Raw genomic sequence first — 58,561 nt, forward strand, 5'->3', positions numbered from 1 at the left:
GCTTTTGTCTGTGTTCTTTGTTGTTTAGCGAGGACTGTGGGCTTTTTTTTCATAGCCTACCCTTGTGTGGAGCGTTTTACGCACAGGTGGGAGATACCCGCTCAGCATAGGACAGCCCCCCTTTCTGCTCCTCAGCGGATGATGTGAGGAAGTGACATTTTTCACCGCTGCGGTTCGGGACAGCACTGCTCCTCTGCAAACAGGTGTGCTGCTGTCCGGGTCAGTTTGACTGAGAAGCCACAGAGAGGTAGCGTCCCCAAACCTGAACCGAGCCTCCTGGACGCGGGACAGCGGGGACCAGAGGAGAAAGACATCCACCCGTTCAAGTCTGTTCTTTATTAGCCTGGGCTGTTTGAACGGTTTCAGACAGAGAGAGAGAGGGAGAGGGGGAGCAATGGCAACGAAAAAGGCGTGCGTGGAGGCACCCAAAAGGAGCCGGAGTCCGGTCGTTTTAGAGGCGGAGATGTTCAGTGAATTTCAGGACTGGTGTCTCCGGACTTATGGAGACTCCGGTAAAACAAAGACCGTCACCCGGCGAAAATACAACAAAATCATGCAGACACTGTTGCAGAACGACGAGTCGGATGGCGTTTATGTCGACAACAGCCACATCAACGCCAAATTCAAATTCTGGGTGAAGTCTAAAGGATTTCAGGTCGGGACCAACGTTTTGGGAGAGCACAACAAGAAAGGAGCTCCAGGGAAGCCCGTTTTATACGTCCCGGTCAAGTCAACGGTAAAGTGTGTGTGTGTGTGTGTGTGTGTGTGTGTGTGTGTGTGTGTGTGTGTGTGTGCGTGCGTGTGCATGCTTGTGCATATGTGTGTGTGGCACAGAGAGGGAACGTGCGTGTACATGAGCATGAGGTGTCCCGTCGCCGCCTATAAGTTATCATTATATCAGGGTGCACACATGCACCTGTCACACGGATAAAACGCCAACTTGAAATGTTTTGTCGTCCCGTCTCGCCCTCATCCCTGCCGATGAAGCTTCACTTTGTCCACATCCCAACCAGAACAGCCCTACTGTCATCCCTTGCTGCCATAGCAACGCCGGTGCCTCCTGGCAATCGCATTTGAAAAAAAAAAAAAAAAAAAAAAAAAACAGGGAGTCGAGGCTATCAAGCAAAAGCATCTCACCAGCGAGGTTTAAGTCCTGTCAGCGCTGCCGGGTGCAAAGCACGAGATAATTTACTTACTGACAGCATTTTGCGTGAACCTTGCAGTTCGGGTCTCGTGTAGCCCGGTATGGTGATGCTGTGCGCGCGCACGTGGATGCAGCGGCATGTTGGTGGGTCTGTGTCAGGTTGCTCTGGTGTTACCAGCTGAGAAGCTGCAGAAGCTTCTTCTTCTTTCTTTTTTTTAAATCCAAACTTAAGATGATCACGTTCAGCGTTTTTCATGCCGAGAAGCTCAGCAGGTTTCATTGTCAGCGATTCATCAAAGGACACACGCACTCACTGTCCCATCTAAACCAAGAAGCACGCGCTGTGTCCGTGCGTCGACCTGGCTGATTTTTCTTTCTTCGGGAGGGCAAAGATAGGCTTCTAAAGTACTGAAAGAGGGGGCATTGTAACGAAATGGCACGGCGTGGCAAACAGCCCGAGTGTTTAGTCCCCACTTTTCATTGTCCTGGGCAGGATGCGGATCGGCTAACAGGCATTCGTTGCTCTGGCAACACCTGTGCAGCCCAGGACAGCCCGCCTCTGCCGCATTTTATTCTGTAGTCTACGATCCGACGTTAAGCTCTGTAAGCTCGTCTAAGATTATCTTCAAGAGAAACTCACTGCAGGTAATTTCCACATTTTAGCGGAGAGTATAAGCGGTGCGTAATTGGTGACCACGTGAGGGGCTGTGGCGGAAACAAAAGCGTCTGCTCTGGGCTGATAGCGACATACGCCCACAGTTAGTACTCAGACTTCACTTCTCCGTTCTCCTGGATGATGTGTGGCGATGTTTCGCTTGTAAAATGGAAGTCAGGTCAGTGAAGCTGCAGGTGCTTCAAGGGTTAAGTTTTATTAGGCCTATTTGTCGGACTGGCCAGATAAACATGTGCATGATGAACTGTCAGCCAGTGCCCCAGCAGCTTTTCCTGCACGCGGAAAACAAACACGCTGGCTGTGCTCACGCGCGCGCGCCCATGTCTATGTATGGTGTTTGGGCCTGCTGTGCCAGCACGGAGACAACCACCATTTTAAATAAGCGCCTTCAGGAATAATCTCCCCCACCCGGCCTGCTGGGACAGAGTCTCTCCGGACCTCAAAGAGCAGAAACACATTTCCTGCGAACAAACCGGAGAAGATTCTGGCTCCAGTCAGAGACAGAGTCCTTTGACTTTTAGCTGAATAGCACTGATCCCTCTACAGGTGTTTTACCTGTGTGAATGGACGATTTAGACTACAAAACTCCTCTAATCTCGGCTCAATATTGTGTTTCCCCCCTGAGCAGGAGGGCAGGTGTGATCTGACTCCGCAGGTGCAGATGGTGCCTGAAATGTGATGTTGATGAGCTTTTGTCTGTTTTTTTTTTTTGGCCATTTCTAGTTGATACCAGTTTAATATATTGATCAATATAACCTGATCAGCTTTAAAAAAAAAATCCATGTGAAAAGCAGATGAGCTGAAATAAAATCTGAACAAGGCCTTAAAAGTGTGGTTCTTTTTAAAAACAGGGTACCTTAATGTTTACTGGAGAGGAGTGTGCACACTTTTGTAGCTAATATCAGAAGGCAGGGGGAAACCTCCCCCTGACTCAGCTGCACTTGGGAAATTTAAACAACAAACAAAACATCAGCCAACAAAAGCTGCTTCTGATGATGAGTCAGAAGCCACAAATCAACCAATTCATGTGCATGTGACTGCTATAGAAAGCCCGATTTTTGATTCAGCTTGTCTTCGTGGGCTTTATAAATAGGCTGTCCGGTGCCACTGGAAAAGGAACACGCATACACATGTACAAACACGCACACACAATGGTCAGTGCCTGCTCGCAGGGCTGCAGGGCCGGGGACGTATCTCTGGAGCGCGAGCACTGGAAGCCCCTCTGCAGCTGCTCCCAGGGTGTGCCAAGTTTCTGTGTGGGAGCAGGCATGGGGCTAAATGACGGGAGGCTGGGTGGGGGTAGGGATGGTTGGTGGCTGATGTGCAGACAGAGAAGGTCTCTTCTGTGTGTCAGCAAAGCATACAAGGCGGCTTCAGTGTGTGGCAGGACAGAAAGACAGGGCACAGTAGCACAGACTCAGCGCTGATGCCTCTTTTCAAGCCGGGACACAGAATTATTTTCTGTCCTCCTGCTCCTGTTGTCTCGCCCTCTTTCTGCACATCTCAGAGCCCTGCAACTGCTCGGAGAATCCAGCAGCCCTCAGTGTGGAGATGCAACCTCGTTTAGCTCTCATTATGTCCTGATTAGAGGACGCTACAGAGGAGGAGGGGGATAGGACCAGAAACAGACACAGAGATGCACCACAGAATTTTACACAAAATGAGCATAAGCCTCTTCCTGAGTGAAGAAACGGGGCTTAATCGCCCTGTGCATTTCCTTTCAGCTGACATGAGCATTGTACTGAAGAAAATTTTTGAAAAACTGCGAGCTGTTGCTTTTTGTTGCCATGCCTACTGAAAGCTGTAAATATCTCTGTTCATGTCTCACGGCTTTGGTGGACATGCTCTAACACAGAGACACACAGAAGTACTTCACATGAAAGGGGCTCGAACTGTGCGCACAGGACATGCTGGCACAGACTGTGAACCAGACAAAATAAGTGTTCATTTAAGCCCATTTAACCGTTTAATAGACAAAAGAGAAACAAACGATGTAAAAACTAAGAGCCTATCAGCAGAAATCAGCATCTAAACAAGCAGAAAACAGTGAAACGTCATCATAGTCAGGATTGTTCTTTCTTTCTTTTTTTTTGTCCAAAGCAGTTGACTTCTGATCAATAAAGCTACAGATTATTGTCTGTCAATCAGCCTTTTCACCTTTTCTTTTAAAGAATTGAATACTTGTCTTTGTCTTTCTGCTTTGGGCTTCTTAAATGTGAGAATTTCCTGCTTTTGTTCTTATTCCACTCATGTCGAGCTTTGCGCTGATAAAAGAAAGAATTTAAAAGGACACAACCTCGAGCCCCTTTCAAGATCTTCTGACATTTTATTGACAAAATCCCACATCAATCAATAGCTGACAATGACAATAAACATTAGTTACAGCCACAAAGTGACAGCACATGATCAAAGGAAGACATGATTACCACAGAAAGAGGTTTTCAGACTGAAGAACTGAATGAAGCTTTATTTCCTAAAATAAGGGTTTGTCTCGGGACGTCCCCACATTGTTAGTCCTTATCCATGTCTCGGAAAATGGGCACTAAATGTTTGCTCCTCGCCCACGTCAGATGGGATGAGGAACATCATCATTATTATCTGATTAATTAGTCCGCGTTTCCCCTGAGAGCCCGTCTTTTGTGGATGGGCCACAGAGTCAAAAGAATACTGGCCCTATTATTCAGCAGCATTTGCATTAATGCTATTTTTTGCATAGAGAGTCTCCAGCGCTTTTGTCCAGCCTTTTTTGTTTCATCCTTCTCTGGCAGCGCCTATTAGGAGCAACACATGGGCTCACGCTCGTGGGTTCAAATAGCAAAAGGCTCAGCAGCCCAAACAAGAATCAACGCAGTTGTTCACATCTTGTTCTTCATCAGAGCTGCAGAGAAATTACCCGAGCACCTCTAATAGTAATTTCCCTGTTCCTTTTATTTATTTATTTGTTTTAAAGGTTTTAAAGTGGCTGTTTACCCCCAAATCAAATATCATTATTTTTCCTCTGGCCTGTTTTGTTATTTATCCATCTAGAATGTTTTAGAGTCATCTACCCAGTATTGGAGATATCGAACAGTATAGATGTCTGCCTTGTCTTGAATATAATGAAAGGAAATGGCTCTGTGGTGTTCAAACAGTTTGAATATATATATATAAAACCAACAGCAATGTCTCTTTTCAGAAATCACAACCTGGTGACTAAGAAAAATCAAAAAAACAATAAAAAAAAATCAACAAACTTTTGTGAGGTGGGCAGTTTCACTTTGGGACTACTTTCTTTGTACTAAACTATCCCCACCAATCGTATCACTGCGCACTGATAACAGGCTCCTGCTTGTGACAGGAAGTGCAACATGTTCTTATCCCTGGGTGTAATATAACGCATTTTTGTCACATGTCACCCTGGGTCTTATTATTAAAAACAAGGTGTCCACGGAAATATTGGCAGAAGAGACACACAAAGTCTGCAATAGGAGGGTGGGAGCAGTCTCATAAGTCATTAGGAGACTGGGCTTCTTGTCTTATCGGGTCCTTTCTGTTTTGCACTTCTTCCTTTTTTTACTTGGTGATTGTTGTTCTGTTTTTCACAGCCTTTAACTTTCACTTTGACTCACAGGTTATGTTTAGAGACTGGAAACTGCTTGGTTACATTGAGTAAAAGATCCAAGTTTGGGGTAAAATGCATCTCTGCATGTTGAAAAATGACTAAATCGGAACACAAACGTCCAAGGACACCCTGTGTATTGAATGCCCATTAGCTGGCTGCAAACATCCTATTGTTTGTGGGTGCAGTTCGAAAGAAAATAGTTCCTATATGAAACTGTTGGCTCAAACTAAGAGACAGGGAAGAAGTCCGAACAGGAGATTTTTGTAAATAAAAAATGATTTATTGCGAATAAACTAACAAAACACAAAGACCAAAGATGGTTGGTAGAAGGTGGAAGCAGGAGAGAGATCCTGGGACAGATTTTATCACTCCAGGAAGGCCTAGGCATTAGCTGCAATAGCTGACGACCCTCCGAGCATTTCATGTCACTGTTCTTTCCTGTTGGAGCGCCAAACAAGACGTCACAACTGCTGGCATGGTGCACTTTAGTGACATTTTGATTGTTGTGCACCAGGCTGGAGGCATTTCTATGATATATCAATCAGATGACGGAGAGGGAAATTGCTTGAACGTTTAGAAAAGATAACAAGGAAAAAAAGGAAGATTATAGTTATGGTGTCATAATGTGAACCAGAAATGACGAATGCATCAGCTGTAAACCCGCTTAAGTCAACTGTTGTACAAGATAGTCAAAGGGCTTTCACACTGGGTCATAATTTCTGGGAAGAGACGCTGCTGCTGAGTGTTTCGATTCCCATTTAGTACCGTTATAGCCAAGGAAACGCAGATCGTCTGCATGTATAAAATAACACAACAGGAGCTGAGGTGATTCTTCTTTTAGCAGCTGAGCATTTGAACTTCCGAGCCCATGCTTTGCTCCTAAGAGGGGCTGAACAAAAAAAACTGCCCTCAAAGCTGGAGATGTGTCTCATTGGGGTCTTCTTTGTTAAACAGGAGTCAATTAAAGATCCATAAAGAGTATATTTATGGCAGCATTTGTTCATGTGGTTATCTCAGACTTTGCTGCGTTACTGTGACTTACTGTAAACGGGTGACAAAATCCATACTGTGCGCGAGCGTGTGTGCTCGTACAAAGAGGGGGTCGCTGATCGCATGCTCTGTGTTTCCTCCCTTCAGCACCCTCTCTGTTGCCATGGAGAGACCGTTCTTTGCTTTCCCATAGGAGGAGAAATTAACACCATTTTTAACTGGCCCAGGGGCCTCCCCCCTGTGTGGGAGATAGTCTGAGTTGTGCTCCGCGCACACACACAGCCTTAAAGACAGCAATAATCTCCCTACCACACCGTTGCTGTCATTTTTAATACCTTTGCAAGGCCAACGTTTAACGAACTGGGACAGCATGATAATAGCCTGAAAACGGTTAAATGGACTCTGGGATGTGATGATGTATGTGCGAGTCATTTACATACCATTTTAAGTCAGTGACTGAAACGTCAACAGTGCCAGTCTGCTGGGGGCCAGAGGGACCGTCTGTGTCTCCGGCTCGGTGGGATATTGGGGATGTCACACACTCTATCAAATAATGTTCATCATGGGAGCAGCCGAGAGGGACGAGCACACACCGAGACACACACACACCCACACACACGGAGACGTCGGACAGAGGGGTTGAGCTCGGTGCACCTAATGTGGATTTAATGACGGGCCTTTATGAAATGAAGCAGACAGGAGAGGATGATAGTGAAAAGAAAAGAAATAGAAGGGGAGGGGGGCGTTTTATATTATAAAAATGGGGACAGTGTTGAGGTAAGAGTTTCTTTTATCCCAGTTTTTTTCCATGACAAACCTTTGTCTTGCGGTGTCCCCATGACACACATACAGGCGCAGGAGGAACAAGGATTGGCCCATTTATGTACCCATTAGCCAGCTGATAGATTTACAGAGGGGAGATGGGACTTTAAAAGATGACCTGTTGTCACATCTGCCTTGAGATCATCTGAGTCATGAGTACTGTTGACACAGCCATCTCCCTGTGTTCTGGGTACACACACATGTAAACAGACACACACATAAAAGCACCTGAGCACATATCCCTGCACCATCAATTTACGCTACTAATTGTGCAACAATCCTGCAAAATAGAAGTTGCATTTCACTTTAAATGGGACCTATTATGCAGTTCCCTTTTTTGCCTGTCGCTAAAGTGGATTTCTTTTTTAAATAATGAGTTTTAAATAAGGAGGTCAGTGTATGTGCAACCATCCCATGAGCCTAAAAGCTTATAACACTCGGGTTTAACACACCTGCTGTTTACACTGTAATATTCTGCTTGAGAGGGGCAGCCAATTAGAAGAAAGATGACTTAAAAGGAGTGGAGAGGCAAAAGCTGCAATTCTTCTGGTGGCCACTTGAGGCTTAATTCCAACAGTGAGTCAATATGCATAGACTTCAATGTTAAAACCATGTTTACAGCCTGGTGAAAAATATTTTGGACTTTGTGGATAGTTATCCCTATTTTTAAGAAAAGAGTCAGGCAGCTGGAGAGTCGTAAGCCTTAAAAATAGGGGCTGTTTGGCTGTTTTAACAGGTTTTAGCTAAGTTTACTCTCCAAATAGGACCTCTGAACCTCTTTTTTGTGCCTTTGGCGCCTTTTGAAGCATTTTAATCAAATTATAAATCAAATAGTATGACTTAGTGTGCAGTGTATACAATCCTCAAAGTCTCTTTTTGTATTTTATTAGTCTGTTGAATTAGCACCCCACCATTTTATCCAAGCAAGGTCACTTTTCGCTCAGAAAAACAACATGGTGGTTGCCAAAGTGATAACATGAGAGAAGAGAAAACAGTGGAGATCATCACAGCAGCTACATCTGTCTTTTATCTACAGTCTATTGTCTCAGGCAGTGGTTAAACCCAGCGACACCAGGACCCGGACTGAGAATAAGGCTTATTTTAAACTGTGAATCATGCAAAGCTGCACAGAGCTGGAAACCTGCAGGTTCACTTTAATTAGATTTCTGATTTTCAGATTTCGGCCTGTCCCACTCGTGTTTATCTGGTCGGCCATGGAGCTAATTTCTTGTGTGATACATCTCTTCTATCTTTGGCGGCCTGTCTTTGTGACCCAGCTGCTTCCCCTGAACCTCCCCCCACCTCCTCCTCTCTTCCTCCTCCTCCTGACCTGCCTGTGTGCAGGACTGCTCCTCTCTCCCCTCGGCGACTCTCGGCTACAGTTGGTGTGTGCGTGTGTGTGTGCGCGTGTGTATGTGTGCGCGCGACTGCCAGCGGGGGTGGGGGCAGTCGACTCAACCCCTCCAGTCTCCTAGCAACAGAGCGGTTTGGTGCGGGACAGGGGGAGGCGCAGGGGATGGGGGCTGGTTGTACAGTGACTGGGGAGAGCAAAGTCCTATGGGATTACAAAGATGGAGGGAAGGAGGAAAGGCGAAGAAGGAGGGTGAGAGTTTTGCTGTGTTGTTGCCGATTAGGGATGCTGACATGTCTCCTTTGCGCTTTAGAGCGGCATGTTGCTGAAGAGACCAAATATCTACAGCTCTGCTCAACAGCTGTTCTCCTCAGAGATGCTTCAGCTCTGCCCGGTAGACATATATACTGCGCTTAAACACACACTGAGAGCAGGCTGTGGTTAGAGGTGAATGTTTAACTCTCTGTTGACTAAGAAAAACCCAACTCATTGACGCAGGGAAGCCCCGAGAAGGGGCCTTCATGAAGCAGGAAATGCACTTTTAGCTCAGTGCTCTCACCAAAAACTGTATATAAAAGAGAGCTACAGCCACTGTGGGATCCTTTGGTTTCTGAAGCCCAGCTTTGAAGCCTCAGTTTTAGTACTTCGGCCAACGTTATGTTGTTTTTTTAAAACTCGAATGAGACACATTTGGGGAAGAAGGTGGAGTGCGCCGTTATCAGCTTGGTTAGTAATTAAACAGCTATAAACTGTAGGGATGCAAAACAGAGACGCAGATGCCTGCTAATAAACACTAAACAGCATAAAAAAAGAAAAAAAAATCCAGCTTAACTCACCAAACTGGAGCACAGACTTCTTGGAATGGCTTTGGGGAAAATAAATCATAGAGGAGGCCAGATTATTTGACATATAAAGGCATCAACACCACAAAGATGGTAAACAAGTCCAGTTCAGGGATTTAGGTTAGTAGAAGTGACGCTGAGCAGGCTGATAAAACTGTCCGCAGCACTCACTAAGCAAACTTTACGTTTAAGGCAAGTCAAATGCAGGAGATATAAAAACAGTTACCTTACTTTATTTGTTATAAACTCAGTAATAGAACTGTGTAGACGCTTTGATACCAGGCTGTAAACTGGTTTATTTCGTTTTACCATGGGTCTGTTTGAAGGTTGAAACCAGCCTCAAGTGGCCACTACAGGAACTGCAGTTTTTTATGTTGATTTCATTTATTCATTAATCTATTTTTTACCTTTTAACATTTAGTAGTTAAAGTTACTTTCAGCAGCTCTATTATTCGCAACAGCTCATCAAAGTGGATATCCCTGCAGGTCTCAGCCAGCAGATTTTTTTTTTTTATCAAGTAATCTCTTTTTCCTCCTTCTGCCTAAATTTTGGCGTTTTGGCTGTCACCGTTTTGGTTCTTTGAAATCAGAGGTGATGACGAGGGCTGACGTAGTCCTGCCATCTAGCACAGCCGCTTTATTTCCCATTTGGACTCTAATGGACACCACTTTTTACAAGATGAACATTCACAGAACCTTAAACACGGGAAAGAATTAATAAACTCAAACTAAGCAACAGCCGAGATCATAGATCAAGTGAGGAGTCATTTATTTATTTTTTAATACATGAGTCGCCCCCTGGTGGCCATTAGAAAGAATGTGTTTCACTTTGCAGACGATGTATTTTTGACATACAGTCGCCTAGTTTTTCATGATGAGGCTGACAGCACAGGCCCCCAGGTACAGTTTCTTACTTATCTATTTTTATATATAGACAGATAGACTTAATGTATGGGAATATTAAGTAAATTGCGACATTACAGCCGCTTTAAAATAGACACACTTTCAATAACAACAACAAAAGCTTGGAAAGTAAAAAGTAGAATATTTCAATAAAAGTGAAGAAACAAATAAAACTAGCCCAACATATAATTTAAAATAAACACAACAAAATAATAATGTCTCCATATTTATTTAACAAGTTTAACAAACAGATCAGAAAGAGAGAAAATAATAGATGCAAAAAAACAAACAAACAAACAAACAAACAAATGTTGGTTATGGTTCAGGCTCATGCAGCAGGTCTGACTGTGATGATCAGCAATATTTTCTGCGTGTGATTCTTTCAGGTCAGAGAAAACGCTCCCAGCAGAATATCCGGTGAGTGCTGTGGATATTTTGCAGTAGCAGAATTCAGTGCAGGATGCAGCAGTGGTGTGGGTGCACTGCACACCCCACAGTTGTGTGAGATTATCCAAATCCAGCGTGAATGGGCCGACACCATTGTCCCAAACAGCAGCAGCAGCAGCAGCAGCTTCAGTGGTGGCGGTGGCGGTGGTGGTGGTGATGTCACCAGGGGAAAGATGATGATACCTCCAAGTGCGATAGATTACAGCTGTGATGATGAGGCGGAGGATCGCTATTATTTCATTTATTATCATTACATTTAGCCCATGCTGACAGGGGAGAGTGGAGGGAGAGAGAAAGAGAGGGAGAGGAGGGCCGGATTAAAACAAACCCGCTCTGTGAGCTGGTTTTAGTTGCCATGGCAACGATCATTACCTCGCACTTGGGAGAGCAGGAGCAAGGAGAGAGAGGATGAGGAGGAGGGGAGACGGGACGGAGGTATGGGATGAAGAGATGCAAGCAGGAGAGAGGACGCAGTTGGGGGAAAACAAAAAAAAAAAGAAGAAAAAAAAGGAAATGTCAGATCCCAGGAAGTGTGCAAAAATGTCACAGGAGAGAGAGAGGAGGAGGAGGAGGTGGGGTGTGCGGGGGAGTGTGATTCCTCGATGCCAGGGGGACAACTTTTTGAACTCGGGACCCTCCTCTCACTCAAACACGAAAAGATCACTCCCCAGCTAGAACCCAATCTCCAGGAAATGTCAGAGAGCCCGTCTCGTATTTGCCTGGAAGAGGTGGAGAAAAAAAAAAACTAATTAAACGTTCAGATCCATTTGTTCCATTTTACGCTCGCTGGAGGACTTTGCGTTCAAAAATATCAGCAGGTGCTCGGCTGTAACGACAAAATCTGGTGAAAATGCAAAGTGTTGAGTGTTCTGTATGAAGGTGTTGTTTAGAGGGGAAGATAAGGAGGAAGGGGTGGGGGTGTAGGTGGGGGGTGGGGGGGGGGGGGGGGGGGGGAAGGAGAGGAAAGCCCCATGTGGTGCTGCGGATGGAGGCCGTTGTCCTGGCGATCCTACTTCTATGGTGTGTCACATGACCCTTTGCCCAGCACACCTGCCCGAGAGAAATCAGTGGCAGTTTCTATGGCGACAGGGTCAGCAGTACGGGAGGCAGGATGGCTGCCAGAGGTGGTGGTAGGAGGGACTGTTGGTCTTGTACAGTGTTATTTTTAAACATAGCAGAGATGAGGTGATGGTTGCAGACCCAGCCGGGGCCCAAACTTCTCCACCTAACGGAGACATTTAAAGACTGCAGGAGGTGAGCTGGACAGGGTTTTTTTTTTTTTAAATTTTAAACTGGGGACAGAAAGCAAGTCAGAGTGGGCCCATCAGAAATCTGAAATAAATAGCAAACCAACGTGCTTTACAAAATGGAATATTTGTAGGTTTGAATGATTTTTTCTTTACTTACAGTTATGTGGGAAAATAAGTAAAATCTGAAATGAAAATCCGTTAAGTGCTATTGCACATATTTCATAAGCCCATCTTTTTACAAACAGCCTATGTATCGCATTAAAACATAAAAACCCATGTATGCACACAATTTTATAGCCAACTTACCTAATTTATTATTTATTCAAACTATGACAAGAAGGAAAAATCCTTTTAATCCCAGTTTTCACCTTTGCTCAAAGCTTCCCACCCATGCTCATTAAATTAAATTCCTATGAATATTCTTTTCCAAAGCCCGACGACACTTCAAAAACATTTTAATTGTTCTGATGGTTTTAATTGTGGGCAGACCTCCTGCCTCCATAACCGTTTATTAGGAGACGTGGCTGCCTCGTTAACGATATCTTGGCTAAATTAAAGCACAGGATTTAACCCCGTAGCGATGGAGATGGCAGTGACTTAAAATCAGTGTCTCACACCTCCTTTGTTCTAAGTTCAGCTTTGCGAGGACTTAGAAAGTAGAGAATGTACTGAACTTTAAACTTTATGGATCTACTGTATTGGCGTCAGACCCGCCTTTTCTCCAACAATATCCATAATTGGTTGCTTTCATGCAAGAACACAAATTTATGGTGGGCCCTAGGTCGGCCTATCAAATTTCAGGCGGTGTAGAGCCAACCAAGTATCCCTGTTCATAGCCACACCTCTGCACACTTCCAGCTTTGTAGAAGACTCTCCAGAAGGAATGGGGCTGTATGGTGCTGCAGTTCATAAATGTAAATTTCTTGGGGTAAACATGGTTTGGCCAGCAATTCTCATCATGTGCTGTGTTTTCAACAGTGTGGATGGTTCATCTGAGGATGTAGATGGGCCATACTCACAGACTTTCAGCATCCTTCCTAAATCCACGAGGGCTTAGGCATGTCCTGCTATTAAACTGTCAAGTGGATTTTGAAGACTTGAAACACCTTTTTCTGTGACGTTAAACACAAGGGTGCAGTGCAGCTCTAGTTGTCCCTTGGACGATGCTCAAATCATTGTCGTTCATTTAAGTTCCTTGTGTGCCGTGAAGACAGTAAAATGTAAAATAAGAAGTCCTGAAGCTTGACTACATAATAAACTCCTGTCTCTCTGTGTTTTAGTGTTCTGATGGAAATTCAACCCAGGAGAACTCCTCCCTGAAGCGCGTAGCCGTGGTTGAAGACTTCTTTGACATAATCTACGCCATGCATGTGGAGATGGGCGCCGATCCCGGCAGAGCACCCAAACATGCAGGCCAAAAGAAGACCTACAAAGCGGTGAGTAAACACAACCAGGTGCCTGCAAGGTGCAAGTAATCATGCTGCTCCTTGCTGATAGTGTGTGGGCTGACAGTAACAGCAGCCAAATATTATATGAAGTCAATATAAACTCGGCAGTATTAACATCATATTTTATTTCCTCTTGTCTCCTCTGTTTCCTTACGACGAGCAGTAGTGCTGCTGCCTGTGGTGGGAAACAGGAGAGTGAGCATATTCAGCTCAGAAAAATGAGAGGTTGTTCACATGTTGAAGTTTGCAAGCTCCCAAAAATTTTATTAACAGAAATATGTTTATAAGATTCACCGTGCTTATCTTTAGAAGTATTTTAAAAGCTATAAAGACAAAGTGCAGCTGAGACCAATGTGTTTAGTTTTTATTTTAAATATTTGGTCAGTGAGTTTTGGATTATTCAAATTTTGACCACCAACATCAACAAAATTCGTCCTCTGGGGAAAAATTATGCTGAGACATGCAACATTCCTTTCACTAGCTGTAACAGGAGTAATAGATTACATCTTCCAACATGTCCTGGAGCTGAAAGATCCCACGTCAACGAGCCTTACACCAAATACACAAACAGCAGAGTCTCATTGCAGCTGGTTCTTGTGCAAATTCATGAAGTGAGGAATTTGCCAGTTTTCAGAGCCAAAAAATCCCATTTTTAATGCTGAGGCTGGTGGAGGTGCATTCATTTAGACACTTTAACATGTAACTGATACACTGCTTTGTCTCTAATATACTTCAGTTTTTATTTATTGTTCGATCAGGATTAGGGTTTAAAAGGAATCTGTTCACTTAAAAAAAGAGTTCTTCTGCAGAATTAAACACACATTGAACAGCTCAATTTTCTGAGGGTTTCGACCCATCGCGAGATGACGACACTGCACATTTTACATGAATTTATTCACAACGCTGTCAGAGATAATTACCTTAACAAATTGTCTGTGTTTCCGTGGGTGGACATGTTAAAACGACCCTTTCATGTTGTTGTTTATGAACATATAAAACATAAAGAAGCTTATATGATATATACCTGAACATCTTCCCATCCAACGTCACTTTAATTCATGAAATTTTGTACAAGCATTTGTAGTTTCAGATACTCCTGTTTCTGCATCATTGTGCAGCACACTTGTTTGATGATTGACACATTCACTGGGACTGATGTACTACTTTGCCTTTTACATTCAAGATGAGTTATTTAACAGTAAAAAGATACTAAAAAAAAACCCAAATGTAGCATCAGTGCCTTCTAAAAACCTGCAGCTAGCAGGCATTGGCATAGCGATTGATATACTCTCTAAACTGTAGCCGAGTAGGCGTCCGTAAAGCGTTACAAACGTGTTTTTTCTCTTATAGCATCGACGTACTCGTAATCCACTACACAGCCATGATTTCTGAATGGAAACGCACAAATTTTCACTCAAGCCTGCCTGCATTTAGTTTGCAATATCTGACTGTGATTGGTGTGCTTTTTAACATTTGAAACTCGTTGTGATTCTGAGAAAACAATACAAATAAAGATCTAAAATCTAGATATAATCTCCCTCCACTGGTGAAAAACTGTGAGGCCTGCAAGTGTAACTTTTCTACCACTGTGATTAAACTACTTGGGAAGATGTAGAGCACTTCATGTAGCTGTACTGGGTAATGTGAACTCATTTGTGCGTGAAAAGTATGAAAATGCACAATTCATAATAAAGTTTCTTCAAAGGAAAAAATAAATCCGTGCCTAATGCAGAAGTATTGTGCATTAGGCTAGCTCTAGCAGCTGTAATTTTTATCCAAAGTTAATAATCATCTGTCTGTTTCTCACCTGAATATTTGCCTGTGGAAGCTCTTGGAAATATTGCGTAACTAAAAACAGATTTTTTTGGGAGACTATAAAAAGCGTGTTGACAACCTCTCTTTTCCTTTGTGTGAAATGTGGCCCACAGTTGCAGAGAGCTTAAAATAATCCCAATGTGATTAGTGGATTTGAAAAGAAGAGGCAACAAGTGAGGTCTTTGTAGGGGGTCCCAGACTCTGATCATCCACATGGCTAAAAGCAGGAGAATCAAAGAAGGCCAAATTTTGTGAGTCTGGGAATCATAATATATATATATATATATATATTTTTTTAGCTTTAAGTAAACAAAGTCGATGCGGGGATCAAACCACAAATGTTTTTTTCTGCCACATTATTCATCCTTTTAGAACAAAGAGCTTCTGTTAGTTTCTGCTGCAGACTGAGGTGTGGTCTCGGGCCGTGTAAGCTGTCCTGACAAAATGAGGGGCTTTGTCTGCAGCCATAGAGGTGCAGCGGCAGCATTTATGGCTGGGTGGGTGGATGGGGGGGTTAGCAGGACACTGGTACCCCTCCTCTTCTGCCATCCCCCCCAGGAATAAAAAAAAAGTCATAAAGCCAGTTCCTCTTGCCCCGTAGAGAGGTCCTGTCATGTCTCATAGAGTGTACCCTTTTGAGCAGGCAGCATCACTGGGGCCGGGCATAATATGGAACTGTCACTGTGGCCTTCTGGGACGTGCGCGCTCCTCTGGGTGGCCTTTCCCTCTCAGCTGCCTCTAGGGGCCGTGAGGGGTGGTGGGCACCCCCACTGCCTCTCCATGGTCACGTGAAGGTTGCATTTTACAGGGAAATGCCAGAGGGGGTGAGGAGGGGAGGGTGGCATGGCAGCAGTGGGGACAAACAGGGAAGGAAGGCTGAACATGAGAGGAGAGGTGTAGATATGAGTTAGCTGCTCCCCAGAGAACAGGAAGAGAAAGGGAATCGGAAAAGATGAGCACCACTTGTGTTTTACGGTATCAAAGCAGGAGTACGGAGGGGGGCTGCAGCTGGAATTAGGCCATCCAAAAGCACCAGCGATCGCCTAGAGGGAGGATTCCTCCTCATGCCATGTCGAGATAACACATAATCACTGACCCCATGCTTTCACACATGCATAGAGGAATTTAAAAAACAAACCAAAAAAAAAACACCTGCACACAGTTTGAGTTCAGCCACAGCCTGAGCCAAATCTGCTAACCCAGTGTCCTCCGCTTGCTACCCCGGCACAGATTGCAGAGACCTACGCCTTCCTGCCCAGAGAGGCGGTGACTCGGTTCCTAATGAGCTGTGGAGAGTGTCAGAAGAGGATGCACATTAACCCCAGCACTGCTGAGTTCAAAGGTAAAGGCACACACTAACCCAGAGACATCATTAACTGATGCACTATTTTTGAGATCAACCTTTAAGAGTTGTTAATGCTGAGATGCTTTGACACACTGACATGGAAAAGAGCTAATTACTATCACGTGATCATGATATTCTTAGATATACTGTGTTTTATCACATAGGACAGAGATAAGATAGAGGGGGTTGGCATCTGGATGACAGAAATTATGCTACATTGTCCTGTCAGACACTAAATATGAGCTGATATGATCTGAGGGATTTGTACTTTGAAGAGTTTTGAATCAAACCCTCATTAATAAAACATATGTGTGTATCCATCACTGACATGATGTAACAAAGACTCAAGAGGGCCGGCTCTCTGGGACCGTACACAGCCTCTAAAATGATCACAGAGTTCCTCTAGTGGTCGGTGTGGAGACTGCAGGCACCTTGCCAGACACATTGTTTGGTTTCTGGTGTTAACTACAGCAGAGACTTGGATTTCTTTTGCAGGGTATTGAAGCAACTCTGCTGTACACAAAGCATTTGTCTGCACGATTAACTGAGAGCTTTTAGAACTTCTCCACAGAGGGATTCAGCAAAGGGAGAAAAGCCAGTCCAGTCTTTGTGCTAGTTCTTCAAAACTATAAGAAAAAGAGATGATAGACAGATAAAAGAGGGGGGTTCACTGTATTAGACAATGTATAAAATGAAAAGACATTAAGAAGGGGTCAGAGTAAAAGGTGACAAATTATATTAAAAGAAACTGAACAAGACCCGAGGCTGTTTCTAGCCAGAATAGCATAACTGTAATGAAAATGGATATTAATAAACACCAATAAACTTTATTTTTTAAGTCCCAGAAAGCTGTCACTCACTAAGTATGACAAATGATGTTAAAACTAACTCGTGTACAGAAAGATAGTAGTTTTTCTGTTTTAAAATATTCCAAATTCCAGCAGGTGAGTTGTATTTTCGGAAACCGTGCACTTTTGTTGTGTTTTATTTTTCTTTCTCAAGTTTTATAGTTGTTTAGCTAAATAAATACTCTTTCAAGAGACAGACACTAATTGCTAGTACTGCAAACTGCAGTTGTTTATGTGCTGATCTCATTTCTGTTGTAGTTTTTGAGAATGTGGTAGTGTTACAGCTGACTGCATTACATCGTGAGGTTCTTCTGCTTTGACGTCCACGCTAGAGCATCACAGACAGAGATATAAAATCACAGAATCTGAGCTGACCCAGTGTAAATACAAGGATCTATCGCGCTTTTCTCTGATACAGTTAGAATGGTAGATGTTCATATTAAATATGGCCGAATTTTTAAATCTTAAGTATGCTGTATGCACAAGTAATCTCTGTGAGCCAGAAGCTAACGTTCTAGACTCCTCTAAACACTCTGTTACTCACAGTTTTTTCTACTCTTGGCTCTCTATGATGTAATTGAGAGGGAAGATCCCTAATATGGTCATCTCAGCGACACTTTCCAGTTGTAGCTTTGAACTGAAACACCCCTTAAGTCAGTCTTCCAATTCAGAAAGTCAGAGCAGTCCCACCAACCCGAACTTAAAAATGTAAGATGGCAGCAATTCACATAAACGGCGGTAAAACTCTAAAAGAAGTCATCTGTACAGCCACTGATGTGTGTTTGTGACTCGCTAAATAAGCCATACACAGAGCACTGATAAGGCTCTATCCATGAACGTACTTTATCTGTGTTTTTAAGCACAAAAAACCCCCAAAACAACAGTGATGCTAGTGATGAATGAATGGCTGTACCTTGCTAAGCAGCATTTGCTTTTTCAAATTTGCTACTGGAACGCTCTCAACTAGAAGTAACGTCATTTCCAGCTCTGAAATTAAACCTCTGAGTGAAATGAAACACAACAACAAGTCTGCCCGTGAATGCAGAAGCTCCACCCACCCAGTGTTCAAACAAACTGCTGCGAGGGGCAACCAATCAGAAGAAAGCTAGTTAAAGGAGTGGAGAACTAAAATAGCAAAGTCAATATACTTCAAGTACCCCAAGAGTGATGTATTAACATGGGCTCAGTAGTAACTCATTAATGAATATTTTATAATGTGATCACATATTTTATATTTCAAAGTAGCAAGTAAGTAAATGTAGTGGAATAACTAATAATTAGTGTATAAATATTAAATAGTATAAATATTAAAGCACCTCAATATTATAATTACAGCAGCAACACAATTATAATAATGACTAGGTTACCTTAATTCATGCTTGTACTGTAATTACACAATAAACTGTATGTTTGTTATGCTTTCCTTCACCAGAGAACGACAGACCGACCTCGCTGGTCCCGGACCTCATCGATTACAACATGCCTCTAACTGCCACCTACCTGAAACAAATGAAACTGCAGTGCATGACTGCCACTGAAAGGGTAAGTGCCTCTCTCTCTAAGTGGATCTTTGTGAGGTGTGGGCAGAGATAAAAGCTTTTCCACCCCAGGTATAATTGCACCGACTGCACGAGTCACCTCGTTATTTTCTTTAGAGGCAGCAGGGAGACATGCTCTGTACGGGGAAAATAGGACGTAATACGAAACAATCAGAGGGGGGAGCAGCCCAGTGTGAAATGAGGATTAGTAAATCTGTGGTGACGTCATGTGAGAGACCACTCCCATGTGTAGCTGTGACAGAAACACTCGGGAACTGCTGCCACTAAAGTGCAGGGAGCGGCACTTGATGCTGATAATGTAGACCTCACTCACGCATAATTAGGATTATCCGGAACAATGACCCAGACTGTGATTCGCAGGTGAGTACAAATTAACAAACGCTCAGACTGTTGGTCGCATCTGTGCGCAGACAAGAGTGTGAGCAGGCCAATAATTTAATTATTAACCATCACAGAGGTTTATTTCAGCGTTGTAGTAATTTGTTCCATATCTGTGCAGCACTGGTTTTGGAGCTCAGAGCAGCAGCTGTTTCATAATGCAGCAGATCACAAGTAAATTCACGACTGTGTGTTTAGTCTGTTGGAGCTTCACTTCTCAGCTGCCTGCATGTTGTTTTGCAGAACTTTGTTGGCTGCTAACATTCATCTCTCACTTTCTGTCTGGTAAAGAAACAAACGGCAGATGTAATGAGTGAAAGAACATGCGGCAAAACCAAGTCTTTGATTTGTTTTCCACCCTTTTCATCTCACTGTTGTGCTCTTAAAGAGGCCATTTTGGTTTGTCACAGGCCTTCAAATATAAACAGAAAGTCAATGGTCTGCCATTAAATAGTATTCTAGGTGTGTTTCTTAATTGTTAAGTTGGTAAAATAGAAGATATTTTGGGTTGAGGTTGAGATATTTGCTCCAAAGACAAATAGATTTTTTTTTGCAGATCTCTGCAAATTTCTGTCCATCTTAAGACAAACATCTGCAAGCTTTCATCTGCACTGTAAGCTTTACTATCTTCAAAGAGTGATGCATCTAACCTACAATGCATGAAGTGAGCCTGTTTTAAAAGTTAACCTTGCCTCTCTTTAAATTATGTATCTATTTCTAAGCACAGACATTAATGATGCTACACATTCAGCTACTTAGAAACATGTAATTAGGAACCCTCCCCTCTCTCTCTTTGATGCTCCACGGCTCACTTGGTGCCTAATAGAGCTGTCACTGAGCATTTTGGTCCTCCACGAACCCCCTAACAGAGTATTCCCAGGAGTTTAGGCCTATTTGTGTACTCGTGTGGGGGGGAATGAGATGACGAGATGCATTTCTGCTCCATTCACGACACACATTGGTAGTTGTGCTCCCTCTGAGTGAGACACATGACAGCGTGCATGCAGGTCATTTATGCGAACATGAATTAAATCGGCCTGGGTTGCACTTTGAAGCTCAGCTTTGGTATGAAATGTAAATAGGATTCATGCATTTAGTTTGGAGCCAACTCAGGACAGTCTGTGAATAGTTTGAGAGATTATTTAGCGCTCCTTCGCTTAATCCTCACCCTCGTGGCTTACTCATGTTTGTCTTACGCTAGAACAAGCTTCTTCAGGATTTCTGCATAACACAGTTAAAAATAGCAGTGCTCCAAGAAAAATATTAGTTAAAAGAGAGAGTCTCCTGCTTTATTCTGCTCTTTGATGTCATCACTTTTTAGCCAAAAAATATCCACCAAAAACATATGAACTGGAAGTTGGTGGCTGTGATGTTTCCTCTGAACATTCTGGGCTCAGTGAGACCTCGCTGGAAGAATTTAACCTTCAAGCCAGCAAATTTATGTATTTATATGTGCAATTCTGGTATTTTTAATCATAAAAATGCTTCCTACAGGAATGTTTACAGGAATTGGTGCAGCAGGTAATAATAAAAGGTTGTGTGGGGTCATTTATACATGTTGTACATATGTTTTATTTTAACATTATAGACTAATGTTATTGGAATTGGTAAAATGTTTGGTAATTATTTGATAATAAGACTTCCTAAGCAGTGTTGATATATTTCTGCAAAAAAATATTTGAAATTTTTCTGCAAAAAATATTTTGAATATAATAAGATGTTTGTTTAGATTTAGTTTGGAACAGAAACACGGAAGTAACAAATGACAAAAACAGTATGATGTAACATGATAACACCCATTTATCCCGTTAAATTGTACTGTGATAGACTCACACTATAAGCATCTTTTTTTCAGAGGATAGCTACTTTTAGCTGTTAGATTTCACAAAAAAAAAAAAAATTCCTAACGCCACCCTAATGGGAATTTTTTTCCTCCAGCTGGAAATGAACCCGAGACTTTTTTATTCCCAACTGAATGTGTTAACCTCTGCACTATGGAGACACTATAAGTACAGCTTTTATAATATTAAATAAAAAAAACATTTGTTTTGTAAGCTCTTAGCATAATTTGCTTGTATAATTTTCCGCATTCAGTTCCCTTTTGCACAAGCATGTTTACAAACTATGACTAATGACGTTGGAATATTTTTGAATCTCTGTACTGGATAAAGGAAATGTTATAGGTATGATAAACACAAATAAAGCCATTAAAAGGTATTCCTGTATAAAATATAATGGGGTCATAAATTACTCCACTCAGTCATTTTCAGCGCTTGAAGCTTGAAGCAATTTAAATGGCCATCATTTTGCAAAAACAAGGATATTATCTGTGAAAAAAAATCCCCACCATCAATATAAAGCCTCACATTAGCTTCTTATAGAAACTGAAGGAAGGACTAACACAGGGCGAAGCACATATCGGTTTGTGATAAACTCGGTCGGTATCAACCTGTCCCTTAGCAGCAAAAACTGTAATCAAAGTTGTCAGAACTGTGAGGGACCACTCCACGCCCTCTTCCCTCCTGTTCACTTCTCTTTTCCACTCTCTCGCTGTCTTTCTTTCACGCCGCCTCCCTTCAGGATGACAGTTCGGTGAGCAGCGAGGACATGAACAACGCTGAGCCCACATGGGTCGCAGCTGAGCAGCCCCCAGTGCCTGAGTCGAGCCCACCGAATGGAGAGAGGGTCAGCAACCCGGCAGCCACCATTAAAGAAGAAGATGGTAAGTGGCTGCAAACCGCCGCAGCACAGTCCTCTCTTATCTCAGCATCATACTCCGCCCTGTGATTTTTTTTTTCCCTTTTATCTTTATTTACATCTGGAAGGCTACAGATTGGTGTTATGCAGGAAACAGCTTGCCTTGTTCTTAGTGGACTAATCCACATAAATCCAGTCTTACAGAGGGTGGGACACCACCACAGCCCCAATCCACTCGTCACCCCGCTTAGAGAAGTAGGACAAAGGCCGATGTTAACCTTCACAGATTAGGAGAGAGAAAAAATTGGGGCAAGTCACTGAAAGGGATTGATTCTGTGTTTCGCCAAACCTAGGTGTGACACGTGCAGAGATCTTAGCAGTAACTGGCTTTAAAAGCTGCACACAGCAGGAAAAGAAGGCTCGCCCTCTCCCCATTGGTCCCTCCTCATCTCTTTCTGTTTTTTCCCCTGCAAAACTCTTAAGATTCCCTATTTTTACTCTAACTTTCATTTGTGGTGACAGTTGACCTCATTGCACACTTCCTTCACAATTTCATTATGCAGAGCACGAGGCAGGAAGTCCCCTCTCCTACTCCAACTCCCACTCTAAAATCTATTCCAGTAAACAGCCCCACATTAATGCTAAATTATGAAAACATCTGCACAGCTCATCTTCGTATCTGCGTCTGTGTCTCTTTCCCTCCCCTCTGCCAGATGACGACTCCTCAGAGAGTGGCAGCGCCAACGGGCTGCCGGCTCTGACCTCCCCGGAGGTGCTAGCCGTGGGTGGGAACGTCCCAGATGGTGGGGCATCGTACGGGGAGGTAGCAGAGAACGGGGTGAGCGCTCCCCTGGACTTCAGCACCACTTCATCTTCATCCTCCTCGGAGGATCAGCAGCCGGTGAATCTGAGCGACAGACTGCTGCCAGCGGGGAGCTCGCCACCAAACTCCTACCCTGCAGACCCCAACAGGAAGTACCCCATAAAAACCGAGTACACCAACAAGGTAACAGCAGAAACATGATGTGCACTGATCACGATAAACTCCCGTGTGTCTGTGTAATCCACAACAATGGATTTTTTTGTGTGTTTCTCTGTGTTTAGTCCCCTCCGTACAGCTCAGGAAGCTATGACTCTGTGAAAACTGAGCTGAGCATGAGCGCAGAGGACCTGACCTCTGCTCGAGCACAGATAATTGACGACGATGACGACGATCATGATGACCATGATGACAGCGACAAGATTAATGACGCTGAGGGGCTGGACCCTGAGAGACTTAAAGCCTTCAATGTAAGTAATATTTGCAGCAGACCTAAATTAATGTGGATGGAAAATACAGCGCAGAGCTGTTCATCAGCCTGTCAGCACAGATGTTAAATCATATGTATTATTACTCCGCGCACATGCTATTCTTTATTGCTTTGCTACATATTGAATCAGTCTCACAAGATGACAGCCTATGGTTTAATGATGTGTTTCCAGCACAACGGGGTCTAGTTTTTGTATTTTTTCAGTAGGTTTTATTTTTATTCAGTTTAATATTTTTTGCTTTCAGCTTAGTGTAGTTTGAAGTGAGGTAAATAATGTTTAGTTTTAATCATTTTCTTAATTTTTGTTTTTGCGATATGGGCGGTATTTGTCAGACAGAGATTTAAGAACATCACAAGAATAATTTTTTAATTTTATTTTCCACATTCAGGTTCGGTACCTTCTCTTCAATTTAAATTACAAGAATTTTAGTAATTAAATGAATTTTTCAGATATGGAACTTAAGTCACTTCACTGGTTAGTAGCAAATTTGTCTTTTGCAACAAAAATTCATTATGTCCATGCGCACTTTTTAAACCTCAAAGTCCGCCTCTTTGGACAAGACAGAGGACAAAACTCAGTAAAGATGCACTTGGAACAAACTGACCAGCAGTAAAACAGAACACCTTATTGCTTGACAATAACAGGAGACCTTACACAATAACTACACCATAAACTGTTCTCAGAATAAATAAAGATAAATATGAAATGATGTATTTAAAAAAATAGATATGAAATAAATAATTTGACTGTACTCGTCATATCAGGTATGTACAAACAACATAATGATAATTTGACCTGTTTAAATGTCACGTGATCTGATGTGTGTTTTCTGATTGGTGGTGTTATGGACACAGTGGCTTTCACTTTTAGGGGTGTAGATTATCTTCTACTACACGCTGAAAGCTTTCGCTTGAGATTGTTATCTCATTTGTGACAGAGGTGGAGTTTAGAGGATTTAGTTACCAATAATAACCTTGTTTTCAGCAATATACATTTATTTATAATATATCTTCTGCATTTGCTCTTTTTATTGTGAAAACAAACAAATAACAAAGGATGAATCATGGCAATCATGACCCAAAACATTTGTATTAGTACTCTTATTAAGTGGCTTCGTGGTGTAGTAGTTTTTCACATTCTCTTAACAAGCAAAAGACCCCTGGTTTGATCTTGGGAGGAGACAAAAATCCCTAAAAACTCAAATATGTGGAGCTACCTGCTGTGGTAATGCCTCGTGAATAAGGGAGCAGCTAAAAGTAGCTTGTTAAGTAAATAATAATGTGGTGGTAGTAAGAAGGGTTGATAAAGGTATCAAAGAAGAAACAGACTGACAATTGATATTTTGAAATGTAGTTTTATGTGACACAGAGGGGTCTCTGCAGGGTTTGGCGCTCATTACACCACAGTTTCTACTGGTGCGGTGGAGGTGGGTGTGGGGCATGATATTTACAAGTTTTCTAGATGGGAAGAATTTGCATATACAAGCTTGTTCCAAACTATCCTATTTACTCTGTGAAATCCATTTTCTGTGCATTTCTGGTTTGAAAAGAAACCAGTAGAATAGCAAAAGTAGACTTCCAAATATGCCAACACAACCAGAAATATTGCCCTGGATTTGAGCAGTGACTCAATTTCCATCCCTCCTGTTGTCATCACCTCCCCCTCCCTCTTTATCCTCTCTTCTTCCACTCTACCTCTACTGCCCCCCCCCCCAACCTCCTCCCCTGCCTTTCCTTCCCTCTTTTGTTTGACTCTCACACCCCTCTCTCTCTACCCTGCACCCCCACGATTTTTTCTGCTCTACATCCCTTCTCTCCCCTCCCCCTTCTCTCTCTCTCTCTCTCTGTCAGATGTTTGTGCGTCTGTTCGTGGATGAGAATCTGGACCGCATGGTGCCCATCTCCAAACAGCCCAAGGAGAAGATCCAGGCCATTATTGAGTCCTGTAGCCGCCAGTTCCCAGAATTCCAGGAGCGCTCCCGCAAGCGCATCCGCACCTACCTCAAATCCTGTCGCCGCATGAAAAAAGGCGGTTTTGAGGTACAAAGTGCCCCCAGATTAAGTGTTTTCTGCTCAGCTCATAACTATTCACATTCATAATGAAAACCTCTCACTCGCCCCACTGCCAGATACGACCAACACCTCCCCACCTCACCTCTGCCATGGCCGAGAACATCCTCGCTGCCGCCTGCGAGAGCGAAACCCGAAATGCTGCCAAGAGGATGCGGCTCGATGTCTACCAAGCGACGGTAAATGTCTTGGCAGTTGGTGTTTGTGAATCTGCCCAGCAGGGATTTGGGAATGTGCTCGGCTGGCCATGCGTCATTAACAGCAGACTGCACAACACAAAATCCAATGTTCTGCCTAAACTGAAAATATTTAATTTCTTGTAGGATGAGCCAGCCTCTATTGACAAACCCATCTTGAGGGACCCAGCCCCCGTGGCTCCTTCGGGATTTTCCATTTCCAGTGCAGCTTTTGCCCAAGACCAGCTCTACACCAACGGAGGCCTCAACTATAATCTGCGGGGATATGGGACGGTCGGCAGCACCCAGCAAAACTCTGATGTTGCGCAAACCAACGGTGAGTCGCTTTCATTGGATTGTATCATCTGCCTTCATAACTTGTAAAAGAAAGGGTCAAAAGGAAACCCACAGTATTTAAGAGACTGTATTTAATGAACTAGATATAAAAGCTAGTGTAAAAATACATGTATTCTTTTTTATGGCCAGCAGGGGGCATCACCTCTGGTTAGGAAACGGAAGCCACATTTTAAAGAGGCCTTTGGGGAAAAATGACCCTACTTCTCACTTTATTTATGACCCCTTGATCTGAAACTTGATCTTCATTTTGTAAACTGGGGTTTACTTTATAGTAAAATAGACAATAGATGTGTTTTGGGTGTGGCCTTCTTACAATCAAATGTTGCCATATAAGAGTTCATTGACTTTGGTTTCTCTCACCAAGTTACAAACAAACAAACAAACAAACATAGGTAGAGCCAAAAACAAATAAAAAAACCTTTTATATATGCTCCATGGCTGGTCCATTCACACTGAAAACACATATTCCACATTTTGTAGACTTTGCGCATGGTAATGAGGATGAATTTTTGTATGGCTATCTGTCATTAATGGAATCAGTGGTAATCAATGGCAAAAGGACTTCTACACATTTGCTAAGATTTACCAAAACTACCTAACATTTGTACATCTGTACCTTTGTGAAATAAGCTGCAGCTCAGAAGCCTGCTTTGTGACTTCTTTTAATGGTCACCACCCTGCCTGAAATAAACCAGTGTGACTTGGTAAGATTAGCATATAGATAATCTGAGACCTGGTGAGTTATTCTGGTGATGATGCCTTTCACCAGGAGCTTCCAGTTAGCCTGAGGATATACATATGAAGACTTCCTCTTCCAGTCACTGGTTAACGTTCATGGATTCAGATACATTTAAAAAAGCTAATAATAATAATAATCTGTGCATTGATGTGCATTGATACATAACATACTCCCACAATTTTCTCTTTAATTTCTCTGTTAAATACAATGAAGTGATTCCACCCTGATACTCTAAAGGTCACTTCTTCCTCCCTTAGACCAACGATGTCAAACTAATTTTACATTGTGGGCCACATATAACCCACTTCAACCTTAAGTGGGCCGGACCATTGAAGCTCCTGTTTTTGTCGCTATAAAGAACTTTAATCCCTCAGTTATCGACAAATAAGAAAAAAGTACTTCAACAGCATGTCTGAGTTTTTCTACATGATAGAGAAATACTTTTATAGTAAATATGAAATCTAGCAGCCTGACTTTTGGGACTAAATTGTAAGTAATAACTGCCCGATCGGATCTGTTAATGAAACAAAGTTTTTTTCTTGTTTTTTTACCCTCTGTTTTTTCTTTTTCTTATTAAATTGTGTGGAGCCACAAAATAGCAATTTCTATTGTAGATAGTGAAAAATATGAAACTTCTCGGTCATTTAAATGTTCATGTATTACTTCATTACTTTGATGTAGTATAAATGACGCTGGAGGTTTTCATCAGTAGGAAAAGCTGTAAAATTTATGAAAATACATGTAAAAGTCCAAAACCCATACCCTTCTTCACATTTCCAAAGTCATCCTGTTGGCCGTATTGGAGACTTTGGCTGTTCGATTCTGGCCCCTGAGCCTTATCTTTGACGCCCCTGCCTTAGATCTACAGGTATATATTGGGGCATAATGTGTCAGCATACACACAAAACTTACATTTACACCAAATGACGCAGGCTGTAATCTGCAGTATTTCCCTTTTGAGGACTCACTGTCAGCAGTTCTCAGGCCACACCTTCATCATTTCACTCATCCATTTCTTCTTATCTCCTTAATTGAGAATTCTTCTTCTTGCTTACATGTGACGTTCAACCAGCCCTCTGACTAAACAATTATATCTGGGGGAGGACGGCTACTTTACGTGTCCAAATCATCACAGGCTTCTTGACGCCCCCATCTCTCACTGTCCTTTACTTCGACGTCTTTACACTTTAACTGCCACTTCACCAGTTTCCATGGTTAGCCCATTTAAAGCATCATTTTTGCTTATATAATAGAATAGACTGATTTTTTTCAGTGATTTATATTAAGGTAAAGACCCCGCAGTAATACAGAGAAAACCCCACAGTCAGACGACCACCCTCCCACTGGTGACAGTGGGAAGGAAGAACTTTCTTTTAGCAAGAGGAAACCTCCAGCAGGCTCAGGGAGGGGCAGCTGTCTGTCATGAACAGTTGAGGGATTACAGATTTCTTTGGACTGTGAACCATCCAAAGCCACTTTAGTACGATCTAAAAATACAAAGATGAGGCTAGAAATGAACATAGAGCCACTTAAATGTATTTCCTGTATCGTCTGACTTCCCTAAAATATTCTGTTTGCCTCCGCAGGTCCCACAGATCTGAGTATGAAATCTGTCGGCCCAAACTCCTCCTCCTCCAGCTCCAACAGTCACGGTCAGGGAGGTGGCGGAGGCGGCGCTTCCGCTCAGCTCAGCCCTCCAGAGGTGACAGCGGTGAGGCAGCTCATCGCGGGGTACCGGGAGTCCGCGGCCTTCCTGCTCCGCTCAGCAGACGAGCTGGAAAACCTGATCCTGCAGCAGAACTGAGTCCGAGCCACACCGTGCCAGCTCCCTGCCCCCTCCTCGGCCTGTCCGTCTCGGGGCAGACTCTCACATACAAAGACACAGTTGTACACGAGTGATACTGCAGCGCACAGTGGGCCCTGTAGGTATGATACTTATCCCCACATGTTTATGTCTTTGGGCGGGCCAGAACATATCACAGGCTGAAAGATGTTTATTTATGCATTTGGTTCACTTTGACCTTATAGTGCCCTGTTATCTGTAGCCATTCATCCCATTCAATTCATCTTAGCACCTCAACCTCCATTTGTCTCAGGAAGCGATGATCTATGTGAAAAAAAAAATAGGAAAAATAGGAAAAATTGGTGCACAGACTGAGGTGTTGAATCAGCTTAACCACCGTAACGCCAAGTCAGCTCATTTGTGCAGACGTTTGGACAAATGAATAGTTTCCTAGCAGTGAATTAGCATCATTATTTCTTTCTATTTGTGTGTAAAATATGCTGTACAGTGGCGTGATTTGATTGGGTCATGTGAATCGAGTCGTTTCTAAATGATAACCGGATAACTGAAAGTCCACAGATGAATTGCTGCTAAAAGATGTGGCGATCTGCCACTTGACCTGTTAACCTCAACAGCTACTGTCGGATATGCTGACTTTCATATATATATAAATATATATATATATATACTCCAAAAAAATAATAAGATTAAAAAATGTTACAAAGTAGAGCACGAAAATATCAGCAGTGACAGTGTTTGACAGTTTTCACCTGTAAAGTTTGACCAAAACAAGCAGATCCATCAACGCGTGGTCAATATTATACCTCTGCTCTGCTCGGTTGGAGTGATTTCCAGACTACGAGACAAAGAGTCATTACCCAGCGCACCTTTTCGTTTTCACTTATCCTACTATGAATATTTCTATCACGGGCAGTTTCTCATTACTCAAAGGGAAGGAGGCTTTTTCGGAGGCCTGGGTATGCAAATTGAGGTCACAGACTCCTGTCAGGGAGAGAAAGGAGATGAATTTATTGTTTAGACTCTTGGTTTTATAACCAGAAAAGTGGAAAAAGGTGCAATATTGAAGATAATCGGTAATGGTTGCTGAAATGACTTGATGAGGCATTTTAAGAGGGTTAACTACCCTCCCCTCTTGCTGTTACTGTCAAGTTGTAAAAAGTAATGATATCCCATGCAGCATTGTAGCCAATTTCAATGTTGTTGTTTGTTGTGATTACTGATCTTTATCGCTAACCTCATAACTGAGGCACTTTCGTGTACTTGGATCAGTCAGTGACAAAAAAGGAAAAAAGGGACCTGGCAGAAAAAAACGGGACTTTATGTTGCACGTCTTTTTCAGGGGAGGGCGGGTTGTTTCGTGGAGGAAGTGTTTAGTGACTATTCTTACGTTTAGAAAAGGTACATAGAGCTCACATGCATCCATTAGAGACTGCGGCGGAGGCCGTGTGAGCGCGCGAGCGGGCGGGATGTTCAGACAAAAAGAAACTCCTTCGTCTGGGCGCGCGTCCGTCTGAATCGTCCCCTCTGACCCTGCATCACAGTCTCATTAAAAACACGTCTGAAAACACACAGTTTGAAAAGAAGCAAGAGACAATCTTTGAAAAAGATGTAATCACATCACAGTTTACTCTCCCAGCTCTCTGCTATGGTGTGTGTGTGTTTATGTTTGTGCATGTGTGTGGACTGAGGACACAAACGAGTACTCAAAGCCGATCAAGAGCACAGCCTCACAACTTTTAATGGTGAGTCACTCAGCACAAAGACAGTTCTGTATGTGTGTGTGTTTATGTGTGTTCTTTTAATCCTTTCTGTCGATGTTGACAGTGTGTTGATTTCCTGTTTGTGTATAAGTGGAGTGACGCAGTTTGTAAACAGCATCAATCTGTGACGATTTAATTCAGTAGGCTGAAACATTCCAGACAAAGACTCTTCGAGCAGCCGAAAGCGGCTCGCACCTTACTGATTTGTCAAAGTTTAGAGAGCTATATTTCTGTATGTATCACAAATCCTATCACATGTATCATTAATCAGTCTCTTCAGGGTCATTCACCTCTTTCTCACCACCTGCAGGCCTGGCTAGTGAGTCGGGACCTGTGTTTTATTACCATGTCATGATTGGGCTGCATTCACATTTACATTCACATTTAAATTCTATTATCTATTGCAAGTTTGGAAGCACTTTATAGCTCAGGATTAAGGTAACACAATGATTTGAGTGTGTTTTTACCTCATTTGAATAATTAGCTTCAGTTCTGACAAATGATTATAACAAAGGATAATCTGACATAAGTCACAATCAGAGGTAGTTTTCATCAAGAAACAAAAAAACAAAAAACAAAACAGCAGACAGCTCCTTTATCGGAGTTTAAACTCATCAGTGTGTTCGGTCCATCTGAGCGGTGTTTCATAATAGAGGACAATGCTTGTTATGAAAGGCCTGAATAAGCCTTGTTGGAGACCATCCTTAAAGCTGATAATGACCAATCAGATTTCTTTCACTTATTCAGTTAAGGTCCCCAAGGGGCTGGAGCCTGTTTGAAGTGTCATACAGTGCTAACCACTGTGCCGCACCTAGTAATCTTAGCTTTGGTAAAGTCCGACTTCAAACTTTAGTTTGATTAGTTCATAGATAAGAAAACAGAAAAGTAGCTGTAACGTTCGTGGCTGAATAACCGTGAAAGATATATTAAAGAGATTTAAAAGAAAAATTTCAGCAAAGTTTAAAGAAAAAGGTTAGCAGTGGCCTCTGGGGCTGAACAATGAAGTCGCAGTTCAAGAGCTGTTCTGTCTTATGGCCTAGGTATAGTAAACACTTTAAAAAATGACTGAAAAAACATCAAAGCTAATCGCACTCAGCGGCCTGAAATTAGCAGAGAAATGTAAGAGTTAGTCTGAAATCTTTTCAGCTTTTATATACTTTAGTTATGATTTCCTTGACATGTAACCAAGGAGCCAAATTGCTTTCAGACTTAATTAGTTAGAGCTGGCCATAGCAATGAAATTTGTTATACAGCACTGAAACTGGGCTACAGCTTACAGGTGTGCCAGTCATCCTAATAAACCCGCTTTTTACGGAGTAGATGGTCATGATTGGCTAGAATGGGCAGAACTGGAAACATTTTAACCAAGTGCCAAAAACTGCAGTTCCTCTAGTGACCACTTGAGGCTGTAAAGCTCAAGGTTAGGGGATGTAATCAGAGTCTGCTAGGCCTCACCCTGGCTAATTTGTGTTATCGCCATGTTTTTGCTGTTCGTGCCTTTTGTAGAATTTTTTATGGGAAAATCTGAGACATTTTATTTTTTGCTGCGCAGTGCAAATATCCAGAAAGTTTGTGATTGGCACGTTAAAGTCTAGTGTTTTATTAACTAGATGAAAAGTGTCTATGCTTGGACTTATTTGGATGCAGTTTTTGTCCCAGGCTTTCTGATATCTCAGCAATCTGCCTTCTTATCCACATACGATCACTTCTGGCTCCAAAAATCCCAACATGTCTCAGTCAAAATGCTTAAACTGAGGCTTCACAAACCAATTAATCATATGAGAGCCATCTTTTATATGGAATTTATGGTTTAAGCCTCCTAAAGGTGAGTGAATTTGTGATGTTGCTGAAACAGCCTTGGTTTAACTGGTCATCTTACTTTATGAAACACCCCTCTGGCCTCACACAGACATAATCATAGATGTACACGGGACGTGAGTCCACACACACGTCTTCCTCGTCTCCTCCAACCTGCTTGTTTGTTACTGTAGCCATAGCAGATCCTCCACATGTGACACCTTGTTGAACCTCGTCCCATCTTCACAACCAAACATTTGCTTGCAGATCGATATTTTGTCTCAAGTCTACGCTGAGCAACATTTTAGCTGTGCTAGAGTTACTGTGATCAACGACAACCATTAGTTGTCATGTTGTTGTTTTTGTTTTGTTCCGTTTTGGTTTCTTTTGATAATGCCCAATGGATTTTCTCTTTGTATTGACTGGACAATGTAATCTATTGGTGTTGATTAAAATGCCCTGGTAGCTTGTGGATTGCTAAAGTGGTCTGATAAATGTACTGTATAGCTGTACAAAGAGTGATAAAAGATGTTTTAAACCTTTTCTTTTTTCTGTGGGTACAGCGCTGTTTAAAAAAAAATCAAAGTGGTTTAGCCCTTGCCTGTTTTAACTTATCATTTGGTGGTGGTCTGTATTACTTCTATTGTTATTTATATTATTTCAATTGTTGCCTCTTCTGCACGGATAAGTGACTGTAGCTCTGTGCAGGAGGTTGTACTGTAAACCTGTGTGAAGCTTTGTATTTTTCCCCTCTGGTTTTGGACTCAGTGAAAGTGTGATGTTTACATGTACAGTTTTTCAGAATATTTTGCTTTTGTTTGTTTTTCGCGTTTTATTCCGACATATTTTTTGCCTCTCACACTTATTCCTCTCCTTCTAATCTGTGTACATTTGCCCAGGTATTTTCTTTTTGTTGTTTCATTGCATCAAGTGCAGACGTGACCTCTTTGACTACCTGGTCACATGGTCAGAGTGTGCCGTGACAACTGGCTGCTGTCGGCTCGGCGTTGTGGTGGCTTCCAGCATTTTAAAAGTTAATATTAAGTAAAACGGGAGCTTCGCAACTTCTCAAAGTGGACCAGCAAAGATTAATTAAGGATTTTGATTACTTTAATCAGCTGTTTTAAACGACTATTGTGGCCTAAACGGAGAACGATGGAGTGTAGGTACATTTATTTTCTACATGAAGTGCTCATAATCTTTTAATATCCCGGCCGCGTTGTCAGGGAAAACTCCTTGTCCTTAACCCGACAGGTGTCCTGAAAGGTACACTTTGACCTGTTGTAATATCTCCTCGGTAACATAAAAGCCATTCCCCTCTCCTGGCCTTTTAAGGGGAACCCATAAACCTCAGGTAATACTGAATCTCCAAGTTTAGTTTTTATCCGCTGATTTCCTCTGAAATGAGATTTAAATCTCTTAACGAAAACCATTAACATTTATATGAGATGTCTATTGTTTTGTACATTTATCATTGTGATTTAAAAGTGGAGCTTTTTCCAGTACCTGTGACTTAATTTTTTGGAGTGTTTATAGGTATGGATATTTATTATTATATGTGAAACTACAAAAAGACAAAAGAAAAAGGTTGAACCTGTTTCATTTGTATGTTTCATGCAAAACTGTCCAGGTGAGATTCTCTCTGCCTCTTACATATCACTAATGAGGGACCTGTGTTTGTTTGGAAATAGCGCTTTTTCAGTGTTGCATCAACGCTATGAAAAAAAAAAACACCAGTGGTTTACCAACAGCAGAGTTGCAAGGCTCTCCTCTTCTCCTGAGATGTCAGTAATTGAATAAAACAGTGCGATGAGCTATCAAACTGAGACCTCGGCTCGTGGTGTTTTACTTTTTTTCTTTAATTTCTGCAAAAATAAAGAGTCTCAGTTCAGTTCATTTATATAGCACCAAATCACAAGACCAGTTGCCTCAAGGGACTTTATATTGTAAATGTATTGTATTATATTTATATTGTGAGATTGTTGTAATCCTAACAATCAAAACACCTCCTATGAGCAAGCACCAGACAAGAGTGGCAAGGAAAAACTCCCCTTTAACAGGAAGGAACCTCCAGCGGAACCAGGGTCAGGGAGGAGGGCCATGCTATGGAAGAGAGCCAGAGATTATTAATAAGTAATTATTAAATGCGAAGTTGTGAATAAACACATAGCAAGCAAAAACAAAACAGTGCATCATGGGAAGCACCCAGCAGTCTGCACCTATTACAGCGTAACTAAGGGTGGATTCATGCTGAACTGATCCAATCCTGAATATATGCTTTATCAAAAAGGAAAATTTGAAGCTATATCTTAAAAGCAGAGATGGTGTCTGTCTCTTGAGCTGGTTCCACAGACAAGGGACCTGAAAGCTGAGGGCTCTGCCTCCCATTCATCTTTTAATTACTCTAGGAACCACAAGCAAATGAGCAGTCTGACAGTGAAGTGCTCTATTGAGGTGATATAGTACTATGAGGTCATTAAGATAAGGCGAGGCCTGATTATTTAAGACCTTGTGGGTAAGGAGAAGAATTTTAAATTCTGAGTCAATGAAGAGAAGCCAGTATGGGAGAAATATGGTCTCTCTTTCTACTCCCTGGCAGTACTCTTGCTGCAGCATTTTGAATCAACTGAAGGCTCAAATAAAAAAAAAAATTAAACACAGAGCTGCTTCAACACTTACTCATTTTATTCAGTATTAAGTATATTGTGCACAAGAGGGCAGCAGAGCCACAGAAAGCAGATGGAAAAGTAATGATTAACGTTTGCAAAGGAACCAAATAAATGCTGCATGTAGCACAGCCTTACAGACAGTAGTTCAATGTGTAAACAATCTATAGGAAAATAGAAATAAAGCAAAACAGTTCAATAAAATGCACTACGACAAAACAAAATTATAAGTACTTAAAGTTTATTTAAGGTAAACAAATACAAATCTGCCCATGCCAAAGGCAAAGTGGACGGACAGAAGCCAAACATAAACATAGTAGTACAAAATTACAAACACTTAAATGCCTGTTTGAACAGATGAGTTTTGAGCTGCTTTTTAAACGATTCCAAGAGTCAAGTGAGCAAATACAGAGTGGTAAGCTAATCCATTGTTTTGGAGCTAATACTTAGAAGGCAGAATCCCTTTTTTAATTTTCTGATCATGAGAAGGCCTCTATCTGAGGACCTGAGAACCCCAGATTGAAGAAGAGGGGTGGAGCAGTTCCATGACACAGGTGGGGGCCTCAGTTTCTAAGGTTGTAAAAGTGACAAACCAGGACTTTTGAGATTTCTTTGAAATTGCAAACACTTTAATATTGGTTTATATGTGAGGACTGACGAGAATGATGAACAAACAAAAACCACAGAAGCAGGTGGATCAAGAGTCAAGCAGAAACAAGAGAAGGAAAGGACTTTAGATACTCAGAAGCTCATATTCTCCAGTCTAGTTGAGGACAACAAGACATGGTGGGAGGAAGGAAAACCAAAAAGTACACAAACAAAATTCTTTATCAAAATAAAAATGAAATGATCAGTCATCCTACACTGAAGCACAAAACCCCCCCAAATACTAAACTTGAGATAGGCCAGAGATAGGAGCAGATAAGCAGAAAAAGACTGCAAATCAGAAAACAGTGAAAGTACATTAACGAGAACATGGAGAAATAATCAGTGCTGTGACATCAGGATATCGTGAGTGTCAGAGACGTAGGGTGCTCACTGCTGGAAACAGTGTGCAGCAAGTGCTGCACAGGTAAAGCGTGAATGTTCCAATAATCAGCAATCACATGACAGACTATTGACACATGTTCTCTGTTATTGACTTTGTACTAGTGAGTACACTGACTCAGAACAAGTAAATATTCCTACAAAACAAAATAGAAGTCTGTTTACATCATTATACATGTCAGCTTATTCAACGGTTATTAGTATTTAAAGGCTTTACCTGGCTTAAAATGTTATTAGGAATTAAAAATAATCATTTGACAATCGAAAGCCAGTATTATGATGTAAATGTCTTCTATCACATGACAAACGCGCTCTATTGGATTGAGATCTGAAGACTGTGGAGTGAAGTGAACTCACCGTCATGTTGAAGACACCAGTTTAAGATGATTTTGTGACATAATAATAATAATAATGGATTTATATAGCGCTTTTCAAGGCACCCAAAGCGCTTTACAATGCCACTATTCATTCACTCTCACATTCACACACTGGTGGAGGCAGCTACAGTTGTAGCCACAGCTGCCCTGGGGCAGACTGACAGAAGCGAGGCTGCCATATTGCCAACAGCAGTAGGCGGTAGGGTAAAGTGTCTTGCCCAAGGACACGACGACCAGGACAGAGAGCCCGGGGATCGAAAACACTATGTGTTATCCAGCAGGATAACACATAGTGTTTTATCCTGCTGGAAGCAGTCATCAGAAGCTGGGTACACTGTGGTTATAAAGGGACGGGCATGGTCAGGCAGCAATACTCAGGTAGGTTGCAGGCTGCTGCAGTTGGGACCCAAAGTGTGCCAAGAAAATATCCCCCACATAATTAACCCACACACAGCAGCTTGATATAGGATGGATTGATGCATTCATTTTGTTTTATACTAATTGCTGACCCTTCCTACAGAACTCACAAGACCAGGAAACATTTTTCCAGTATCTGGCTTCCAATCAGCTTGAAGCAGTCGGATCATTTTTCTTTGACCTCTGACATCAACAAGAAATTTTCACCCAGACAACTGCTGCACACTTTTCTCTTTTTCAGACCATCCTCTGAAAATCCTACAGATGGTTGTTTTGGGGAAAATCCCAGTAAATCAGCAGTTTCTGAACTACTCAGATCAGCCTGTCCAACCAATAACTATGCCACATTTAAACTCACTTAAATCGTCTTTCCTCTGTGAGTTTCTGCTAGTAGCAGCTGAACTGGCGTATCTAAGTGCGTGAATGTTTTTTTGTTTGTTTTAATATTGAAAGTAACATGGTGGTCGTTGAGTCTATAACAATCAAACTGATCATTTGAACTATTTCAAATCATCGCCAGTAAAACAGTTAATGAGGCATTTAAATCTTCTAGTAAAGTCAAACATACATAATAGTATAGCCTCAAAGAGGCCATATGAAGTTCAAGTTACAATTTGACATGAGTGTTTTCGACCCAAGGTCTATTTTACCACCATTTTTTTTATGTTAATTTTATTTCCAAACACTTTATTGTTTTTTTTTTTTTTTGTTACATAGAGTTAAGAATAAATTTCACTCAGACATTGTTGGATAAAAGACGCTACTGCAAAGCCTTTGAAATCATAGTGTTTCGAAATGCATTTTTCGGAGTGTCGCTTCAAATCAAAACAGATTTTTTTCAGTTTGCTAAACTTGATCCTGTGAAGAAATACTAACAAAAACACAGACAAACATCTGTGGCCTGTGGAGAAAATCAATCAGGATTGGATTTCAACATGAAATGTCCCTCAGTGACAGATGAACCCACGTTCTTAGGCCATGCTGCCAGTCAAACATAGACATAAAAAAGGATGCGAGCAGTGCCCCTGCAAACAGTATAAACCCTTTTACTTGAGAAGTCAAACAAAGCTGATTCCTGTTATTCCTGTTATCTTATCAAAGCAGTTTAAAGTTGTACATTTGTTGGGAGTCAGAGGCTGGACTTTGGGGAGGCATCGATTCATGAACCAGATACCTTTGCCCCACATTCCCCATTTATCTTTAGAGTGTCTGGTCTGGATGGGAGCTCTGCGGCCATGCCAGGCTCTTTCACTGCACAGAGTCAGCATTCAGAAAAGATATGATTTCCTAAACTATTTCACTGACATGCATCATATAGAGAAAAACATTCAGTCTGTCTAATAACAACATACCCTAAAGAATAACACAAACCTGAAGTAGTGTACTTCTGTAATAAATCCTTAGATGGAGGGACATCTTTAGGATTATATAAATGGGAAACCAAAAACCAGTTAGGCCTCTTAGGCCTTAGGCCATCTTTATAAATAGACATAATGATATAGTTTGATATTAAAAAGTGCAACTAAAAAGTCATATAATCAGAGATATTATAAATGTTTTAAATCCATTTTAAAAAAAAGACAGCATATTTTATATTGTAAATTAGCCTGCTGTAGGATTTCTGCATGAAAAGAAGAGCTAGCATGATGATTTTGACCCATTTCAACAGACAGTTCTCACTCATCCTTCAAAGTTCACCTTTGCAAATTAAAGAAGTGAGAGAATGGTAGGCAGGGAACCAAACCACCACCACGAGGCATTTTCAAAACTTAAAGTAATTATTTTGCATCTATTTGCACAAAAGCTTTGGGTTTATGCTTTTATTGGTTAGTGGAGAAATGACCCAAGTTCAGTAAGCTCACGCTGGCAATGTTATCAACAATAAAACCAGCCTTTTTCAGCTGATCTAGAACTAAAGATGTGTAAAGTTCAATAGGCATAAACCAAACAGGGAATCCAGATAAGGGAAAATTGAGGTGAGGAAAACAATCACAAAGGAGGGAACTCAAGGCACAGCAGACATGGAGGGAAGTGTATTAACCAAAATAAAAAAGACAGTGGACATAAGGAGTACAAAGACACTAAAATAAAGACAAGACAGACAGAGGCAAAGTCTGAGAAACACTGGAGACAAATAGGAAAACAAAAACACCGAAAGAAGATTAATAAAGTGAATAAGCAACCAAAACTCATTAAATACTGCAGAAGAACATGGCGCTATGACAATAAAAGAGGATCTGGACACCCTGGTGTTTCTTGTATTTGCTGCTCCTGGATGCCCTCACGGGCTGTGTTGTTTTTGTTTAACCTCTTTAACCTGTATTTGTCCTTCACTCTGGTCTGTAAACTTTGTACAGAGAAACTCAAGATACCATGTGGAGTCACTAAAAAGACCAACACGAGGGGAAAGTCCCACGGTAGTGCATTGCCACAGGTTTGCTTGTGCTCAGCTGGGATCATGAGACACCGCCAGGAATAGGTCAGCTCTGGAGGGCATTGAGAACAGGTTGTACCAGTTCTGACTGCATGAATCATGTTTGACACGGCTGTAAATGATCAGCATAGAGTACTGGAACTGTTTGCATTTCTGGTTTGTCCAGATAGATTATCTTGTGAACAGGACAGTACTGCACGTAGACTTTGCTCAGTTTATTCTTAGTTGTCAGTCTATAGTTTACAAAAGCTTCTCTGACTTGTAGTTCAAGGAAACACCTATTGATCCTCCTGTTATCATTAATCTGTTACATAGTTATTTTATGACGATAGTCTTAATAAGAGAGCTACACAAGACTGGTTTTAAAGGAAATGTGCTATGGTGATAGTTCACAGTTCAATTAAAGTATGGTTGGATGTTGGCAACTGTTCTTCTCACTGTGTACCTGAATCCTTGTAAACAAGAGGAAAACAGGATGTATGATCGGTAAAGGCCTTATCAATCTTCCATGACTTGGTTGACTTAGTTCTGCATCTTTATGTTGCCAATTTGCAGCAGTAGCTCAGGTTGCATGAGCTGACCCCGATACTTAAATTAGTACCAAGAAGAATGTAACAATGCTCACGACAACCAATGAGGATCAGATTCAAAATTTTCCCCTCATTCTGTTTCAGAGAGCAGTTGCTAAATGCGGTGACTATGAAAGATACTCTACCAGGAATGATTTCTGTGATGATGATAATGCTGTGTAGCACTGCATGCATCAGCACAAGATGTCAAAGTAGCTCTTTTTAAAGCGTACAGTCCAGCACATTTATGGTTGAGCTGTGGAACAACATGTCATTGGGTAGATGATGAAAGCATTAAGGATTTTGTTTGTGACCAATAATGTTCGTCTCGTGATGCACAGAAAAATGTTGTGTATAAATTTAAGACCAAATTAATTAATTTCTGTAATATTCGCTTTCACTGAACACTCTAATGATTGTGGAAAAGCTGGAATAGACAACAGTCAATAAAATGCAGTAGTGACATATGAACCTGAAAGGAAAAGAAAAGAAATAAAAGGGAAGAGGAGAGTGGAGAATAAATATTGTGTGCATCACTGGATTTCTCCCAGCTGACTACATTTCTAAAGGATAGTTCAGAGTCACCCAGTCCAGCCCAAACTGTATGTTTTGTCAAAAAGGAAAGTTTAATCTTAACATCTTAAGAGGAGAGCAGGTCTGTCTCCATTCTAAGAACCACAAATAAGCCTGGACTCAGCATGAGTTCTCTGGTGGGAGGATGTGGTACAAAGAGGCCTGTCAATCCACTTTATGTGAGAAGCAGAATTTTAACCCAATTCTGGATTCAACAAGAACCAAAAACGAAAAGCTAGAACGCAGCTCATTACACCCTTTGACATGTGTTGCACTAAACTTCAAAACATTATTTTCTTAAATCCTTGCCGGCATATCAGGATCTAATCACCATCTTGAACTTCTTCTCTTACTAATCACATACTAATCCTACAATCACATTTCTAATAAAATGTGATTGTTAATTTAATTTGATTATAAGCACATCTCTTTGTCTTTTAATGTGGTATTTAGGTGCTTTCAAATATAAACGAAATCAACATTTATTCACAAACTGAGAACACATGTAGAATTTTAAGTCTTAAAGGATCACAGGGGAGCTTTAAAATCTCTCCGGTTGCAGCATTTAGAGAATGAACAGCTTGAATATTTTACAATAATGTGCCCGTCTCTGAAAACAATGGCAGCATGAGCTTTAATAGGAGTGCTTTACATTCATGCTGAGTGGGTTTTATGGTGGCAAACAGCAGCGGGTGCATGGCTGCTGTAGTAGGTGTCTAAACAGTGATTTGTTTTCAGTGAATTTATGCATCTACAGAACAAAACATGAATAAACCCGCTGCATTTTTATTTAACTGTTAATCATGCCCGACTGTCCTAACTTTTACTCTCTGCAGCAGTGTGTCTTCCAGGAGCTTGGTGACCCACATTCAAGCTAAGGTGAAGTGTTATATAAACTGTAATACCCCTTGTAATAATCATTTATAATCATAACGAAGTTAAAGAGATTAAGGTTGCTTGGTAAGCAGCGCGCCTCTCTCTCCCCCTACAGAAAAACATCCCATGAACCGCTGCAAATCTGAGGATTTGTCATAATGTTTCCTAAATAAAAGCTCAGTTTCTTTTGACAACCAGTCTGTAAATGTCAATAACAGAAAGAAAATGCGACACACAAGTGCTCACTGTAAGCATTTTATTAGTAGTACTGGTAATAGTATTAATGATAACACTGTCAAGTCATAAGAAGAACTATATGAAAAAACATTGTTTGTTTGTTTGTTTTTTTTTACTTTTGGTCATAACAAAAATGTAATAATTTATACAGGCAAACAGGAAAAGCAAACTCTACCGACTAAAAGTTAGAAAAAACACCCTCGTTGCCATCACCATCGTCATCTCCATCTCCATTGCTTGGACTATGGGGATGGACGGTCAAGCTGAGGGTGAGTAAGGTGCGGATGGGGTAACTGGAGGAGGGCTCATTGGTTCAGACTTCCCGTTTTCACTGCTCTCGCTGACCTGTCTGTTCAGCACCATTTGCCTGGCGATGCAGGTCACCTGGCCGTTGGCCACTGTGTAGGTACTGTTCCTGCAACACAGAAAAAGCCACAGTTTAAAAACCAACAACTACAAGGAAAAAAAAATCAAAGGTAACTGCCTTCCACAAATATTACAATGCTCACTTTTGATTTTCAGAGCTGTTCTGCATGCCGGGCTGGTTCTGTTTAGCAAAGAAAAACGAAGTCCACCAGTGGTCAGAGTCTTGCCGTGGAAGTGCTGCAAGGAGCAAAACTGAACGTTATCTGATGCGGAGAGAGGAAGATTTTCCTTTTTAAAAATTTTGCATATAAAATCAGGTCATGCTGAATACCTGGATGGTGTGGAATGGCCTCTCCTGTGTACTCAGCACTGCTGCAAGAGCTGTTACTCGATGTGGACCCGATGCGCCCTGGAGAAAACACAGTTTGGCTTTTTATTCAAGTCTTATTCTAGAAGAAAAAATTTATAGAAAAAATAAACTTACACAAAAATGAAATGTACATAAACCACATGGGACTCACTTCTGTAATAATCATGGGTGGCGATAAGGGAGCCACTTGATGGAATTGCTGCCATTGTTGCCGACCTTAGGTGGAAAACCGCTCAAAGATGGAAAATGGTAACCTAAAGGCAAACACAGAAAAAAAAAAGTTTATTTATAATTTTATTCCCTTCATGTTGTACCACAGAGATACTGCACATCTGTGCTGCACGTTTCCCTCTGTGCTTAGTTTAAGGGCCTCGAGTGCAGAGTGCTAAAACAGAAACAGCTGCTTCAGGGAGTATGGTTTCCCATGACTCAAATAACCAAAACATGTGTGAGGACATGTCAGCATGAGCTGGCTGCGTGACCACTGACACAGAAAAATCAGGTTGTTCTGTTAGGTCACAACAGAGGCCTGCATCCAGACTTATTATAGCTTCCTATATTAATTTTATATATATTTATTTAACTTTTATTTTTAGATGCCAGGTCAGCATACTGTTACTGGTTTCAGTTCATTTTTAGTGCTTTAAAAGGTTTAACTTTGTAAAAGTACTATTATATTATGACAAATGCAACACTTTCCCATTGATTGAGGCAGCTCAGTCACAATAAGCATCTGCAGGCTAACTAATGATATTTCTTCGCAATTAAGTTTATTTTGTAAGTGCATTTTTGTTTCTGTTTGTTTTATTCCACCAAATGAACTTACTATTAGTGGTAGTTAATTACTAAATATAGTATAGTAATAATATTTGTAGTTTTACATTTATTTATTTAAAATGACTCCTTTTGAAAAACACGTATTAACAGAGAACCAGCTGAAGGCTGTAGAGCTTAATACCAGGTGAGCAGCAGATGGCTGTAGGGATTTCATGAAGCAGGTACAGGTCTGCACCTGATAACCCAGATTAACATCTGAGCTGACGCACAGATACACCAGCAGTCCAGAAGGCAGTTTCACCTGCCTTCTTTAATATTTACTGCATTTGTAGACAAAAATGCACGAGATACAGATTTACATTAAAAAATACCACAAAAGTGTTTGTGTAACTGTGACCTTCACAGCCTTCTGCGGTAAGCGGGTATACCTTTAACAATAGTTTAGTTTGTTTTTCCTTTTCACTTTGGTGCATTAATGGCCATTATATTTGTGTTGCTTTGTACACAGAGAAAGCCAGAGTGTGCTCTCGGGTAATTAGAATAAAAATGTGCCTGTCCAGTGATGTGAGATGGTTTGTAGGCAACTTGAAAAGACTTGGAGAACACCTATGGGCAGAAATCTGTGCCATCAGAAACTGAATTTGAATGAGTTCAATTTGAATTTGAATTGATCAGATTGAATCTGAATTGTAACTTGAATAAATGCTTTTGAAAACTGAATTTGAATTAGTCTAATTTGAAATTGAATTTATGGTTTGAAAATGATCATCACTAAACACCACCTTTAACTTACAAATAATGAACTAATATTCTATATTTTTCAATTAACATTTTTTGTTTTCACTAAGTTTACATATCAAGGTTACAATTAAACATACAAATAATTAGCTGCTGATATTTTAACGCTTTTCTAGTGATGTTATTTGGACTTACCTGCAAGAGTGGGGTGGTGTCGTTGTCACCAGGTGCGGTTGTAAGGTGCGGATGGCTGGAACTAGAAAAGGTACTAGTTGTTTCTATGGCCCATTTGTAAAGGAACTATCGGTGATGACCTCGTCGGTCACTACTGCTGCGCTTCTGGTTCACGCAGAGTCACCGAGGGCCATTTTATACAAGCTGGGTTTGGCACGTGCCACTGTGGAACCACGGGGTGTGGCCTGTGGTAGCTCGAGGCCACTGAACGTGCGGAACCTTGTAATCGGTGACACCAGACTGAGGAGAAGGAGAAGCAGGCTTGGAGCGGCTTATGTTAACCCGCTGCTGGCACAGACTCGTGGGATAATCCACATTAGCCAGCCAGTTTAGAGGTGAAATGGGAACAGGCAGACAGTGCCAAGCCGTTTTCAATAACAGGTGAAATTTGAGTTAGTAACAAGGTAGCGGACGAGTGGTTTTTAAAGGGTTTTTCGGCCTTACGTTGAGCTGAAAGGCATTGTAAAAGCAGTTCGTTTGTAAAGACTCATTCATAAATTTCTTAACTCAGAGCATGTATCTAAGTAGAGATGGTAACCGAAATTATTACCCTTCCCGTACTGGAAACCACATGAGACAACAATGCAGCATTATTCTGTCTCAGTTAAAAACAACATTTCTTTGAGTTCGTAAAGCTGAAGGTCTCTTTTAAAGGGTCAGGATTCGCATAAATGACTATCGCTCCCTGGTGGTCTAGTGGTTAGGATTCGGCGCTCTCACCGCCGCGGCCCGGGTTCGATTCCCGGTCAGGGAACAAGACATTTTGAGCTTTTAGTTAATCACAGCGAACATTTCTGGCACAACTTCACATGCTTACAAGGTGCGTGGGGAGGATGAAAAAATTCACAATGCAGGGACTCCAGCAACACTTCAAGGGAAGAGAAACAACTTTATTGACTGACTAACGCGTTTCGGCTTGTGTCCTTCAACAGGGTCACAGTAACACATAGTAGAAGTGTGCTTAAATAAAAGGCAGGAAACAGAAAAAAATTAAAATTAACCAATCATGTCTTCATAGATAAACCAGCTGACTTAAAACAGGTTAGTATTGGTTAATTGGTTAAGCATCCCTGTAAGCCAACTGATTAGACTCAAACATATCTGTGAATTCCGGATGAATATAATAAGAGCAAAGAAAAGATGTTGAACAAATTTAAAGAAAGATAGTAGCCTACAAAGAGGACAGGTTAAGATCTGCAGAAGAGTAGGTGAATTCAATAAGCAGGGATTTCTATTTAGCAAGTAAGAAATCTCCAAAACTTAAACCTAAACTTGTCTTTTGTACAACCTTTGCACCAAAAACCAGGAACATTAAAGAAATGATTTTAAAACACTGGCATATCCTTTAAAATGACCCAAACTTATTAGGTACCTTTAGAGAACCACCAATGATAACCTATAGAAGAGGAAGAAATATTAAAAATAGGCTTGTTAGAGCTTCCCAGGACCCTATACTCCAGATAAAACCCTGATAAGCCATAACCTACAAGGTAATTTCATATGTGGGTAATGCATAAATTTTCAATATATCAAAAATGTTAAATAATTTAAAGATCCCATAAGTGACAAAACCACTGCCATTAAGTGCTTTATCACATGCAGAACTAAAAATGTAATTTACATGATACAGTGCCCATGCAATAAAATATATAGGAGAAACATCCCGCCCTCTGAAAGATCAAATTAATGAAGACAGAAGTTCAATCAAGAGGAATGATCTAACCAGCCCTGTTGCAAGACACTTCAATGATAAACATCCAAATTCACCTTTATTCTTTCTAGGCATTGAAGCCATTAAATTAAACCAAAGAGGTGGTAACATTAATTTTATCAGGAAAAAAGACAAGCATTTTGGATAGAGTCTGCACCCTAGAGGTATGAATGAGGATTTTTCTATCAATGAGATTTTGTGAACTGTACCCTTTTTACTGTTTTTATTCTTTTTTACCAGTTACTTTGTTTTGTCAATTATTCTCGCATGGGTAATGTTTATTTATTCATCAACAAAAGAAAGAGTAGCTTTCTAGACATCTCGTTTTAAGTCTACATTTTAAGTTTATATTTTAGAGATTTTACATGGACCTTACCACAAATGTGGTTCCATGTTATGATGTACTCTTGTTTTTTAATCTAACTGCTGCACTGACTCCTTTTTTCATGAAATACTTTCCTTTGTAATCATTTTATAGTTTTTTTGTATATTTGTAATATTTTTCTTATGTATTTCATACATGTATTATTTTAAGATGGTTTTTCTATGAAGACGTGATTGGTTAATTTGATTTTTTTCTGTTTCCTGCCTTTTATTTAAGCAAACTTCTATTATGTGTTACTGTGGCCCTGATGAAGGCCACAAGCCGAAAATGCATTGGTCAGTCAATAAAGCTTTTGGTTAATGTCATTAAGGCTTGCTAACATTCGTGGTTGTCACTTTTATGGCTTTTTATTTTCAACACTTTAATAAATGTTCCGTTATGATAAGCCAGGTATACATATTTATAATAACCTTTTGATCTATAAATGATAAATGATCTATAAATATTGGGTCCTTCTCTGTAGGATTTCATTTTTGGGATTGCAGCTTTTAGCTAAAGGCTGATTAAGTAAAGTAGAATGGACACAAAGTAGGTAGGCAGCATAGGTGTATCAATAAATTTGCTAAGTGTGAAAATTGCAGATAATAAATATAATTTAACTTTTTTTATGTTATTAGAAATATAAGATTAAAGTTTTAATAGTTTCTAAAACAAAGTCTGTCCCACTTGATTTCCATCTATGAGGATGTATGAGACCCTAGAATTAAAATGGCCTTGACACCCCTTGTGTATCTCTTGCACCACCTAGAGGTTCATACCTATGAAGTGAAATCGTTTTATATTGTCCGTGATCAAACAATATGGACAATGTATTTTAACATCCATTTCAAAAGACTGCACACCATTCTATTAACTTTAATTGAAAAATGTTCAATTACAAAAATACTTATAATTTAAATTACAGCTGATTTCTGCATGAGTCTCTGCACACACATGTCAAAATAAATTACATCCATGAAACTGAGTATTGAATATTAAAAATGTTTTATGTCAAAATGAGCTTAAGTTAAAAATTTAACATATTCTATCAGACAATCGGTTTTAGATTACAGTCAAAAAACAAATTCATACAGACAGGGAGCAAAATTATTTTCTTTTATAGCTTTAGAAGTCATGAAAATAATTATTGACATTAGACTGGTTTTTCCTCATTGACTGTGGCGATGGGATCTTCTTTCAAACCCGGACGTGTTTCCATTAGTTGACGTGCTGCCAGTCACCTTATCCTATGAAACAAGTGACAGTATTCAAAACAAGAAGCACAGAGCTAACTGTTTTATCCACCTTCCTGCTGTTTACCTTCATATTGCCAACCATTTCCTCAAAAGATCTGAATGTAGAGGAATGCCTGAGGAAAGACAAAGGACATATTAAAAGATGAGCAAAGTTAATGTCTAAGCCATGCATATATGAAAAGATCTAAAGAGACAAAGAGACATGGTGTTTTACCTCATACTCGGCACACTTATGGTGTGGCTCAGTGTGCTGGGAAACAGAAAGCAGGACATTTAAGCATTAAAAAAGACAAATAAGCCTTAAAATTACAAAAAATAAATAAATACATTTTATTTTGCTGCAGATTTTGTAGATTTGTACAATAAGGGTTAAAACGTTTATAATAACAGTTTCAGATTAGTTCAGAAAGGAAGATCTATCTGTGATAATATATGTAATAATATAATCATGAATAATTCAACTCTTGTGGGATTAATTAGATGTTAGCGTCATGAAATTAAAATCAGATTATGTTTTCATAAAGTTTTGCAGGCTCATAGATGCCAGTGGGAAATTTTAGCCTGTTTGTAGGCGGTTGCTGGCCAATATGATGATGTCATATCTTATATAGATAAAAAGCACTTTTATTGCTCGGCTCTTGATTGTGTGGAAAGGGTTTTACACAAATCTTAATCTGTGTAACACAACTAAAAAAATATCTGAAGGGAGAAATGCATGTTTAGGCCATCATTGTGATGGCTACAGCACTATGGAGTCCACTTTGATAATAGAAAGTTTAACATATAGCAGATTAATAGCTTTCAAAAACTTTAAAAATAAAAAAGAAGACCAGTTTTAGTTTAATTTGAAAGCCCAGCTGTAGATGAAGTATAATGGTAAAACATCAGCGTGGGCAGTGAAAGCAAACAAATCTGTCCACGACACATTTTTGGAGTCAGTAGCTCAGTGGCTCCATATGTGTAGAGGATTGACCTTATATTAAAGATCTCTGGCTTAAGACTAGTAGAGGATCCAAACCCAGCCTCTGGGGCATCACAAGCATGCTGATTCTTCTCCTGTGGTGACTCGTTAGGAAATGGGAAGGAAGCTGGAGCACATTTTGAAAATGATGAGGTGTTTATGTGTCTGCATTCATGGAAACCACTGCTACTGATGTTCAGCAAAATTAACCAGATACGGCACCAGTTGATATCTAGATGTAGGCACATATTACACATTTTTATAACAGTATATTAATTATTTTATACTATTTATTTTTCTGTCAAAATCACAGGGAGTTGCTAAAGTTGGGCAACAGATCCACAGGCTCCAGACCTCTGGCCTAGACACTGGGTGGTGAAGTTACGGTCTCCTTTATCTGGGAATCTGCTCCATGATTTTGCCTCTTATCATAGAATAACTGCTAGAAATGCTTACATTTTACATGCAACAAATTTGTTCTTTTCTTTCAAACAATTTCTCCTTATTGAACTATAAATTAATTTAAGTCTTGTTCTCAAAATTCTTGAATTAGTCAAAAAATTGAGAGAAAAAAGGTGGAAAATAAGTTTTTGTTTAAAAAACACTTGACATGTCAAACATCTGGATCTAAAAAGATAGAAATGAAGAAAACCCCAAAACAATTTAACATCTTCTTTAAATCACGCTGATTATTTCAGTTCCATTTCAGTGACTGCATGATGTGAAATGTGTGATGTTCTAACACTCTAAATCACCACTTTCCACTTTTCTTTCTTTATTCTATTTAGGTCACACCCTCTCATGCAGCTCACTTCAGTCTTACCGCTCACAGATCTTACCGTGGTGGGCTTGGAAGAGGCAGAGCTCTGTTGAGTTTGCAGCATGAAGATAAACAGACAGACACAGATAACATCACATCAGCTTCTGTTTCCACAAGGATTACAACAACAGCTACTGCTGCTGATGGCCAGGTGCTCCACGGTGATTGGATTACAGCTGTTTAGTGGTACATAAACACAAGAGGCACTTCAACCAAAATTTCGAGCCTGTCAGGAAGTTCTAAATCTACTTATTTGACATCTTTTAATAGTTTTCTTCAGGAACTGGCCCAGTGCTGTGGTATGGGGTCATAATATATAATTATTATATGTATTTTTTTTTAACATTACAGGCTTTGAATGTATTGTAACTATTTTGCATTGAGCCACGGTTACCAGACCTTGAATTTTAAGATCTACTACTGGAGAAGCTTTGGTTTGGAATTTTTCTGCATAAATCTTTCAAAAACAAGATGTTTGTAGAAATTCTGTTGGAAAAATAAGTTTGGAAGTAGCAAAGGATGAAAAAGCCCCACCCTGACTAGAATCCCTCAAGCAATCTCTTGTTCATCTAATCTGGGTTTTAAACCAATACCAGCACACTGTAAAGACATACCTCACTCAAACATACCATCACTTTAAAAGTTTTAATCTTCTTCTAGCATTGATAAAACAAGGAAAATTGATCTGGTAAGAAATAAAAATGCAAATGTAATTTTGTTTATATAATTTGTATTTTTGACTATTTTTTGCATTAAAATGATAATTAATACAATTATAAGATTTTTGAATATCTGCCACTGATGAAGGAAAATAAATAAGAAACACATATAGAGCCATTAAAAGGTATTTGGATATAAAATACAATTTACTCATAAATGAAACCACCATGAAACCATGACATACTCCCTACTGCACCCAGAGACTTGTAAGATAACTGATGAAAGACTCCCGGATTAGTGAAGGTCTAACTGACATTAACCTGTTAACAATCAGCTATTTTTATTGAATTTCTAAAAATCTGACAGACTCAAATGGAAATGTTAGTATCAGAAGAAATCCTTGTCATTTTTGAAAGGATGGTTATGAAAGCAAATTCTAGGGGTTACGACAGTGAAGGATTTTGTTAGTATTGATGTTTTTTTCCTGTGGAGTTTAGAGTAGCTATAATTGTGACTAATGCAGGATTACACGTTAGCAGCATGTATAAGGATTGCTTCCGTCTGAGTCTGTTCAGTCAGTACTCGGTACCATAATTTGAAACTTTACATGTGCGCTTAACATTATCAGTACCGATGTCGGATGTGAAATTATACAAGCTGTTTCAGTTGTGCAACATTAAACTCTAAACTAAGACAGAAAAGTGAATCCTAATGCGAGAGTTAGGATGTAAATACAGAAATAAAACTAACATAATCACAAATTAAGGAGCCCTTAACCTATCTTTGGGCTCATAGTTTCAGTTTGTATTAGTGTTTATTTTATTCCCTGTATCTTTCCTCTCCCATTCTCTTGTGTGAACTCCTGTATATCATGTTTCCGAAACAGGTCTCACTTACTTTTTTAATTTTGTAGAATTACTTTTCTCAAGTGTCTTTGATTATCTTCACCTTCATCTCGTTACCCCATTGTGTCCTATTTCCTTGTGTATTTCGGGTTGTGTATGCCCGCGGCACGATTTTGCCACTTTAACAATCAATTTTGTTTTGGATTTTTGGCATATTGGTGTGACTGAGTGGGTTGCCTTTGGTTCACTCATTCTATCTCCTGTTGATCTACATTAGGGGCCTAATTCCATGTTTCATGTTAGTGTTGATCTTTTTTTATGCCTTTTAATATCAGTTATATTTTATTTTCCAGTCCTACTTTTATTTATTGCTTTGATTGTTTTTAGCTGTGTTTTATTTGTTTCACATGTCCATCATTTCCCACTTATTTTTCATTCTCCTGTTTGCTCTCCTGTGTTTCCTCTCGAGTTTTACCCTGTGTTTTGAAAAGTGCTATACAAATAAAGTTATTATTATTTCTATGATTTTGTGTTTCTGCACAATCAGAGTAAGACTTGTTTTTCTGTTCACTATGTCTGCCTCAGTGTCCTGCATTTGCCTCCTCTCAACACCTAATTGCAATGCTTGTAACTTGCAGTCTTTGATAGTGTTTTCTAACATGTAAATCTGCCAAATCAAATATGCAGAGCCACCCGCTGTGGTGACATCTCGTGAATAAGGGAGCAGCTGAAAGAAAAAGCCACAGTTTACACTTCAAATCACCCTTTCGACATGCTGTCCACTTGTCATGCCTCTCTGTTGGCCTCCTATCCATCCATCTGTCCAGCTGAACTAGCCAAAGACAGCTTTTCCAACACCCCTATGATAGCCTTTGCACTGTGAACTCTTAGTCCTCTTTCATTATGTGCAAGAAAAGCCTGGCATTTGATTTTTAAGCTAAAGGGAACTTAAAGGAAGTACAATCTTAACGACATTTATCCTATTACTTTTTACTCACTACCGAGTCATTTTTGAACAAAGCTAATTTAAAAAGTTTTAAAAAAAAAAGAAGCCTTTTATTATGAAGATTGAGTGGAGGAACTGACTATGGGTGTACCTCATCTGTGCCAGTCTCCTGGTGATGACCACGCCCACACTAGACATTGCAGCAGATGTCACCTGGCCTGCATGAGAGAGACTGTCCCGTGTCCTCACATATCTACAAGGAGAAATTAGCAGTAGAAGTCAGGATCTGAATTAAGAAAAGTCTCTCGCTATTGTAATATATTACATAACAGGCAGGTGCATACAGGGAGCACAAAGGTATTAACTCAGACGTCGTTAACAATAAGCTCATAGACGTCACTGGCGACAGTCCATCTGGCTGAAGCAGATCTCTCACTCTGTCTCTAATGAACGCTTCAGGCTGGTCCTCCTGTTTCCCGTTAATACTGCTGCTCCTTGTGCTAAGTCAGGCTGTGAGGCTATTAACGGGGCACCAATCCTATTTGACAAGGAAAATCCCATCCCTTGTTTCTTTGAAGAGATCCCTCTTTAGCATGTGAGTGCAGGACAAAACTTTGGAAAATCCCTGCGTCATAAAACATAGTAAGAACGTTTATTATTTTGTGCATATAATGAGGAACACTCACACACTGGAGTGGCTGATGTCATCCAGAGTTGCAGAGGCTGTGAGATATCTGAATGGACAGAACATGCACAGGTTGACAGATTATTGCGCTGACACAATAGAGAGCCTACGACAGTCATTAGAGTACTTTCCATGGTTACGTAACAAAAGTGCACTAAGATATGTGTGGTAAGCGATCTATCACGACAGTGGTTTAGGTGTTTTCAATCAGTTAAACTATCAATAGTTTTCAAACAATTAGCAAACATTATTATGTTTATGGGGACCAAAGTGCACATACGGGGCTGAGGTCTGGACCTCTTGCCATCCTTTGGATATGCTCTGTTTGATGTTACCGAGCGGACTCATTCCTAGTTGCCTTCTGATGTCTGCTGCGTATTGTTCTTTGGCCAAAAGCACCTGCCTCAAGGCCTGAATTTCATCCTCTGTCTGCGAGAAAGAAAAAAAAAAGCTGATGTTACACATATCAATTTTTCTTTAGAGCAGGGTTTCTATCCCACATTGTCCCAAATACCCCCATGAATAACTTTACTTTTGTAAGTTCAAAACGTAGAGCATCTAAGTCCTCCTCTGTAAGATCTGTGGGTGAAGATCCATTTCCCAGTATGCTCGGAGAGAAGTGAACAGAAGCTCCACCAAAACCTTAGAAACAGCAAAGAGGAAAAGACCAGATAAATTAAAAAAATCATATAGATACTTTCCTGTTACCTTTGACTATTTTATTAACAAAATATTGGCTATTGTGGTGTAACTGAAGCCCAGGTTAACTTAGCTGGCTCTTATATATATAATGTATTTGTATCTGATTTAATATATGTTTTAATAGAAAAGGTATGCTGCATTAACCAAATCTACAAACCATAGTATTTAGTGCTTTGATTGTGAAGTAGACAGGCCTTTGAAAAACATGCAAATTAACAACAAAATGCGCACTGGATGAAGAGTTCACATTTAATTAAAAACACCTAAGAGAACATATTCAGTGAGAATAAAAAAACCCATCACGAACAATGAGGGCAATGAACTATAAGATAAAGCCATGTAAAATGGAAACACCTATTACATAACTGTTTAGTTCCTGTTTATTTGTACAGATAAATACATAGCACTCACCAAACATAAATATCATTAGCCTTCAGAACCTCATCTAACTTAGAAATGCCTTTAAAATGCATAAAACAACAACAAAATACACCAAATGTAGGTATAGATACACAGTATAGCATATACACAGCTAACGATATAGCTAATATAGATGTTATGTACAAAAAGCCACAGAAAAGCCTTTTATAGATACATATGAAACTTCTGCATACTTTTAACACTTTTTGTAGACATATATAAACAGACACTGGAGCTGTCCTCAGTGCTGAACTCTCCTCCCCCTCTTCCTGTACAAAAAACTAGCTAATAAGTAGCTGCTCTGCTAACAGCTAACCTCACCTGTTGCACATTTGTTGCTGTTAGCTGATAACATGAACCTTTAAAGTAAATGCATGTCGGTGCTAATTTCACACATGGTCCCATACAGACATGGCGAGACGGTCTTACCTTGTCTGCTCATTGCTGCCAGTTTCACCTCGCAAGTGTTTGACTGGCTAGCTGCTGCCAACTGTCCCCACTGAGCTCAGCAGGAGGCAGGCAGCCAGGATCACCGAGGCTGTAATGGGCTTACACCCACACACATACACACCACAGGAACAATGATGACCACGAGCAGGATTTTTTTTTAAAGAAACCTATAGCACAATTAAACCTTCCTTAAAACTCACGCAAAGGAAAAAGAAGTGTCCTATCTAATACGACTTTATTACATAAAGTAGCATTGAACGTTGTCTTGCAAATTGGTGACAAAAGTATTTAGAGTTTTTTAACTGAAGTCAAAGGTTTAACCATCAAAACATACTTAAAACAACAAAAGAGAAAGATAATTATTAGTACTTATGTTGTACAATAATATACATCCCCAATTCTAAAATAACTTGTGTCATTGTGTAAATGTCATAAACCCATATGTTATCAACAGATCATAGAAAGCATATCCTCCTGAGAGCCAGCCTATTCATTGTAGTGGACAACAGCTAAACTGAAATATATTTTTTTTCCCTTGGTTCTCAGGACGATATAAAATATTTAAACTGAGACAATGCTTCATTTTAAGAAAAGTAGTAGCTCATATTTAACTCATTTCATCAGTCAGATGATCTCAAAAAGATCATCAGTCTGCAAAAGCTGCATCTGCAAATTGTGGAACAATTTTGATAATATTCCTCAACATAAAATTGTGAAGACTTTAAATATATTTCCATTTACCCTTCATGATATCATCAAAAGATTCAGAGATCTTCAGGCCCACAGGTGGAACTGCATTAAAACAGGTATGATTCTATTAAGGAAATCATTGTCTGTGAACATGGTTGACCAGGCCACCCACACATGCAGATTAAAACCCATGCAAAGAAGAGGAGCAAGATGTTCACATATGCCTACTTTGTCCTTTAAATTAGTTTAACTAAAAACATGCTGCATCTAGCCTTATCCCCTGCACAGTATAGCTTCAAAAAACAAGGGTAAAATCACAAATAAAATCTATACTCATGTACATGAAATCAAAGTTTCAAATCAAATCAAATTGCTAGTTTGAACAGTTGAGAGATGTTTTAGTACAAGGATCCTGAGGTAAGTTGGAAGAATGACTTGTCTCCATCTGCTGGCTAAACAATCCACCACACTATGAAGGTAAGGGATGATTTATTTGGAAGTCAGATTACTTTGTTTTTTTAATTAATATCCTTTTGCTTAAAAAAAATTGATTTTTAATTACAGTTAGATACATTTGTTTATCTAACAAATACCTTCACATGTGAGCAAAAATGTAATAACTGACAGCTGTTATGTTAGCATTTAGCATTAGCATTTCATTGTCAAAATTAATTATTAAATTTTTTTATTATTCTTTTTATATATGTGCAGTATATTTTAAATTAAAAGTAATAATATAATAATAATTTTAAAGACAAATTGGTGTAAAGGATTTCAACAGTGTTCATGCTTATTTTTTAATATTTAATATGACATTTATTTAGTTATTGTCATTTAGATGCTTACTTTTCTGCATGGTGATTGAAAATTTGACAGTACTTTCATATGTTACAGCAACTGTGAAAAACCAACAAGACACCGTCAGCTGAAATGCAGCTCCAAACTGATCGTGCAGAGTTTACAGTTGGCTGTAGACACTCACAGCTGTACCTCTTTCCTGACCGCCTTCATAAAGAAATGACAATGAACTGGGCCAAAGATTTTTTGATTTCATTGCTCCATAAGACCTGCTGCTGCTGATTTTCACTCCAGTTTGGCATACTTGAGCTTTTTCTTCTTGTTTTCCTTCCACTGACACTATTTCTGATGAGGCTAGATGGGCCAGTGGCCAAGTAGATGCATCTCTCATGTCCTGTATCAGGTTTAAAAAAACAAAAATCCTCTGAAAATGGTCATATATACGGAGCCCCGCAGGGGACATGGGAGAAAAAAAAATTAAGACGGACTTTTGCGAGATCTCACAAAACGAACTCGGGATCTCGCAAAGTCAGTCTTCATTTTTTTTCTCCCATGTCCCCTGCGGGGCTCCGTACATATACACCGACTGGACGGAAAAATTGGTGAAAAAGCAGCCATACCTTCAAAAGTCCAGACAACTATCACTCAAGACCTCTTAAAAAATTACAAATCTGGCTCCCTGGAAACAAAATATAAAGAAATGAAGGTTGGTTCAAGACTTGACATTAACTTGTTGGTTATTCGGCTTAAAACATTACCTGAGTAATATCATTACTACTACTGTAAATATCTGAAATCCGTGTCAAAACAAAAAACCTGTATGTAACTTAATTTGATAAAAACCCGAGTCAAAATGTTGAGGAACATTTATTCACCAAGAGCAAATGAGATCAATGATCCACTTGTTTTCTTCCAGACACACAGTTACCATGCTACAACATAAATGTTAAGGTTTATACTTTATATGGGCCAAGTGTATGTACAAGCGACCTTAACCATTAAACCATTCCTTGCAAAATTTAATGGCTACATTACAACACCATACCAGTTAAAATCATAATCGATCATCATCTGAAACATGACCAAGTATGAAATAAATAAAATTCCAAAAATGCATCATATAACCATTTCACTATAGTTACACTATATACTATATTGTCTTTTTATGGAGTCATTTCCTGATCATTGATCCATTACAATTTTTTTTTAAACACAGTGCATTCAACTTAGAACATTTACAGTAGCATTTTTCAGTATCTCAATGAAAAAGCCATGACAGGAACATCTACGTTTCATCAAGGGTTACAGGAAACATGATACAAGGGCCACAGAGGTCAACATCCATACCGTTAATAGCAGAGGGTGGGCAACGGGAGCTCACCAATTGTAAACCATTAAAAACACATCATTAGCAGTCATGAAACTGACAAAGTGGCGAAGATGTTCATGGCGATTTATGGCAAAAATGTGTGGCAATATATGCAAATTCAGCAGTATGTAAAAATCTTTTACTCTGAGCTGCCTGTAGCACTGGCTCACAGATGATATGCCTGATGAGCATGGATTCAGAAAAGTCGACAATGAGGAACGATCACACAGCATCGGACAAAATATCAAAGTCATCGGACAGTTCAAAACACAGGAATGAGTTGAAAATAGAAATCCTCCATGCTAATTATTTTTTTTATAATAATAACTCAAAAGAGTGTAACATGTTTTTTTCCCCTAAACCTTATCTAGAGTTAAAAACATGTCACCCTCCTAACCAGCACTGCTGCTGATAAATATCTGTTATTTCTACCTTTTAGCAGTTCTCATCAGAGCCAGCTGGATTACCTGGAGCTCCTTGGCTTCACGTAGCAGAAAAATAAAACTAACATAAAATAAAGGTCTCTCAGTCTTAGTGAGCTGCAGTAGCTCTAAAAAATAGTTTTACTATTAGTACAAATCTTAGGTAAGGACAGGAAAACAGAAGAGAAGAAGAGACTGGATGTGTCACCATAAAATAAATACAATCTATTGAAATGTTATTGTTTCATCTGCCCATTCTCATTAGTCGGGTGTCAGATAACGCTGTTTTGTCAAAGCCGAGGCTCATTTATGCACAAGGTGTCCTTTGGTGGCAGCTCACGATGCACCGGGTTATGGCACTGGTGACACAGAACTGTCACTTCCAATGTCATCAAGCAAGGCTGCTATTTTAAAGGGAGGCCAACCAAGTAGTTTTAGGGCTTAAACCTAACTGAGTGAAAGCAAAAATTAAAAGAGGAAAAACACAAAGTGCCATGGCCTCTCTCAGTCCCTGGTAGGATTCCGTGCACGAGCAAGCTAGAGGTGTGTCCTCTCCCCTGTTTGCTGAGCGGCAGGTTGGTGTACCTGTTTCCCATCAACTCATTACCTTCTGCACATAAAAGAGCCCATTTACTCATTGCCAAAGTGCTCTCTCCAGTCTGTGAACTCATCTCTACGAGATAAGCAGATGACTCCCTGTGCTCTAATCGCTGCTCTCTGTTGGACTGCTTACATTTATGTTAAAATTAAAGCTCTCTGAATCTGCTTTTTGGTTTTCAACTTGGTAAACCATGATGCATAAGTTCAAACAAGAACCAAACCAGGGTCTCCTCCATGACAAAACTACAACTTATGCACCTCCACCCCTTCAGCCTCCTAACAGAGACTTCATAGGTGTCTAAAACCAGACTATTAACTTTCACGGACTAACTATGGCCATTGCATTAAGGCACTGTCACCAAAGGACATTTTATCTTTAACCTGGAAACATTTATGGCATCTGACAAAACAACATTATATCACTCCTTGAGATAAGAACATGTTGGTTATGTATGATTTTTTTTTTTTTTTTTTACTTTATGTATCCAGTGTCATCGTCAATTTGTAGCTGGTGATATGATGAAACAACAGTGAACTGTACCATGGGGTTGAAATGTGCCATATTTGATTTAAAATACATTAAAAGACAATATGCATTAATGTAAAGTAACAATTATAACAACCTGCTCAGTGCTGCAGGAAAAACAGGGGGAAGTAGTCTGTCCTGCGATGAGGGGCTTTCAGAAGGAAGGAAAATGCCAAAGCGAATTACTAACTAAAGCAGAAACTCTAACGTCAGCAGAAATCTATAGCAAACTGTCTGCAAATAAAGCTCTGTGCCTTAATAACCTCATGATTGACATTAAAAACACTCTGGTGGGGCGCACACTGCAGGTCTGACAACATCAGGTGGCATTTTCAACTGAAAGAATATCGATTGCGAATCACACGAGAAAAGTGTAAATATGTATGACAACTTAGTTCTTGGAGGTTTGATGATGGTACCGACCACCTAAGCCAGCAAGCACTTCTCCAACCAGCACCTCCCTGAGCCATGGCTCTCTGTTCCTTTAGCATAAAACATCTGGTAAACTTTATCCCCTCCTCATGTACTG

At 40.3% G+C, this 58,561-nt stretch overlaps 3 protein-coding genes and 1 non-coding gene across 4 annotated transcripts; 2 read left to right on the forward strand and 2 right to left on the reverse strand.

The window, feature by feature from the left end:
- Window positions 1-394: 394 nt before the first annotated feature.
- On the forward strand, window positions 395-28,569 carry nol4la (nucleolar protein 4-like a). The gene is made up of 11 exons (XM_085344844.1): window positions 395-736; window positions 13,304-13,459; window positions 16,517-16,628; window positions 18,912-19,021; window positions 21,997-22,138; window positions 22,827-23,119; window positions 23,218-23,403; window positions 25,275-25,463; window positions 25,553-25,672; window positions 25,817-26,006; window positions 28,352-28,569. The coding sequence occupies exons 1-11, from the start codon at window positions 395-397 to the stop codon at window positions 28,567-28,569; spliced, it is 2,058 nt and encodes a 685-aa protein (XP_085200970.1).
- Window positions 28,570-41,330: 12,761 nt separating this feature from the next.
- Window positions 41,331-43,935, reverse strand: ppdpfa (pancreatic progenitor cell differentiation and proliferation factor a). The gene is made up of 5 exons (XM_085344320.1): window positions 43,769-43,935; window positions 42,210-42,312; window positions 42,020-42,097; window positions 41,832-41,925; window positions 41,331-41,737 (listed from the first exon to the last, which is right to left on the reverse strand). Exons 2-5 carry the CDS (start codon window positions 42,262-42,264, stop codon window positions 41,581-41,583), a joined length of 384 nt encoding a protein of 127 aa, XP_085200446.1. The 5' UTR covers window positions 42,265-42,312; window positions 43,769-43,935; the 3' UTR covers window positions 41,331-41,580.
- A 554-nt stretch (window positions 43,936-44,489) lies between these two features.
- On the forward strand, window positions 44,490-44,561 carry trnae-cuc (transfer RNA glutamic acid (anticodon CUC)). The gene has a single exon. It is a non-coding gene; the product is annotated as a tRNA-Glu (tRNA).
- A 2,490-nt stretch (window positions 44,562-47,051) lies between these two features.
- On the reverse strand, window positions 47,052-53,619 carry LOC146610860 (tumor protein D54-like). The gene is made up of 9 exons (XM_085345032.1): window positions 53,607-53,619; window positions 52,588-52,697; window positions 52,336-52,484; window positions 52,057-52,104; window positions 51,522-51,623; window positions 48,939-48,965; window positions 47,353-47,388; window positions 47,203-47,251; window positions 47,052-47,129 (listed from the first exon to the last, which is right to left on the reverse strand). The coding sequence occupies exons 1-9, from the start codon at window positions 53,617-53,619 to the stop codon at window positions 47,052-47,054; spliced, it is 612 nt and encodes a 203-aa protein (XP_085201158.1).
- Window positions 53,620-58,561: the final 4,942 nt, after the last annotated feature.

This window comes from Diplotaxodon limnothrissa, linkage group LG20 (genome assembly GCF_057381915.1).
Source record: "Diplotaxodon limnothrissa isolate DT_005_m linkage group LG20, D_limnothrissa_male_GT1.1, whole genome shotgun sequence".
NCBI lineage: Eukaryota > Metazoa > Chordata > Actinopteri > Cichliformes > Cichlidae > Diplotaxodon > Diplotaxodon limnothrissa.

Coding starts and splice junctions, on each gene's coding strand:
- nol4la (XM_085344844.1), top strand. CDS start 395: ATGGCAACGAAAAAGGCGTGCGTGGAGGCACCCAAAAGGAGCCGGAGT. Junction 13,460..16,516: donor AAAAGAAGACCTACAAAGCG/GTGAGTAAACAC, acceptor ACCCCGGCACAG/ATTGCAGAGACCTACGCCTT. Junction 22,139..22,826: donor CACCATTAAAGAAGAAGATG/GTAAGTGGCTGC, acceptor CCCCTCTGCCAG/ATGACGACTCCTCAGAGAGT.
- ppdpfa (XM_085344320.1), bottom strand. CDS start 42,264: ATGGCAGCAATTCCATCAAGTGGCTCCCTTATCGCCACCCATGATTAT. Junction 42,098..42,209: donor CACCCATGATTATTACAGAA/GTGAGTCCCATG, acceptor TGTTTTCTCCAG/GGCGCATCGGGTCCACATCG. Junction 41,738..41,831: donor AACAGCTCTGAAAATCAAAA/GTGAGCATTGTA, acceptor TCTGTGTTGCAG/GAACAGTACCTACACAGTGG.
- LOC146610860 (XM_085345032.1), bottom strand. Junction 47,252..47,352: donor ATAAGTGTGCCGAGTATGAG/GTAAAACACCAT, acceptor GTCTTTCCTCAG/GCATTCCTCTACATTCAGAT. Junction 47,130..47,202: donor AAATGGTTGGCAATATGAAG/GTAAACAGCAGG, acceptor CTTGTTTCATAG/GATAAGGTGACTGGCAGCAC.